Below are 71,783 nucleotides of genomic sequence, written 5' to 3'. Positions count from 1 at the left end.
GCCTCTCACTGGTCGAACCAGCTGCAAGACCATTTCCAAGAAGCCCTATGCCCAGTTCCCAGAGGCTACGGACTGGAGGCTGCCATCACTGACCTTCTTGATAAGCTTTATGAGGAAGCCATGCAGGAATTTCACCGATGGGGGATGCTTCACACACAGGGGATGTTTCACAGTCTACAAAAGAGAACAAAAACGCTCACTGCCAGGAAGCCCATCTCACCCCAAAGTGCCCTGATGCCTCCCACCCTGGGAGGGCAGGGTCAGGTTATGGATTGCTCTGGCTCCAGGTGTCCCTAGCCCTCCTGTCTTGGTCTCCTAGTGCTGCTGTAACACAAATATCAGAAGTGCTGGCTTTAAAGAACAGAAAGGCACTTTCTTGCCAATCAAAGTCTGGACCATACTTAGTCCTTCCTTGTCAACATCAGAGTGTTCCTTGGTTCCTTGGCTGTAGACAATCCCTGCATGACATCTATTCCCCTTGCTTTCTCTATGAATCGGAATCTAATCCAATCTTTGTACAGCTCGGAATGATAGCGTGCTAGAATTAACCCAATTCATGAAGCCCTGCTTCAAAACATGGGACAGCATTCCCATGTAACAGGGTGAAAGCTGTGCCCTATTTCTAGAGGAACACAATTCAACACCTACCACACTTTATGAAAGAAGCCTTTTCTAAAACACCTGCCTTTTCCTTCACAGTTACACAAACTTGGAAGGTGTTCCTAAGGCCCTTAGCGGGGAGGGACATGGGATCCCTGGATCCCTATGGTGGGGAGTGGGTCCAGCATGAATTGAAGTTTGTGGGGAGGACTTCAGTCAGCTGTGCATGGCTTCCTGGGGATGTGAGGCCCCAGCCAGAGGGAGCCAGGCTGCATGAGGCAGATGTGGACCAAAGGACTGTGGTCAAGGCCCAAGCTTGGGAGACAAGGTTCCTACCCCAGGGCATCACCGAGGCTTTAATGGACCTTACAAACCAACTGGACACATTATTTCAATATTCATTCACTCTATTGCAAAGGTCTAGAACAAAGATCGTTAGATAGTTCTGAGGTATACTTGCTGTCATGGATTGAACTGTGTGTGTCCCCCACCCCCAAATATGTGTATGTAATGGAAGCAGGAGCAGCATCCACTTCCTAAACAACATGCCTCCGGAAACTCTATGAACTTTGATAAATGTTGATAGTTGTAGAGGGGCTCAGGCCTTTTGTTCTCAGGGTCACTTTGAGTCGTGCTTGACTTGAAGGTAATCAACAATAACAAGAATGTTGTAAAAGGGAGCTCTGGTTGCTTAGTGGTAAGGAACTGCACTGTCAACGCAGAGGTTTGTGGTTCGAATCCACCAGCTGCTCCAGGGGAGAAAGAAGGGCAATCTCCTGTGCAATTTACTGCCTCTGAAAACCTGCTGGAGGGTCAGCTGTGGGCTGGCTCTGACTCAACAGTACCCAGTAATGACATCTTGGGAGCTCAAGTGGCCTCCAAAGAGCTGTGCTGCTAACCTGAATGTAGTGCCTTTCTAGAGCTTTGAACGCACTTGCTGCTCCATGGGAGAAAGACGGGCCATCTCCTGGAACTTAGGAAAAGATCCTCCAGGATCTGAGAAACCAAACTGTTCTGAGAGGCTCAGGAGTGACATGCAACACATCTAAGCCCATCTCAACTTGGATCTACGTAGGTGAAGTTTCCCTAGAGTGTGGCTGGTGATACTTTTTATCTCACAAGAGATAAAAGGAAAGCGAAACTCCAGCAGAGATGGGAGAAGCTCAGCATGAACACAACAGAGGAGCTGGGCGTGGAGCATGTACTGTGGGCCCAGCTCCCATGCTGGGAAGCTCCCTGACATAAGGGAAAGCTAAGAAGCATGGGGATTTGCAAGGAATGCTGGGCCTGCACCTGCTGGAAGGAATGATCCAAGAAATGGAAGCCTGCACCCTGGATTCGGCCTTCTAACCTCTTAAACAAGAAAAGAATAATTTCTGCTTATTAAAGCCATGCGCTTTGCTAGCTCTGTCATAGCAGCACTATGACACTGAGACACCAGCACCCTGGTGTCTCCAGCTGAGAAATAAAAGGGTCAGTGACGTCTGAGGTGGTGACAACAAAATGCAGCACTGACCGTTTTCTTCAACAAACATGCCTGCCGCACTTGGCATGTCTTCACGAGTGGTCAGGAGGCCAAGTACAGGTACCTGTGAGTCCGTGACTCTTGGAATAGTTCTGTCAAGTTGAAACTGACTCGTGGCGACATGAGTGTCAGAGCAGAACTATGCTCCTTTTTAAAATACAGTTTTTGCTGTGAGACTACACACATACGTGAATTTCACAGTCTACTCCTATCGTTCAGTGACAAGGATTCCATCTCCAAGTTGCCCAACCAATCTTACCTTTCTCTTTCCATTAACATAAACTCTCAAAGTCCCCTAAGTTTTTATCTAAACTTTTCAGTTGCTGTTATGAAATTAGTACATTATAGATAGAACTTAAAGACCATACTTTTCAAAGCAGTTAAATGAAACTGTTACTAACTTGAAGGAACTCTGGTGGCCTAGTGGCAAGAAGCTGTGCTGCAATTCCGAAAGCACGTGGTTCAAGGCCATCAGCTGCTCCACAGGATAAGGATGGGCAATCTCCCGCTGGAGGGTCGGCTATGGGTCTGACTGTACAGCACACAACAAGAACAGCAACATTAGTAACCTGTTAGTTTCCAGTTGAGTCGGAGCCAATCCATAGCTGGCTCTCTAGGTTTTCAGATGGATTAAATCACACAGGAGAACGCCCATCTTTGGATTTGAACCACATACCTTTGTGTTGGCAGCACAATTCCTTACCACTAAGCCACCAGAGCGCCCTACTGTTAACAAGCTAAGCTAAATTACTGTCTGGTTTGAAGAAGATAGAAAATTTTGACTCAAGCTCTAAAGACAATCACAGAGCACTAGTTTTGAGGCTTCACAAAGTCTAGATTCTATTTCCCCCCTTTTGATCAGGTTTCTTTTCTAAAGTCTTTGATGAAAATGTTCAGTCATGATAGCTGGGCATAGTCTCGTCTTCCTGCTCTCCTGGCAAATGCTTCATAGGGTTTTCAACGTTAATTCTGGGAAGCAGATTTCTAGGCTTTTAGTCTGAAGTGCCTCTCAGTGGATTCAAAAGCAGCCAACTGTTGACGATCTTAACTGTGTCTATCACCCTGAGACCCGCTGGGACTCTTACCTTCTGCAAAATATCCAGTAGCAGCTGTGAATCTGAGGAGTCCCTTAACTTCTCTTCTAGGCTCTATTCAAGGGAGAGTTTAAGAGAGAGAGAGAGAGCGCACACACATGATGTCAAGGGCATTTCACAGGAACATTAAGCATGCAATAGCAAGTGCTGGCAAGGTGCTTAAATAATCCCTCCCCAGGGACCTGGGGCCAATCAGAAGTAGAGGCTCCGGGGGCTGAGAGCGTGACCTTGTGATATCACGGGAACATGTGGACGTGTCAAAAAGAGGCCAGCCTGAAGCCAGACGCCTGGCTCACATTAGCCCCTGCCGCTTGGCTGCCATGTGGGTCACACACCAGAAACATAGCTGAGCCGATAACACCAGGACACATGCCTCAAACCTCAGAGTTCACACAGAAACACAGGACATGCAAATGCCAGACCTGGTTATATAATCAGAGGGCTTGAGCCCAGCAGCTCACTCCAGCTCCCAAGTCAGTCTGACTGTCACAGCAGACACATGACATCAGCTAAGTCCCATTTCCTCAGGGATCCTTGTTATTAGGTGCCATCAAGTAGATTCTGACTCATAGGGCCCCCATGTGACAGAGCAGAACTGCCCAGTAAGTTTTTCTTGGATATCATCTTTACACAGGGTGGGTCTGAACCTCCAGCCTTTAACTCTCATAACAGTAGGGCTTCATGCCCTCAGAGCCCTCCTCTCTTTGACCTCTCCTGCTACCCTACCCCATCTCTGCTCACTCCCGTCCAGCCACAATAGCCTCCTTGGTGTTCCAAGGACAACAGAGGGGAGGACTTGGTGTTCCAAGGACAACAGAGGGGAGGACTAAGAACACGAAGTCCGAAGTCCGAAGTCCGTGGAGATAATGCAGACCTGATTCCAGCATTCCAGCCCACTGAAATAAAGCTAATGATTGCAACAAATGCAATCACACAAATCTTTTGGTTTCCTAGGGACCAGTCCCGGGAAAAAGATATGCTAGGAAAGGCAGAGAATCATCATCAAAAGAGAAGATCTTCACGATGGATGGACACTGACTACAACAAGGGGCTTAAGCCTGGAGGATAGGGCAGGGCAAGTTTCCGATCTGTTGTTCACAAGGTTGCGTTGAGTTGCAGTCCACTTAACAGGACTTAACAAGAAGTTCCTAAAAGGGAGCTCTGATGGCAGAGTTCCTAGGAATTTGTGCTGTTAACCTAGAGGGCTGCATCTCTCTGGCAATTCAAATCCACTAGCGGCTCCACCAGAGAAAAATGGACAATCTCCTCTCATAGTTATTCTAAGAGGGATAGATTTACAGCCTTGAAAACCCTATGAGGCATTCCTATCTGGTCAGACAGGCTCACTAAAAGTCAGGATTGACAGCTCTGAGTTTGGTTTGGTGCTGACCAATCATGGAAAACTCAGTAGAGGGTCAACTACGAGTAGATTCTGAACTGAAGGCAGTTAGTGGGTGAGTGCGAAGAACTCTGGTGGCCTAGTCCGCAGGGCGTTGTGTTAACCCACGGGCCATCTATTCACCAGGGGTCTGTGGGAGAAAGATGGACAATCCCCTCCTGTGCCAACTCAACGCCTCAGAAATCCAAGGGAGGGTCAGCAGTGAGTCTGTTCCAACTTGATGGCAATGAGTTTGTAGCTTATATAAAAGTTGTGTTGCATGATGAGAAAGTTTGCAATACTGTGAGTTACTGAAATGTAGCAAAGAGACAGCACGTGAGCTGTTGGGGGAAAACGGCACAGAATTGTCCCAAGTGGTGTTGTCACAAATCTTCAATATGTTAAAAATGCTAGATGTGCAAAGTGCAGTAGGAGGAAGCAGGGCCATGCTCCAATGCAGTCATTCCAGTGACCACATTTCTGGACCACCGCCCATAAGAAGCCCTATGTCTGCAGTCACCTGTCGTGGCTACAACACAGGATCCCAGGCTGGGGAGACCCTCTCTGATTTCTTTTCCAATCTCTTTTGTACCCTCTTGGCACAGTGGCTTATCGAATTCCAAAATCAATCTCCATAATAGTCTATGTGTTTCCTACTGCCAAAGGGGCCCTTTAGAGTAGTGAGAGAAGATCTTCACCCTGAAACCCACAGCGTCCCTTTTCAGCAGGAAGTAGCTAAGAGAATACGCCGTCCCCTTTTCCTTATGACTCAGGGTGAAGTCTCTCTCAGGGAGGAGTGATAGGGAATGGCAAAGGATACACTGACAAAGAAGATTAATCAGAACTGGCTTTGACAAGCACTGTGGCATTTGGACAAGAACAAACTGGGAGGAGGGTAGAGAGAATAGTGCAACAATGAATGAGTGGAAGCCCAAAATCTCTGTAAATGTTTATGAAAATTAATAAAATATAATTATAGAAAAAAAATAAAGATAACAGCTTTGGCAATCCCAGAGAACAGTTCTACTCTGTCCTCCAAAGTGGCTAGGAGTTGGAATCGGTTCATCAGCAACCACAGGCACTACATCCCTTCCCCAGAGGCAAGGCTAGAAGTGTCCAGCAGTCTCGCCAGCGATTTAATCCAATGCCTGATGATTCTGATGGGAACACTGAGGCTAAGGGCTGGGGCTTGGCCAAGGGCCACGCAGCTGTTGTTTCGCAACGACTGAGAAGGCAAATGGCTTAAAACACAATTCATGAAAATGACCGTGAACAGTCAGTCACTCTGAAAACCAGATAAGGAGTCGTCGTTGGAAAAAATGTTCCTGGGGAAAAAAAATCCTACACTCAAATCTGTAGGGCTCTGAGGTTAAGCCAGAGTGGGGCTCACCAAGAGGCTAGTTCCCTGGGGACACGCACCAATAACCAAAAGGGACTCAGCGCGAAGGCCCGAGCCTGAGTGCTGTTTTGATGCAAAAGCTCCCAGCTCACGATGCACAATCTTGCACGGAGGGGTGTGTCCTCTCTGCTAAATCAGGGCATATAACCTGAGTACCAGAGCGTGCACCCAAGCTCACGTGGCAGGAGCCCCCTCCACCCTGGGTACTTTAGCTAGGCCAAGGAGCTGCCCCATCGCCCCCAAGTCCACGCTCCGCTTCCCGCGCACAGCCACCCACCTGCCAAGGGAAGGAGCGCAGCGCGCGCGCCGCCAGGAAGCGGCGCTGAAAGCTCTGCAGCAGATCTACATCCTCACTTTCCTTCGGCGCCATGGCGGTACGTGGCGGTGGGCGTTGCCGAGGAGACCGAGCGGAAGCGAGGCTGGTTCCGGGAGGAGGCGGGTCCGAAGGCGGGGCTAAGGCCCTGCTCAAGACTCTTGAGGTGGGGCTAACGTACGCAAGGTCCTTGGGAGGCGGGGCTTAGGCCCTGGAGGCGGGGCTTATTCCTGCAGAGAGAAAATGCTGGCCCTGGTTAGTGGGGCTCGTGGGTGGAAGCCAGAGCCTAGAGGCGGAGCTTAAGACCGGAAGGCGAGGCTTAGAGCGGAAGCCAATCGCATGCACAGGGGCTTGGGGGCGGGTCTTATAGTTCGGGGGGTGGAGTTTACTGTTTGGGGCGGGGCTTATGACAGGAAAGCGGGATTTTGAGGCTAGAAGGCCCGAAGTCCAAGATTCCTGCACTTTCTCGAAGTCTTGGCCGTGGTGACAGTTCCTGCAAGTGTGACAGCAGGCTTAATGCAACCCTGCTCTCTCCTGTCACCTTTCTGAGACCCAGCGAGATGGAACCTGCCTTCATGGCGAATAGTTGAAGGACGCGGCGCAGGCTCAGGCCATCGCCTGCCTCCCTCTTGTCCTTGGAGAATGGTTCAAGGTAGGAGGCTCCCGGCCCCAACCTGTGTGTCGGCCCCTAAGTCCACCAAGCACTCCCAGGCACTGGGCATGCAACAGTGATAATAACCAGGCAGATTTCTCCACCGCTCCGGATTCCTGCGCAGAAAGCAGATATTGAACTAATTGTTGTTAGCTTTTTTTGTTGTTGTTTTATTTTTTTAAATTAATTTTAATGGAAGTTTACAGAGACTTAGGGTTTCCAGTCATTCATTGTTGCACTTTTCTCCCCCCCACCCCCAAATTATTGTTAGCTTTGAGTGCATTCTGGACTCAACTCATGGTGACCCCATATGTGGAGAGTAGAATGGTCCCATAGGGTTTTCGAGGCTCGGCCTTTTGGAAGCAGATCTCAAGGTCTTTCTTCCGAGATTGTTCTAGGTGAATATGAACTATCAGCCTTTAGGGTAATTGTCACGCACTTAACCATTTTTTCCCACTCAGGGATTCTGTTCAACAAGTTTTCTCTAAAATAAATGAGAAATACAAAGGTAGTTGTTGTGTACCATAGAGTCGGAACTGACCCATAGCTTCCCCTCCAGGGGGATTTTCAGAGGCAATTCATCACAGTGGAGGGGACTGCCCATCCATCTCCTGCAGAGCAGCTGCTGGCCTTGAACCACATGCCTTTGGGATTGCAGCACAGCTTCTTGCCACTAGGCCACAAGCCAAAGGTGATTGAGCCTTGAGAGCTTACAGGAAGAGTTGTGACTGCTGAAATCTGTAAAGTAGAAGTTGGTTTGTGTTTGTGTGCATAGACATGGCGATGGGGAGAATGGAAAAGCACAAAATAATTCTATTTAGTTGCGCGGAATTGTGTCTTGAGCTGGAAGGGAGCGCAGCTCGCAGCCCACGGGTTCTGCTTTTGGAATATGAGCTGTTTTCAAGGTCTGGCACCTTTACCTTAGCTAATCTTTCATAAAAATTCCATTTGGATGAGCCCGGAGACTTAATTCGTTAAATAGACTTGCAGAAGGTAGATGAGAGGACAGATTAAATCTTATTACCTCTTTCAGATGAGAATCACTTAAACCCTACACAGCTATGAGGGCAAAAAAGGAATTAATTCTAATGGAAGTCAATTAGTTTCTCATATCTTGTTTTTGCTCCATAAAGTGAGAACAGGATTTAACAATGGGGGAAGAAAGGTCTTTTGTTTCCCAATTGAAATTAGGAAATTTCCTAATTTGAAATAAATAAATAAATCAAAATCATGAGGTAATTATTAAACATTTTCATTAAAATAAATCATTTTAAAACAAATTCAAATTGCTATTAGATAAGAGAAACAGTTTAATTATATTTAAATATTATTGAAGCCATGAGTATCTTAGTATCTAGTGCTGCTGTAACAGAGATAGCACAAGTGGATGACTTTTTTTTTCCTTTTCTAAATTTTTTTTAAATTAATTTTAATGAACGTTTACAGAGACTTAGGGTTTCCAGTCATTCATTGCGGTGCTTTTCTCTTACGCACCCCCTCCCCCCCCAATTCATTCTTCTCCTTGAAAAGAAAAAAAATCTTTCATTGTTATGCAATCCCTTCCCCCAAGTCCTCTCCACTAGGCAGCCTTCACTCTGGACTTCTGTAATGACAAGAATACCCATTCATATGTTGCTTTTAAACAGTTCTCTCTCTCATCTGTTTGAATGCAATATACTTCATTCCTACCCTTTTAACAAGCAGAATTTTTTTTTTCTCTTAATATTTAAGAAGCTAGAAATCCAAATTCAGTGTGCTGGCTCCAGGGAAAGCCCCTCTCCCCTCTCTGTGAGCTCTGGATCGAGGTCCTTATTTCCTTCAGCCTGGGTAGGTCAATGTTCTTGGAGATCGTCATGTGTTCTGGCTTCCCCTGATTTCAAGGAGCTTCTGGGCACAGGGTCCGAAGTCCAAACATGTACTCCAGGGCATTATTTCTTCGTTGTACTGAAGTCCCCCCTCTCAGCTTGACTTTCTCCCCATTTATCTCTTGTAAGATAAAAGATGTTACAAGACTTACTCTAAATGAGGCCTTCAATAGGATTTAGGGATATTGTATTCCACCCTTCATGCTTCTATAGATACTTGGTTTATCAGATCCTGGAGGATCATTAGACAGCTCAGCATTACATATTTATATGCATTTGGGAGGGTGGATGCAGAACTCAATCCATGACAACCAGTACAAATTTTAAATCGCGGTGGCCATGGCTGCACTGTTACACAGCATCAATAGTTTCTGATGCTAAAATGTTGCCCTAATCCCCTTCATCACGGTATCCAGAGGCAGAGTTACTGAGGGAAGACCAGGAGTCCTAACCCAGACTGATTCGTAGTGGTTTAAGAATGCCGCCTTCAGAACTGAGTCAGGGATGCCGGTGAGCTTTTTCTGTTTTCAGCCATTTTCTGCCTGCAATAGAAAATGGGAATAAATTAGTTAAATTCGTGAAAATAAGCTTTATCTATTATACACGTGATGATACTAATAACTGATGTAGAGTTGACCTGGACTCATGGAGACCTTATGAACAATAGAATGAGGGAGTTCTGATGGCCTAGTGGCAAGAAACTGCACTGCAATCCCAGACATATGTGGTTCAAATCCACCAGATGCTCTGCTGGAGAAGGAGGGGCAATCTCTTCCTGTACCAGTCAGATCCAATTTGACGGTACACATACGAAAAATAATAACATTAAAAAAAACATAAACAGAATAAAACATTGCTTGTAATTTCTAACATGTTCAAGTTCACTGTTGTACGTCCTATGCCAATTTATCTCATTGAAGGTCTCCCCTGTCCTTACTGACATTGCTTCACTAAACATGGTACCCTCCTCCAGGGATTGATCCCTCCAAAAGAATTGGTCAGTGTTCAGTTGCAATGCATAAGGTTTCCAGTGGCTAATTGGCAGCGGTGGATTATGAGGTCTTAGTCTAGAAGCTCCGCTGAAAAATGTCCAGCATGGGTGATCCTACTGGTATTTGAAATACCAGTGGCATTAGCTTCTGGGATTACAGCAACATGTAAGCCACCACACTATGACAAACGGACAGTGTGACATAATACACGTAACCCCAAATAAACATTGCCGCTGGGTCAGTCTCAACTTCTGGCAGCCCTGAATGACAGAGTAGAAATGTCCATAGGATTTCAAGGCTTTATGCAAGCAGAGTGCCCACATGTGCCTTCCCAGGAGCATCTGATGGGTTAAAATTGTTGACCTGGTTACTAACCAATTGCTTAGACAACCACTACCTCTCAGTAATACACATAGATACTAACTACATTTTTGAGGAGCAAAACACTTCAGAGTATGTCATATGTGCAGTGTTAAACTAACCTATTACTAGGCTAGCCCCGCTTTCCTTGTATAAGATGGGATATGGATTGAGAGTGAATCATGAGCGGGTCACAGAACACCTTGAACACAGGGAAGAAAACGTTTATCCTGGGGTATGAGTCCTCGGAATAAACAATCTGAAGAGAAGAAAACCTTTATCCTGGTGTATAAGTCCTCGGAATAAACAATCTGAAGAATATTCAAATGTAATACTGGTTACTCACAAGATTGCAAACTCTTTCCTCGTTAATCAGTTAATGATGCAAAACTGGAACAGAATTTTTAAGACATGAGTTAACCAGAATTGGAGAAATCAGGTCCTTCTAGAGACCTCTCTCCTTAGAAAATAAGCACAGCTTGCAAGCTGCTTAGCGACCGAATCTCTTGAATGGCAAAGTTGAAAACAACAGTATTCTGCTCAAAGATAGTGGCCAGGTAGCCTAGTGGCAAGAAGCTATGCTGCAATCCCGAAGGCCAACGGTTCGAATCCACCAGATGCTCCACTGAAGAAGGAGGGAAAATCTCCTCCTGTGCCAGTCGGATCTGATTCCACAGTACACAAAAAGGGGGTGTGTGTGTAATAATTTAAAAAAAAGTAATTTAAAAAAGATGACAACCAATTGTATCACTTTGAATGTGTGTTGCTGCTCTCTGCAGTCCTGAAAATAATCTAATTTCTGCATCAGACTCCTGAAAGGACTCTCTAAGAGTCACTCATTCTAAGGTTCTCAGCTTCTCCTCGTCTGCTTTACTCACATTTGCACAGGTTAGGCCTGCCTGAAAGTGTGGCTTCATCAGTCATCACGAAATCATTTTGAACCAGTTCAAAGCCCTGCTTATAACAAAAAGAACAATTCTCCAGGAAGTTCTGGCAGCCGCTCTATGGGGAGTTTTACTGCTCGCACAAAGGCAGCACCACTCTAAGTTTGGATTCACCAGCAGCTCTGAGGCAGAAAGATGAGCATTCTCCTCCTGGGTGATTTGTAGCCTCGGAAAACCCAGTGTGGGGTCTGCTATGAGTTTGAATTGTTCAGGTTTGTTTTGTTAAAACAACTCTCCAGGTGCCACTGCTCAGCACTCAGACATCCAAGTGGGCCTGCAGGGCCAGAGTTTGTGTGCCTCTGTATGTTTCTCTCTCTCTCTCTCTCTCTGTATCTTTCTTTCATGATACTGATGATTTCTTTAAAAAAAAATCTACTGCAGTTTAGCTGTGTAGAATTGTTGCCTTTTAAAAATTATGCTGTAGGTACTGTAGCCAAATCATTAAATTGAAATTGTTCCTTTATCTTCCCTAGGGCTAATGGCTCCTGTGAAAAAGGATCAATTGATATTTTTCCTAAAATGTAGCTTCAGGGTGTAGAGAATGTTATAGGTCATGTTTCAACTTACAGAAAATTTTTATAGTTCAGATATAAATTACATGAACTGTGGATTTGCAATAGAGTTTAAGGTTAAGTAAAGTCCCACCTTCCTTTAGCCTGTGCGTGGTGTTCAGGAGGCCCTGGATGGTTGCGACAGTCAAGCAGAAGCAAGATAAGGGTTGAGTGTGATAACATGCAGCTCAGTCTAATAATATAATTGCAGGCACACTTTGTTTTCTTGTGCTTCACTTTACTGTGCTTTGCAATATTGCTTTTTTTAAAAAAACAAATTGAAGGGTTGTGGCACCCTGTGTTGAAGACATCTCCCAGCACCATTTTTCCAATAGCATGTGCTCACTTCATCCCTCTGTGTCTCATTCTAGTAATTCCCACAATATTTCAAATTTCTTCATGATGTTGCTGCACACGAATAAATGACAGTCTGTTGTAAACATAACGTTCATGTGCACTAGGAAACCCAAAATATGTGTCTGACTCACTTTATTTGGTTTGTTGAAATGGTCTGGAAAGAGGTGTCCAAGTGACACAGAGTGCTGGAAAGATGGACTGTAATTGAAAGAGAGGAAGACATCCTAATGAGTTGGATTGACATGCTGACTTCAACAGTGGGCTCCAGTGTGTCAGACGTTATGAAGATGACACAGGATAGGGCAGGGTTCAGATCAGCTGTTCACAGGTTCTCCATGAGTGGTTTTCAATTCAACAGAACCCAACAACAGCAACAGGGCAAAATGAAAAATGGGAGGCACCTGGTTTGAAAATGGCTAAACATTTTGAAAGAATGACTTTCAACTCATTGCCATGGAATCGGAACTGACTCATAGCTGACCCTCCAAGGGTTTCCTGAAGGCTGTAAATCACAACAGAGGATATCGTCCGTCTTTCTCCCTCATGGCCTTAGTGGATTTGAACCACCAGAGAGGCACCTCTTCTGGGTTAGCTGCACACTTCCTTATGGACTAAGCCATCAGGGCCTCCTGAGAGAGTGACAGGAGATTATTAAACGAAGCAAGGGAAGGGCCCATCTGAGTGGGAACCTTGATCTGGTTGTGTCTGGGATCCGTGCAGGTAATGGTGAAAAGGATTATTACAAATTGGCTGTTTGAAACCACCAAGGAGAAAGATGTGGCGATCTACTTCTGGAAAGTCTTGGAAGCCCGTTGAAGTAGCGCTACTGTCTGCTATCAGGTCGCTAAGAATCAGAATTGCTGTGTGGATTCGTGCTAACTGGCGGCCTCATGTGTGACAGAGCAGAACTGCTCCAGAGGGTTTTCTCCACTGTTGTCTTTATGAGAGTCCCATTCTTCTCAATGTCATTGTTGTTATGTGCTGTCGCGTCGCCTGCGACTCATAGCGACCCTTTGTACAACACTCCTAAACCCTGCTCTATCCTGTGCCAATTTCACTGTCTCTGACACATCTACCCCAATTAACCTATTCATTGAATCGATCCACCTCATAGAGGGTCTTCCTCTCCTGAGCTGCCTCTCCACCTTCCCAAGCATGACGTCCTTCTCCAGGGACTGGTCCCTCCATGCAGCATGTCCAAAGTATGTCAGACGTAGCTTCAGAATCCTTCACTCCAAGGGGCAGTCTGGTTTAACCCTCTGCAGGATAAAACTGTTCATTCTCTTAGCAGTCCATGGTATATTAAATACTCTTCTCTAGCACAACAGCTCAAAGACATCAATTCTCCTTCAATCCTCCCTAGTCATTGTCCAACTCTCTGGCACAAAGCAAATGATTGCAAAAGATCTACACAGTCAAATGCCTTTGCATGGTCAAAAAAGCATAAATGGAAAAATCTTCTGGTATTCTCTACTTTCAGCCAGAATCATCATAACAAATTATGGCTAACATCGAGAAGAATGGAAATCGCAGCACACTTATTTGTGCTCATAAGAAACCTATACCAAGACAAAGAGGCTGATGTGTCAATAGAACAAGTGTTGTATGGTTTTCAATAAAGAAAGCTGTGTACCAGGTTTTCTCTTCTCTCCATACCTGTTCAAGCTGTATGCTGAGCAAATTCTATGAGAAGCCAAACCCTACAAAGAATGAACATCTGGATTGGAGGAAAGCTCATCAACAACCTGAGCTATGCAGATGACACAACCTCCCTTGCTGAAAATGAAGACTTGAAGAGCTTCCTGTAGAAGACCAAAGATTTCAATATTATTTGCATCTCAGTATCAAGAAAGAAAAAATTCTCACCGCTGGTCAGCTAGGCAACATCTGAATAGATAAATATTGAAACTGTCGACAACTTCATCTTACCTGGATTCAAAATCACTACACTTGGTACCAAAAATCAAGACATCAGGCAACAGGCAAGTCTGCAGTCAGGGATCTCGCCAAATTATTGAGGAGCAATGATATCAGTTTGAGGACTAAGGTGTGTCTGATTCAGGCCATGGCCTTTTCAATAACTTACTATGCTTCTAAGAGTTGAATTATGAATATGGATGATAGAAGAATTGATGCCTTTGAGCTGCGTTGTTGGAGAAGAGTACAGAATATCCTATGACTTTCAAAAGAACAAACAGATATGTCTTTGAAAAGGTGCAGCCAATATGCTCCTTGGAGACAAAAGTCATGAAAGTCTTACATACTTGGGGCATATTGCTAGGAGAGGCTGTTCCTTGTAGAGGGACATCGTGCTTGGGTAAGTGGAGGGAAGATGAAAGAGAGGAAGACCCTCAACCAGGTGGACTGACGCAGTGATTGCAGCAATGAACGGGCTGGAGTGTATCAGAGACGATGAGGATGGCACAGGACAGGACAGGTTTCAGATCTGTTCATAGGGTCACCTTGAACTCAACTCGATGTGATCTAATAGCAACCATCTTTATGGAAGCAGTTTGCCAGGACTGCTTTTCTTAGAGCTGCTGGGTAGGTTTGAGCTACTGACCTTAAGATTAGTAACTGAGAACCAACTGTTTGCACCACCTAGCATCAACCACGAGAAACTCAAAGACCACTCACTGCTTTTTCCGCCGGACGGCAGTGTATGCCACACTGGAGACGAACAGAAGCAAGACAATGCCTGTGACGACCCCGAGCCCGATCCCTGTATTGCGGAGAGTGGATGCCCTCTGTGTCTCCTCTCCTATTAGGGGGGAAAAAGTTTTTAATTGCCAGATTATTAAAAGGCTGCCCTGGAGGCTCTCGGGCCCCTGGAAAGTTCTTTGTCCCAGCACCAGTGAATATTAATTATGGGAATGAAATGTACATTTAACCCAAGGAAGAGCTCACTGTAGAGAAATCTTGTAGGGCAAGTCGTTGAAAGCCGATTTACTAAATGACCTATTCACCAAATGACCCATTTGCCTAATGGCCAATTTGCCAAATGACCCATTTGCAGAGAGCCAATTCACTGGCAATCAGTTCGTGGAATGTTCTGCTTCTCAATCACCGGCAGCCAGAAAGCTTATCCCAGGCTCCCTGCGGACGCAGGGCTGGGGGCCAGAGCCAGTACAATGATAGCAAAACTCTGAAACTTCAGTAATTTGGTGAATCAGTCATTCAGTTCATTAATTTTCTGTGAGGGAACCTGCTTCTGGTTAAGTCCCCAAGAAGATTATGGGCCACGGCTTATTCACTGCTGTCAAGCTGAACCCCCAACTCATGTAGGCCCCGTGCTCGATGGGAACCACCTGTTCTGATCTAGAAAGTCTCTATCAACTGCTACCTAGATCTCTATTGCTGAGCCTTTCATCCTAGTCTTTCTTAGCCTAGCTGCTCTGCTTAAGTTTATTTAGCAACAGAGCACTAGGCAAGCCTCCACTTACAGACAGGGGGTAACTGTGCTTAATATGCGCCAACTTGGAATCGAACCTTGGTCTCCCACATGGAAGGCGAGAACTCTACTGCTGAGCCACCCCTGCCCTTTGGCAGAGGCTTAGAAGAAGGGAATGGGCTCAGGAAACTGTCTTTCTGCTGCTCGTGGAGTGCCTTTAAGCATGACCTTGATCATTGTGCAGTATTTTATTTATTGTTTCTCCTGGAGAGGAAAAGATGGCTTGTGTTTTGAAGAGAGATATATAGAGATAAAATATAACCCAAACCCACTGCTGTTGATTCCAAGTTGTAGTTTCAGTATCGGATAAAGCAGAGCTTTCCCGTAGGGTTTCTGAGGCAGTGAATCTTTAGAGAAGTCGATTGTCCCCTCTTTCTTATGTGGAGCTGGTGGTGAGTTTGAACCACTGACTGTTGGGTTGGCATCCCAGTGCTAAAGCCTGTGCCAACAGGGATCCTTGGATAGCTTGTTGACTCTAGTTCATGGGGATCGTTTTATGTACAAGAGAACAAACCTTGTCCAGACCCGCATCCACCCTTGTGATCAGAGCATGTTTGAAGCCATTGTCGCGGCTCTTGTGATGATCCGTCACATTGAGGCTCTCCCTCACACTCGCTGGTCCCGCTGCCTCAGCAAATATGATGTCCTCCTCCAGAGACCTAGCCCACCTGATGTGTCCAAAGCAAGCAGATCGCAAAATGTTCTGTTGTAATCGGTGGGATTTTCATTGGCTAGTTTTCAGCATTGATTAGGTGGCCAAGCCTTTCTTCCTGTTGTTATTGTTACATGCCGTCAAGTCACTTGCAACTCATAGCGACCCTATGTACAAGAGCCCTAACCCCTGCTGTATCCTGTGCCAACCTCACTGTCTTTGGCACACCTACTCCCATTACCCCAATCACTGAATCGATCCATCTCATTGAGGGTCTTCCTCTCCTGCGCTGTCCCTCCATTCTCCCAAGCATGATGTCCCTCTCCAAGGACTGGTCCTGCCTTGCAGCATGTCCAAAGTATGTCAGACGAAGCTTCAGAATCCTTGACTCCAAGGAGCATTCTGGCTTCACCTTCTCCAGGACGAACCTGTTTGTTCTCCTAGCAGTCCATGGTATATTCAACACTCTCCTCCAGCACCACAGCTCAAAGGCATCAATTCTCTTTCTATCATCTCTAGTCACTTCCAGCTCTCCGGCACATAGAGTGTGTGTTAATCTAGAACCTCTACTGTAACATGTCTCTTCTGAGCAATCCTGGTGGTATTTGAAGTACTGGTCGTATTACAGCATCCCAGTTAAGATGCAAGCCACCATATGCAACAAACTGATAAACTACCTACTAAGGAAGACTGCCACTGAATTCCTAGAGAGTGCCAGACTTTCCTTCCTAGTCTGTCTTATTCTAGAACCTCTGTTGAAGCCTATCCACCATAGGCAGGCAGCCTGGCTGGTATTTGGTATACTTGTGGTCTAACTTTTCACCATCACAGTAAAATTCAACCAACCACCTACAGTATACTGACAATCAACTACAGAAGGTTGACACTGAACTCCTGGAGATAAACTGGGTTCTCAGGAACTTGTCTAGATTTAGGATTTGGGCATCTGAAGAATTAGCAGAGTCACTGACAGGTCCCACTTCTTTTTCAGTAACCAGTGGAATCAACTGCCTGTGGCCTCTGAGCAGGTTTTTGCCAGGAATCAGGAAGCACAGAGATGCCAATATCAGACTGATTTTCTGTAATTGGAGGGAATAAGAAAGTCCAAAGAATTGATGCCTTTGATCAAGAATATTGAATATTTGTAGACTGCCAGTTGTTGTTTATTGTTGTGTGTCATCAAGTCACAACCGACCCATAGCTGACCCACCAGCAGGCTTTCAGAGGCAGTAATAGCATGGAAAGAGATTGCCCCTCCTTCTCCGGTAGTGCAGATATTGGATTTGAACCAGGTGCCTTTGGGATTGTAGCGCAGCTTCTTACAAGTAGGCCACCAGAGAATTGCCAATAGACAAATCTTTTTTGGAAGAAGTGCAGCCAGAATGCTCCTTTAAAATGAGGGTGGTGAGGCTGTCTTCTATGCTTCAGACATCTCAGAAGGGATTGGCTTCTGGAGACATCTTGCTTGATAACGAAGAAGGTCATTGGAATAGAGGAAGACCCTCCTTGAACTGGACTGACACCGCGTCTGCAACGCTGAGCTCAAAGATAGCAATGAATATTGAAGGTGCAGGGCCAAGCAGTTGCTTTCTGTTGTGCGTGGGACCACTATCAGCCCGATGTGAGTTGAGGGCACCTAACAACAATAGAAGGGACATGTTGGGGGCAGACTCCATTCCAGATTTCCTGAGGATAAAAAAAAGATTAGTTCCCAGCCCTCCCGATGCAGCCCTTCCTTTTGCCCAAAGTTGCCATGTGAAGTATCACCAGCTTGTGCACAAATCCCCTCTCAAGCTCACTCTGTGTTCAGAGCCTTTGTTTTCTTGCTCTGTGGGCCCCTAAGCGGCTGGAACACAGCATTGTTCGGCCTGGATTTGAAAACCCCCTCTGGAGATGGCTTTTTTTTTTGAGTCTTTTCTATCTCAGGCAAAGAATGGCCCCGAGCTGACAATTTTCTGACGGTTGCTTTTTGTGCCTCACCTGACTGCAGGTCACGAGGGTCCAGGAGCATGTCCTGGGTGACCGCCAGAGAGCCGTTGTGAGGTTCGGGGGCCACTCCCAGGAGCTTGCACATCAGGGGGTAGATGTGGATGCTGTCAAAAGGCTCTGCCAGGTGATTCTTCTTGAAGTCAGGCCCAAAGGCTCTGAAGATGGTCTTCATGTCCATGAGGGCATTGTCGAAGCCGTGATCTCCTTTGTTGAAATAGATTATAAGTTGCTGGGAAAAGAATACAGGGGAAGAAAGAAGCCATTTAAGACACCAGTTCCCTAAAGAAAACAGCCTCTTCGTTAATGTCATGCTGTTGGAGCCATCAGCTTCTTGAAAACGTAAATGGAAGGGACACTGTCCTTCGCAGTGGCAGAAAGATGAAGGAATTAAAGAGTTTTAAGAGAGCGAATAAAGGAAGCTTACCATCAGAAATAGCAAGAAAATGTTCCTCCTGCTGAAAAGAAGCTAAAATGTATGGTGCTTCCAACATCCCAAGTAAAGTGCATGAAATGTTGTGTGGCTCAAGGAAGGTCGTCAGTTTGAATCAGTCCAGCAGCTGCTCTTCAGCAAACTGTTGAGTCATTTTTTTTTCTCCTCTTAAGATTCCTGGTGGCATGGTGTATAGTGTGCGGTTCTTCTAACTGGAAGGTTGATAGTTCGAAGCTACCAGCTGCTTTAAGGGATGAAAGATGTTCAATCTCCTCTCTCAGAGAGTCACAACCTCAGAGAAGGTCTCTGTAAGTTCGACTAGACCCAATGCCACTGGCTTTACTAAGGGGCAAGAAAGGAGCCCTGGAAACACAGCGGTTAAACACTTAACCTCTAACCAAAAGATTGGCGATTCAAACCCGCAAGCAGCTCCTCAGGGGGATGATGTGGCCGCCTGCTTCCTTGAAGATGGCAGCTTTGGAAACATTATAAAGCTGTCCAGCTCTGTCCTACAGAAAAGCTAGGAGTCAGAATTGAGTGCTCAGCAGTGGGTTTCTGGGTATGCACCAGGAATTTTTCTGGATGCTTTAGAAATGGGCATTAACTCCTCTGATCCTCACCACAGGCCTTTGAAGGTGCTGTTGTCATTATTCCCATTTCACGAATGAGGAAAAGTGAGGCACAGAGCTGAAAGTGTATACCCCGAGACATCCAGTGGAGTGATGGAACAAGTATGAGAATCTAGGCAGTCTTATTCCAAAGCCAAGTATGTTTCTCTTGGCACAGAAATGTCTATATCTGTGTCTCTATCTGTGCTTATAGCTGTATCTCTGTATATATGAATATCTATGTCTCTACCTTTGACTGTGTTTATATCTCTGTGTCTGTGTCTGTATCTATGCTATGTTTATATCTGTGTCTATGTCTACATCTATATCTGTATTTGTGCTATGTCTATATACGTGCCTATATCTATAGCTGTATCTATGCTGTGTCTATATCTATATATGTATCTACGTCTGTGTCTATATCTGTGACTGTGTCTGTATCTGTCTCTCTGTCTGTATATCCATGTTGTTGTTAACTTCCATTGAGCCAATTCTGTGACTATATTAAAAAAATCATTGTACACTTTGAGTGGGTAACTTGTGTGGCCCATTAATTATATTTCAGTAGCTCTAGTGGCCTAGTGGCAAAAAGCTGCACTGCAATCCTGAAGGCATGTGGTTCATATCCCACCAGCTGCTTTGTGGGAGAAAGATGGGCAGTCTCCTCCCATGCAATTAACTGCCTCTGAAAACCCACTGGAGGGTCAGCTATGGGTCAGTTTCTACTCTGTGGTACACAACAACAATAACAAAAGCTATGATTAGAAATACACTGCAGATGCTGTCGAGCTGGCCCTGCCTAATGGCGACATCCCTGGCATAATGGAATGAAATGCTACCTGGTCCTGCACTGTCCCCGAGACTGAGTGTGGATCAGACTATTGTGATCTGTGAGATTTTCACTGGCTGATTTCTGAAAGCAGATCACCAGGCCTTCCTTTCTGCCCTTGTCTGCAGGCACTGCTGAAACCTGTCCACCATGGGCGAGTCTTCTGGCATTTGAACTACTGCTGGCATAACTTTGAGCATCACAGCAGCATGCAAGCCACCACGTGACACACTGACGGGTGAGTGATGATGAAGGCAGGGAGGCAGATGTGAGTCTGAGATGTGTATTCAAGGAGAGACCTAAATGACTTTCTGTCTCATGGTCACTTAACCAGGAGGTCAAAGTGACCACGACATCCTATTCCCTCAAACCATTCTGCTGGTCATGCTGAGAATACCCTTGTCCCTTCAACCTCCTCAGGTCTTTGCATTGTCAATACCACTTTTCACCTGTTCAGTTCCAAGCACGAGCCAGGTTTACAAACAGGCCAAATGAATGAGGATGGGATAACTGCTTCATGAAGCCTTTGTTTTAAGCATGTGGTTTCAATTTCTTGGACCACTTGAATGATTGAAAATGACCTTAGTACTGTTGTAAAATGGGACTGACATCGGGGTTGGAGGGAGACTAAAAAAGATGGGATAAATTATGCATACTGCATTGAAACACATGAGAGAGAGAACTATTTAAAAAGGGATACATAATTAGGTATTATTGTCATGACAGGAGTCCAGAACGAAGGCTGCATAGTGGAGTGGACTTGGGGGGGAGGGATTGTAAAACAATGAAAGAATTTTTCTTTTACTTTTCAAAGAGAAGAACGAACTGGGGAGGAGGGGTGGGCAGGGAGAAAAGTGCAACAGTGAATGACTGGAAATCCAAAAATCTCTGTAAATTTTCCTTAAAATTACTACTACTAATAAAAAATTTTTAAAAATGACCTTAGATGATAAATTGTGTTTTGCTGTGAATATTTTTCACCAACAGGATCTAACAATCCCATCGTTTTCTCCTTCCTGTGAGGCTTAGGAGTGGTAACAAGCCAAAAGTTGTAAACATAATGACACTATCTGGATCCAGTCCACAGCCCGAGGCAGGGATTCTTCAAGCTGCTCCCAGGACAGCCTTCATAACAGGGTGGTTATAGCATCACCCAGACTTGGATTCTGTCACGAATTACTGGGTGGTGGTTAACCCAAACCAGACCGCCTCATTTAAGCCTCATAACAGGCATTGATGTTAGAATTTTCTGATGTGAGGGAGCCTATTTATTCACTTATAGTAACAGCTCTAACCCATCCCACAGCCACTAAGTTGGTTCTGACTCCGAGCAATCCTATGGTACGGAGTACAGTGCTCCATGGTGTTTCCAGTGCCATCAATCTTTATGGAAGTGGACTTCATCATGCTCCAGCAAAGTGGCTGGTGGGTTTGAACCACCAACCTTTTGGTCAAGCATCTCACATATTGGGGTCACATTTTGCTAATCTTATAGTATTTCAAACTTTTTGTATGATGCTTCCACATGCTTAATAGAATACAGTACCAGGTCAGCATTACTTTTATAAGTACTTTTTTTTTAAAATAAGCAAGTATGTCAGAGATGATGAGGATGGCACAGGATGGGACAGGGTCCAGATCTCTTGCTCATAGGATGACTATGGTTGTACTTGGCTCGATCACCCCTCAAACAATAATATACCCTCTTTACTGGCTGTCTCCCGAATTCAAGGTGACTTTTCTCACTTTAGCATCAACTTACCGCGTTAATATTGTAACCAGAGTCGGCGTACATCAGGATGGGCAGCACCCGTTCATGTTTGGCATAATGAAAGTGTTCTGGAAAGTCCTCCTTCTTGTAGACCTTGAGGTGGGGATGCGCGTCCTTCAGTGCCTGGTAAAGGGCCTCCTCTTGCCCTGGTTTGGGGAGGAGCATCCCAAAGCCACCATAGTCCACAATATGAAACTTGACCAAGTCGTTGAAACTGATGTAGTTCCTCAAGAGGATCTCGGTGACGTCAGGCTTCTTCTTTACCGTGGTCATGCCGTGGTCCGACGTGATGATGACATTGAGGTGCTCGGTCAAACCGTGCCTCTCGATGGCCTCCACTAGGTACCCGAGGGTTCTGTCAATCTGCTGAATCATCACCCTCCTGTCCTGTGTCTCCGGCCCCACCCGATGCCCCACATTGTCTGGCTCTCCATAGTAGAGGGTCACAAAGTCAAAGTCCTCCTTGGTGAACCAGTTCATGACGATGTCGATGTTCTCCCTCCACTCCGTCTCGTTGCTGTCAGGGTGGGTGTACGATTCCACGAGGGATCTCTGGACTGCTTCGCCCTGGTACTTGGCCCCTCCTCCGGGGTAATGGAATGACGCCGTTTTTCTCCCCTGCCAAGGGAAGCAGAAAAGGTTATCACAGCCATTTCCCATGTCATTGTCAGAATGGGGAAACATCTCCATCCCATCTCAGAGGAACAGCAAACACACACACACACACACACACACACACACAGAGAGAGAGAGAGAGACAGAGACAAAGGTTTGTGTTTCAGAAAGCTGGCTTTGACTCTCAGCTTCACCAGGATCTCATCAGAACGAAAACTCCACTAATTGTCAGACATTTCATTATTTTCTGTGTTACTCAGAACAGTCCACATCTGACCGATTGTCATATTGTGATGGCTTGTGTGTTGTTCTGAGGATGGAAGCGATGCCACCAGTGTTTCAAGCAACAGAAGGGTCACCCATGGTGGACAGTTTTCAGCGGAGTTTCCAGATTAAGAAAGAATTGTGTGTTTGGGAAAACAGATGGCTGGAGGAGAGGAAGACCCTTGCTGAGGTCGATTGGCACAGTGAGTGCACCAACGGGCTGTAGCACAGACGGTGAGGATGGCATAGGAGGGGCAAAGTCACCTTCTTTTTCCCATAGAGTCATGGTCAGTTGGAGTTGACTTGATGTTAGGATTGGAACCAAGAAGATAAGAGGCAGATGTTTATGCTTGGGAAACTGAGCCATCAGAACCAAGAAGCCACTATTGAAATGCATATAATTAGTGATGTCAGAAGCAAGGGACACTTTGGGCGCAAGAATGACATCATAGAACAGGGACCAGAATGAGAACCACCCACTAAACTTTGGCCCAGACACCAGCCCCGAGGCCCACCTGGAGAAGAAGCCCATACATGGAGCCTCACATCACCTGCATACTGCTTCCTCTCCATAGTTCCTTTCAAGGATTGTGGTCCGTCCCTTTGGGGATGTAACTTTCTAATAAATCTGTCTTAACTTTTTTACCTTCCCCTCTGCCTTCTTGTCTTTTTTCTTTTTGTCCTGTGCTCTAAGAAAAAGCTTCAGCCTACACTTCAATGCTCCAGACACTAAAGTCTGCTCTCCCAAGAAACCCTAAGATTGCTGTCCACTGGGCCACCTTGGTACCCAAGCACCATCCCCTCCTCCAGTCTCTTCCGTCCGGCACAGTTCTTTTGCCTGTGTGAAAAGGGCACTGGACACACAGTAACATTGGTGGTACCTATGATAGGAAGAAATAACTGGTGATCTTCTTAAAATAAGCCAGTGCAGACTCCAGGAATCTTAACAGAACATTGTCTAGTACAGTGCTGAGACATGAGCCACCACACCACAGGCAACAGTGGACTCAGCTGTACCAGCCATCATGAAGATGCAATGGGGCCAGGCTGTGCTGCCTTCTGTTACGGAGCAACACAGAGCCAGTTGCCGTGAGTTAAAGCTGACTTGATAGCAGCTAATGACAACAGACCTGCATTCCTGATTGCGCTGTGGCACTCCAGCGGCTGTTATGCTGTGGCTGGTTCTGCACACAGCAGAGCATCTACCAGTGCAGCCATTCCCCCTGTATACAGTGCGGTAACGTCCATTACCTTCTGTGAGCGGGGCAACCATTCTCAGCCTCTTCATAATTTAACTTACAATAAGCATGTCCTCACTGCACCCTAAGCTTTCTGTCTGATGTTACTCATTGCAGTTCTCAGTCCAGCCAAGAATGCCCCAAGCACAATGCTAAGGCAGCCATTTTTTAAAAAATTTTTTACTATTTTTGTGTGTGTATATAATCAAATTAGATCTGACTGTTACAGGAGATTGTCTCTCCTCCAGCAGAGCATCTGGTGGATACGAACCGCTCACCTGTGGGAATGCAGTGCAGATTCTTGCTGCTAACCCACCAGAGCTCATCAAAGGCAGCCATTTTTAACCAGTTAAGCAAGGAGCTATTGTTGGGCTTAAAGAAGAGCTCAGGGGATGTTTTCAGTTTAAGGTTTCAAAGTTTCAAGATCGACTGTTGATGCATTTTCATTTCAGCAATGACAGTGCAGAAGCAGGAGCAGTGTCTCGGAGCGTCAGAGTGCAGGGGAAATGGGGCTTTCTAAGTTGGTGGTGATGTGAGAGTTCTTTCATCATGTAGCACCTCAGTTTTTTCCTACCTGTAAAACCTCAAAAAGCGGACCTCAGACGGGTCTGGCAGAGAGCGGGCCACTGGAGGCTGAAGGCATGATGAATGAATTGCATGAGTCCCATCTCCTTTTGTGGGCGAAAAATTCATCTCGCTCTCACTTCTGATTAACTCGTGGAACACATTACAGACTTGCCTTTATCTTTGAGGCCCAGCATCTTATTTGTAGCCTCTACAGGTAGCACATTTTCCTTCCTGATAATGGAGTTTCCATGGTTGCTTTAACTCGAAAATTCTCTAATATTTGTTTATTGCCTCCCTGATTGGCATTAAACATAATTCGCAATTTCTCAGCCATGGCACTTTGCTTAACTTATATGTAAATTGACTTTGCCCTGAAGTATGGAATGGATTAGAAGGATGAAGCCACGAACGTTTTGCAGAACATGGTCTGATTGGCTATTTTATTATCTAGAATAAGCTGACACCAGTGTTACAAGGGACTCAGGCTTCCGTGAATATTCATTTGTGCCCCTGATGTTTGCACATTCCATGTCAGATGCTCTCACAAACTGAAATTATTCTTTTTCTTTTTAATAACTATGTTCTGAACATGCAACCTCCTTTAACGCTGTCCCAAGCTGGAGTCTTAGGAAATTTTGCCTTTTCTCACTTGGTCCCATAGGAATTTTAGGAGCAACATAGCTCTGTGAAGTGAGCTGCAGATAAGAACATATGTGTATATGTGTACACACACACACACACACACACACACTCTCATACCCACTTAACTCTGTTTATTTGGGACCCAGGATAATCAAAAGTGCTATTTTCAACAAATACTTCTGAGACATAATCTGAGCACTTAATTGGATGCAAAAGAGGGGGGTATTTACAGTTTTACCCTTTAATTAGCATAATCAGTGTTTTCAGCCGCAACAGCAATTGGAAAATCACTGCTTTATTAGGTTCATTATTCTCCCTTAGTGTAGTCTTGCATTGCTGTAGCCATTACTCTCAAGTTGCTTCCTTACAACAAGGCTTCAGACTTCTTTACAGGCAAATCCTGACCTTTGGGTTTTGCACAGAGTCCATTCCACTCTCTTAGGTTTTTTGGTTGTTGGTTTTTTTGGGAGCTAGGGTGGGGGTGTTTTTATTTTTAATTTGTAGTCCAGGTGAAAGACCAGTTAGTACACATTTTGTTTTGTGATATTGGTTTCAAACCCCTCAGTGTCACAGCACGCTTCCTGCTTCTTCCCTGGGCTTTTAATTCCAGGTCCTTCTCTCGTGTCCCTGCTGAGTGTTTTGGGGCAGATGCTGCCTTTTGTTCTATATGCTTCAATAGTTCTGAGGAGCTCATTTCTCCTTATTGTTCACTATATTAGCCAGAATGTGTTTTTCCACCCAGTTCTTGAGAACCAAGAATCAGAGGGCAATCCCTCTGGGTTTAACCACAGGACAAAATCCCATTGGGTTTACCTTGACAGAGTTCACGTTGTGAAGCTCAACCATTTTTAGGGAGGGCCATGGAGAAGCCCTTCATGGTTCTATTTTGCTGGCGAACACTTGGGATTTAGGGTATAAGTTTATGAACTATAAATTACTCGGTCTATGAATGACTGAGTGAAAACAGATGGACTCTTAGTATTTGAAATGCAGAAGCCACATTTGGTTTCAACTCTGTATGTCTGTGCTCCAGAGGAGCCACTGAAGTGGAGGCAGCTAAGATTCTGTGCTTCAGCAGAGAATAATAATAGACTCAGCTTGTTATTCTCAGAGCCTTTGTGATGCAAAAGAACCCACCCAAATCCACTGCCATCAAGCCCTTTTGGATGGTAAGGGCAGAGCAGAACTGCACCACAGGGCTTCCAAGGATGTAATCTTCACGAAGCAGACAGCTTTCTCTCCAGAATGTCTGGCCAGTTCAAACCGTTAATCTTTTGGTTAGCATGTGAGTGTGTAACCCCTGCACCTCCAGCGTTCCTTGGATGCATGATAAAAAGATGCTATGCTGGTCCCATATAGGGGGAGCACCGTCTTACTGTTAAGGCCCTGGAGTCTCTACAAGCAGTTAGTTAGCCTTGGACTCTCCAGGCGGTACAAGCAATTCATGTATGTGCTCAGCTGCTAACCGAAATGCTGGCAGTTCAAGAGCACTCAGCAGTGCCTCAAAACAAAGATCTGGTGATCTCCTAAAAAAAATGTGTGTCCTGCACTGAAACAGATGAGGGAGAGAACAATTTAAAAGCGATGTATGATAGGGTATTATGGTTATCACAAGAGTCCACAATTAAATGGAATGTACTTGGGGCGGTGGGAGGGGTGCAGGGGTGTGTGTGTGTATGTGTGTGTGTGTGTGTGTGGTGTGGCTGGCCGGGGAGAGAAGTGCAACAATGAATGAATGGAAATCCCAAATCTCTGTTAATGTTCATTAAAATTATGAAAAAAATTATTAAAATTTTAAAAAATTAAAAAAAAAAACATAGCCGTTCATAACCACATGGAGCACAGTTCTCCTCCTGCCCATCGGGTGACACGGGTTGAATCAACTCATCTCCAGGGCGGGCTGGCATAGCTGGCGCCATCTTGCTCATAACTCTCCTACCTAAGGAAGTGGTTTTCTAGGAGACCTCGCTTGCTTGAAGAACCATCCTCCACCTTCCCCGTCTCTCTCCACATCCCGTCCTAGCCATACACAGTCCTCTTACAGACTCTTGTAAGCTCTGAAGATCTTACTCCATACCCTTTCATTCTTTCATTCTCTGTCCAGTGTGGCAGATTGCTAGCCAAAACACTAGCCGTTCGATTCTACCCACAGCTCCACGGGAGTTTTATATTCCTATAAAGATTTGTTGTTGTTGATTGCCTTTGAGTCGAGCACGACTCAGCAACCCTATGAACAAAAGGCCTGAGGCCTCTCTACAACTATCGACATTTATCAAAGTTCATAGAGTTTCCGGAGGCAAGTTGTTTAAGAAGTGGATTTACAGCCTTCGAATCATGTTAGAAGGTCTCTAAGAATCAGAGCCAACTCAAGGACAGTAGGTACAGCATTTCTGCAAACTCTCAAACTCATTTCCATCAAGTCAGAGCAGCACTACACAAAACTGACCCTCCAGCGGGCTTTTCAAAGGCTGTAAATTGCAGGAGAAGAGAGATCCCATCTTTCTCCCACACAACACTTCCCCAGAGACCGAAAACAAGCTCTTAGTTGTTTATGGGTTTTTCCTGGTTCTCTGAGCCTTGGCTGCCTGCATTCCTCTGAGAAGCAGGACTTCAGAACTGGGTGAAATAGCTCAGTCGTTGCCACAGGGTTCATGCACGATTATGAAAAAAGACCAGACTTACTGGTCAGATGGAAACTGGTGAAATGCTTGAGATGGTGGCCCTTAGCCTTCAAGCTTCGAACTGGACCTACTCCTGGATATCACTTTCCTCCAAATTGTAGGCCTAGAAAAATGACTCAAAACACCTGAGAGGAACATACAGATCTGTCAACTGTGGAAGACCAGAAGGACAGCTTTGGCCTAAAAACAAAGGGTCAGAAGCAGAGAGAGCATGGAAACAGGAGGCCCAGAAAGGAAGTGGGAAGAGTTTATGCTGAAGCAACTGCAACCCATGTCCCAAAACAAAATGCATATAAATTGTTGCCTGGAAAACGAATTTGCTCTGCAAATTTCCACCTAAACCACAATTTGTTGTTGTGTACACAGAGTTGGAACCGACCCATAGCTGACCCTCCAGCAGATTTTCAGAGGCAGCTAATCACATGAGAGGAGATTGCCCATCCTCCTGCTGAGCAGCTGGTAGCCTCGAACCCTGTGCCTTTCGGCCTGCAGCACAGCTTCACAATTGGGGGAGGGGGGAAATTATCACATCACATATAAAATCTGAGCATTCTTCTTCTTCCTCATGTGTGATACCTTGCACATGTGAAGTCTTGCCAGGGTGTGGACACAGAGGTGGCCAGGCCCCTTCTTTATAGCATTGCCCATTGTCATGTGTCCTGATGGGTTCCAGCAGCAGTGGTGTCACTGAAGGAAAAAGGTTTTGCACCCTTAAAGATGACTTTCCTGATGCCCACAAACTTGATCTGGCAGAGACCTGCAACACGGTGAATTTTCCCAGATGATGGAGTTGAGACCTACAGCCTCGCCTGCCTATGCAGACCAGCTCCTGAGAGCCAGTGGGAGCCAGCTGGTGCTTTGCTCATGGGGTGCTGACCTGAGCCCACAGATTTGCCTTAATTACTGGTCTGGTAGCCCCTGGGGACTGGCCTCTGGCCCTGCTCAATGGCTGCCGATGGCGTTCACCTCCCAAGTGAGTCACTTCTCCACCCCCCGACCCTCACATCTGCACCTCTTCCTGAATACCCAGCTATCAATTCAGCGGAGAGGACAAACATTGTGTTTATGAGTTGAGCAGAGGGAAATAAAGTCCTGCAAACGAGTGATGATGAGTTGAGAGCCATGAGAAAGGAAAGCGACAGGGAAGGACACTTCACCCAGGAAGCCTCCTGCCTGTAAACAAAGAGCATCACCTGAGACCGTGAAACCATGAGATAGTGGATTAGGGAGGACCATGTCGGACGGTGTAGAGAGTCAGTGAAAAAGAGGTAGGCCCTCAGTCTTCCGCATGGACAGAGTGCCTGCACCGGTGGGCTCACGCGTAGCAACAGTTGTGAGGCTGATGCAGGACTGGGGAGTGTTTTGTTCTCACTTGATGGCACCTAACAATGGAGACTGGTGGTGATGTAGAGGTCAAGCACTCAGATGCAACCAGAAAAGCAGGAGGTTTGGACCTACCAGCCACTGCCTGGGAGAAAGCCATGACATCTACTTCAGTAACGATGTACAGCCTCAGAAATCCTATCGAGCAGTGCTGTTGGCTCTGTCCTGTAGGGATTCCATGAGTTGAACTTGTCTGATGGCAATGACTTTTGTTTGGTTGTATTGTTTGGTGGGATTGGTATTCGACATTGAAGGAGCACTAGTGGCCCATCCATTGAGTGCTTAACTGATAACTAAAACGTTGGCAGTTCAACTGAATACTTAACCATTATTCCACTCCTTCTATGAACTGTGATAATGTTCATGTTTATAGATGGAAAAAGCCAGGCACAGAGAGTGAGACTCTGCCCAGGTCACACCTGGGGAAAGAAGGACCTGGTGGGGCCTGTGTTGGGAGTGGGGTCTGACAGCCTCACTCATTCTGAATCGTTACAGCCCACAGCTTTATGGTCTGCTACTTGTAATATTTGCTGGGAGGGCAGGCATGGTGGGTGAGGGATCAAGGACATGTTTGAGCAAATGTGTTTTCTTGGCTGGTGTCTTAAGGCAGAAGCACAAAGTCATTTCTCCAAATGATGGCTTTGGAAGCTCACTGAGAACATTCAAGGCTGGTGCCGGGTTTTGGGCTGGGAGTGAGCTCTTGGCTGGGGATTCAGCATAGCTGTGACTTCAGCCTTTGCCCAGCAATAATGAATGGCTGCAGGAACCCTCTCAGGCTAAGGTTCTTTTAAAATAATAGTTTGCTGTGTTTGTCGAAAGTTTGTGTTCCGAGTTTTACATTTCCTCCCCTTTGCATCTGAGACCAACTCATGTGGTCATTGGTCAGAACAGCTGGATAGCTGGACACCATCTAAATCTTCTGGTCTCAGGGTATATGAAGTCTTGGCCCATATAGGCGATCAACCTTGTAGACTTGCTTCTTCTTTAAGATTTTGGTTACTTTCTTATTGTTTGCTTCTGGCAAGTAGAGACCAACGGTTGTATCTTAGATGGCGCCATGAAAGCATTTAAGACTCTCGACACTACTTGTTTGACTAGCATTTTGTGGAGCATGGATGTTGTAAACTCTGTCACACAAGGTGACTGAGTTATCCCAGGTGTCAAACTAATGTTCTTCCTCCTCCCTTCCCGGGTCACTCAAGCTAATGATCTTTTCTTAGCTTTCCGTGGACTAAAAGGGAGGTGGCCAACTGTATCCATTCCTACGGGCGTCTATGCTTTTAAATAGGAAGCAAGAGTATAGAAAATACATATGAAAAACCCACTGTGTGCCCGATTCTGTGGCAAGCCCTGCAGGTACAGCTCTGATGAAGCCAGTCTCCACCCTCACAGAGCTCCATCTATCCATCCCAACAGCTAACAGTTATGGCTTTATTCCATGCCAATTGCTTTTAGTGCACACTCATTTTTAATCCTCAGTCAATGGAACACGTAACCACTAGTTTATTTCATGTTTAGAGAAATGGAAACACTAAGTAACTTCAGTATTGATTACATCTCAAGATGAAGATTTTTTTTTAAAAAAAAATCTTCACCTCTGGACCAATAATCGACATCATAAGAGATGGGTAACATATTAAAATTTTCAAGGACTTACTTTTGCTTGGACCCACAGCCCATACTGGAAGCAGCAATTAAAAAAAATCAAATAACCTATTGCACTGAGCAAATCTAACGTGTTAGAAAGCAGAGATGTCACTTTGAAGGCTAAGATATACCTGGCCCAAGTCATGATATTCTCAGTTGCCTCTGATGCCTGTCAAAGTGAATAAAGAAGACTGACAGAGACTTGATGTCTCTGAATTATAGTGCTGGTAAAGAATATTGAATAGACTATGGCCTACCAAAGGACTGAATGCATCTGTGTTGGATGAAGTACAGCTCATGAAAAGAGAGGTGGCCACACGTAACTTCACATACGTTGGATATGTTATCAGGACAGGTCAGTCACTGGCGAAAGATGCCATCATTGGTAAAGGAGTGAGTTGGTGGGGCAAAGAGATCATCGACAAGATGGGCTGACTTTGACTTAGGTGCTGCAGTAGTGGGTTCAAACATAAGAAATATTGCAAGGCTATCACTCCAGGTCTCTTTTTGTTTCCTGTAGAAATGTTTTGTAATTTTTTGCCACTGTTGTAAAGCAGGACTGACATCGGGGTTGGGGGAAACTAAGAAAAGAGGGGATAAATAATGTATACTGCGTTGAAACAGAAGAGGGAGAGAACTGTTTGAAAGGAATATGTGATTAGGTATTGTTTTCATTGCAAGAGTCCAGAATGAGAGCTGCATGTTGGAGTAGACTAGAGTCTGGGGGTTGTATAATAATGAATTTTAAAAATTTATTTATTTATTTACTTTTCAAAGGGAAAAATCAACTGGGAGTGGGGAGGGATAGGCAGGGAAGAAAATGTGCAATAATGAATGAATGGAAATTTGGAAATTAAAAAAAAAATCACCGTTAAAAAAAAAAAAAAGAAAGTACTATGACATGGGTCAGGTATACCTTGGTTCTGAAAGTGACACCTTTACACCTTTGCTTTTTTTAACATTTTAAAGAAATCTTTTTCATTTATTTTAACAGAAAAAAAATAAAGAGAGAGAAATATTGTAAGGCTGTCATGCGAGGGAGCAGTGTTTTGTTCTGTTACACACATAAAGTGGCCGTAAATTTGAAGCTGACTTGGGGCATCTAGCAAACAAAATGAGTAACCTGCCCAAGGCTGCAGTGTCTTCTAACCCTGATCCCCTTGCCTAGGGCTGAGAGGTGACACTCAGGACGTGTCAGCTGGGGGGTCTGACAGTACCTGCCTCTGGGCTGTGATCCAGAGGGGAAGCACACCATTGTCCCACCACTCTGTCTTGTTCTGGGTGGTCTTGAAGGAGTATTTCCACTGTGTCTCCGTGTTAAACATCATGTTGTGGATGACTCCATGGTCTTCAATCCAGCGACCTTAGGGGTGAAAGAGAGAAGATACTGGTATGTTCCATGGAGGAATAATTCCAGGTTTCTGTGTATATCGTGGGCAGAGGTTATGTGATATCCAAGAGCCCAGTGTCTTCTCATTGCACATGAGCCTGGAAAGGCTGGAAGATGAAGATGTTCAGTTGTAAACCATTTTCAGGATGTCTACCACTGCCACCACTTTGTGTTGTAAATGAGAGAGATTTACTGTGTGTTCTGCTGTCAACAATAAAATGAATTCTAAAAGACCACAGGATCCTTCTGGAGGCTTGATAAACCAAGGGGTCTTGAGTGCCTGGAGATGGGGGCAGAGGACCTAGAGGAAATGTAAGATGTCACAGAGAAGCATCTGAACCCTGCACCACAAGGATGCTCCCTTTCAGCCCTGGGACTCAGTGTTCAATGATGGCATTATTAAATAGATTAGCTGTGGAACCAAAGGAGCTCCAGTGGCCTTGTGGACTGGAGTTTTGTGCAGGATTGAGGGGCGGGGCTTCATGTTAGACCAGATCCAGGCTCAGTTTGGAAATATGGGCAAAGCAGGGCAGGAGGGGAAGAGCTAAGAAAGGAGCAGGAATTACTTAAAGTGCCCAAGAACAAGTCAGAATCTTGAGGGCATTTAGCATCCTTAGCCTTTCTGTTCCCCTCCAGATGCTCTTGAACTGAAGCAGCTTTCTTAATGAAATGGTGGAGATCCTTGGGAACATCCAGAGCACGTCCTGTGGACTTAAGGATTCTCAAGGTTATACTGCCTGTCACAAAGCACACTTGTGCAATGCCACGAGCCTCTCTGAGTCTGTGAAGGAGGAGTCAGGCCCTTCTGGCCAGGTTGAAGATCTGCCCCTTTACATTGTTAGAGGTCAAGTTCAACCAGATCAGGACACTGTGAGGATAGAGCACAGCCTACAGGGACACACCCTTCCCAGGAGGGTTCCTGGAGCCCATGCTGGTGACATTCAGGCAGTGAGGAAACAGCATCTATAACCTGGAGAGGGTAAATTTCTCTTGTTTTCAAAGCCACACAGACATAGGACTTGGTTAAAGGAGCCCATGAAAACAGAGAATATTTCTGTTTAAAAAATTGTTACCACTGGACCTATAGGCAACATCATATTAGATGGAGAAAAGGTTGAAGTTGTCAGCACTTTCATTTTACTTGGATCCACAATCAACATCCTTGGTACCAGCAGTCAGGAAAATCAAGAGACGTATTGCACTGGAAAAGTCTGCAGTCAGGGACCTCTCAAATTATTGAGAAATAGTGATATCAGGACTAATGTAGATCTGATTCAGGCCATGGTCTTTCTGATCACATACTATGTATGCATCTGAGAGCTGGACAGTGGGTAACGATGACAGAAGAATTGACGCCTTTGAGCTATGGTGTTGGAGAAGAGTACTGAACAGCTCATGGGTTACCAAAATAGCAAGCAGATATGTCTTGGAGAAAGTGCAGTTAGAGTGCTCCTTAGAGACAATGATGATAACGTTTCATCTCACATACTTCGGGAATGTTGCTTGGAGAGGGGCATCATGCTTGAAAAGGTGGAGGGAAGGTGAAAGAGAGGAAGACCCACAACTAGATGGATTAGCACAGTGAGTTCTGAAGTGGGGCTGAGTGTGTCAGGAAGTATGAAGATGGCACAGGACAGGGCAGGGTTTAGATCTGTTCTTAGGGTCGCTGTGGGTCATACCCAACTCAATAGCACCTAACAACCGCGATTAAGCCAGGGTGGAAGGATGGCCATCAGATGGAGCCAACCACCCCCTTCAAATCAGTGCAGCACTCCATCCTGAGCAGATAAGATCATTCAGAACCAAAGGCAAGATATTAATGGGAAAGCATCCCCCAGGAAACGTGGGAACTGTCACAAAACAACAACAACAGAAAGAGAGCTTGACCAGAGCCCCAGCAACTCAGAAAACCTATCAGAATTGACATTTTTCTTGTTTTTGGTACCACTGAGTTGATTCTGACTCATAGTGAGACTCCATGTGACAGAGTAGAACTACCCATAGAAATTGCTAGTAATTTCTATGCACAGTATCTCTGAACCCTGCCCTATCCTGAACCAATTTCACTGTCTCAACACACCTGCCTCCCTTACTCCAGTTACTGTGTCACCAGCCTCCATCCCCCCATTCACTGTATCACTCCATCTCATCCAGGATCCTCCTTTCCCGTGCTGTCCCTCCACCCTTGCAAGCACGGTGTCCTTCTCCAAGGACTGGTTCCTCCTGGCCACGTGCCCAGAGTATGTGAAATAGAACTGCACAATTCTTGCATCTAGGAAACAACCTGGTTTCACCCTCTCCAGGATAGATCTGTTTGCTCTCTGGACAGGCCATGGTATGTTCAATACTCTTTTACAACACCACAAAACTCAAAGGCATCAATTCTTCTTTTGTTGTCCTTAGTCATTGTTCTAGCTCTCTGATGCATAGCAAGTAATTATGAAGACCATGACCCTAGTCTCTAGATTGTCATTATTGCTTTTCAGTATTCTGTAGCGGTCCCTGACAGCAGACTTTCCCAATGCAATTAATCTTTTTATTTTTTGACTCCTGGTGCCAGTAATGTTGGTTGTGGAACTGAGCAAGATGAAATTGTTAACCACCTCAGTCTTTTCTCCCTTTCTCATGGTGCTACCACTTGGGCCAGTGGTGAGTAGCTTTGTTTTTTTTTTTATGTTGAGCTTCAATCTATTTTGAAGACTATAGTCCTTGACCTTCTACAGCAGATACTTTAGGTCCTCCTCAGTTTCAGCAAGCAAGGCTCTATGATCTGCATAACACAGGTTGTTGATGAGTTTTCCTCCAGATGCTACATTCCTCCTCATAAAGGCTAGCCTCCTGAATGATCTGTTCCACAGATAGATTGGAAAGGTGCATCCCTGACGCACTCCTTCCCTGATTTTGAAGCATGATCAAACAGTTTAATAGTTTATTAATGGATTAGACTACAGTTAAGGGGTCAGGATTGGAAGCACATGGACAGCTTCTCCCTTCATTGGTGCAAAGTAGGTCTCTTGGCTCCTCGAGATCACACCGGCCTCCTCATGGCTCCCTGTGGACCGTCTTCCTACAGCATGTACATCCCTGTTGTCGTTAGGAGCTGTTGAGTGGGTTCCGGCTCAGCGATCCTAAAGCATGTTATCTTTATGGAAACAGACCGCCAGGTCTTTCTCCCTCCAAGCCACCAACCTTTAACCGGAGCCCCACCAGGGCTCCTTGAACTTTCGTCCTCTCCTGCCATAGGAACTAAGGGTGTTTCCATGTTCACAACACTTCTCTGGATGGAGAAAAGAAAAAGCTCCCATGCCACTACGCCACTTCTACTCATGTGTTAATGCAAATGAAAAACGCTGATGCTGTGTCTTTTTGACATTGCTTTTTAATTATGGCCATCAATAAATCATTGCTTCCGTGAACGAGGCTAGAGAATGGCCGCAAGGCAGAGACACAATTCCTTAGGAACTAGGTCAAGAGAAAAATGGTCTTTCTCTCTCCTCCCACCGCTCCCCTTGATCTGCCTTCTGAAACAAGAAATTTCTCGCTCCAAGTTGCTGGAAGTTGATGGTCACACTTGCGCTTCATCTGGGAACACTCTTAAGCCACAGTTTGGCCCTGGCCCATCTGAATAGCCTCAGAAACTGGGTCTGTCTTTTGCATCCTGTTTCTCATCATTCTCAACTCTCGTTGTTGTTAGGTGCCATCAAGTCGACTGCGACCCTGTGAATAATGGCAACCCCATGAACCGAACAGTGGATCTGAATCTTGCTCAACACCACACCATCCTTCTCATCTGTCTGATATGTTTAAGCCCATTGTTAAAGCCACTGTGTCAATCCATCTTGTTGAGGGTCTTCCTCACTTTTGCTCACCCTCCATCTCCCCAAGTACGATGCCTCCTCCAAAGGCTGGCCTCTCCTAACAGTATGCCCAGCATATGTGAGACGAACTTTCCTTGCCTTTAAGGAGCATCCTGGTGCACTTTCTCCAAAATGCATTTGTTTATTCTCTTGGCAGTCCATGGAATATTCAGTACTCTTCTCTATCGGTGGGCCCCCAAAAGACTTGTTCACCTCTCTATTTCCAGTACTATAAATAGGACCTTCTTTGAGAAAAGGACTTTTGGAGATGAAAGGGAGATCATTTGGGATTATGTGATGGAGAACTCAAATCCAAGGACAAGTGTCCTTAGAAGAGGCAGAAAGGGAGGGGGCTGTGTGGAGATGGAGATTAGTGATGTAACCAAAAGGCAAAGCAAGATCCTCCCCTAAAACCTCTGGAGGCATCATGCCCTGCTGACATCTTGGTTTCAGAGGCCTGGCTTCTAGGACTATGAGAGGATAGACTCCTGTTGTTTGAGGCAAGGCTTCCTTCCAAACGGTGCATTCCATTTCCACCTGCAGCTGAGAGTTGGGCATTTGAAGAAGAGCTGTCAGGGATCTTCCTACAGCACAGATTCTGACTCAGTATATCTGAACCAGAATCTCTCTCCCCCCTTCCTCTCCTCTCCTTTTGTCTCTTGTCAGATTACAGGTATTACAGGCCACAACCCAGGAAAACTCTCCTGACATGAGATCTGGCTTACAGTGGGGTTAAGGAGGCCTATATCCCACCCTTAAGCCTTTGATGTCTACATTTTATCATTATCTTTCAAACAGGCAGAATGGTGGCCCAGGCAAGAAAGTACATATTATTGGTACACAAGATTCAATCCATGACGGGAATGAACCGGTTTGAAGCTCTGGTTTTCAACTACTGGGCTTGTGGTCCTTTGTTCCTGTACCCACACGACACTCCTGCAGCCATGCTATTGGGTAGCTGTTTGACCTGGTGTCTGTCACTCCCTTTCAAGGCTGTGAAGCCAGAGACTGTGGCCAAAAGGCTTCTCCTGTCACTGGAGGCCTTGGCGTCATGGCTTTCTGCTAGTGTCATTGTCCCATCTATTTAACCCAGGTTGACTTCACCTCCTGGGGCTGCTGTGGCGTTTCAAACAGGCTCTTTTACTGGTCAAGTCCGAGAACCCACAGTATCAGCTTTAACTTGTTGGGAATACAGAATGTCGGGCCACACCCAGAGCTGCTAAATCAGAGTCTGCATTTTTAAAGCAGGATTCCCTGGTGCTTCCAGTGCACGGTCAAGTTTGAGAAGCACTAGGCAAGTGTGGAAACACTCTCACTGTTCCCAGCAGCAGGGACTGCGTTCCTTTTCTCTCCCCTTTCTCTCTTCCCTTCTCCGAATCCATCTTTGTACTTGGACAGCATGTCATGTCTGTGACCTTTTTGTGGTTGTTGGATGTCAGAGAGTTGGAGCTGACTCTCCGTGACTCTAGTAGAAGCACTAGTCAAAGAAGTAGGAGCCTTTAGGTGTCAAACAAAAGGCTGGTGGTCCAACCCCACCTAGATGTTCCCTGGGAGAAAGGCCTGACGATCAGCTTCTAATAAAACAGCCACTGGAAACCTTATGAAGGATTATAGGAAGATGGTGGCATAAGCAAGCCATTGTCCCTGTCCAGCTCCCCTGCTCAAATATAACAGAGAAATTATGTTTGACTCTGAGGGACTCTGAGTTGGGAAGAAGAGGAAAGCAATGGAAAATGACAGACAAGCAAGGAACAGTGAATCAAAACAAATTGCATATGGTAGGAACATCTCTTCCACCCTCCCTGCTCCTCCTCCCAGCCATGTGGGTCACCAGCTGCCGTGAACTGGGGAAGTGGTCCCAGGAGATGACCTGTTTCCCTAGTCAATTAGCATACACCCCATAGCAGACCTTTTCAGGGTGGTTTGGAGTGGACCAGCACTCTTCCCACCTAGGCACTGTCAGCCATAAGCCTCTTGCAAAATCACGACCAAGAGCTGGTGCTGTGAAGTCTCTTCCCTGAGTAAGCTTGTGCTAGCCTCCCTGTGTACCCCTTTGCTCAAGCCTGATCTCCAAGGAGTCAGCTCTGGTCAATGTATTCCCTCTTCTAGTTGATTCTGAGGACCGTGGCTGAGGCTGTCGTGTGGTGAGAAGCAAGCTGCTTTGGCAGAGCTTGCAACCAGTCAGCACACTGTTGTTTGTTGTGTACCGTTGCGTTGGAACGGACCCATAGCTGACCCTCCGGTGGCTTTTCAGAGGCAGTTGATTGCGCTGGAGGAGATTATCTATCCTTATCCCATGGAGCAGATGGTGGCCTTGAACTGCGTGCCTTCGGGATGGCAGTACGGGTTCTTGCCTGTAGGCCATCAGAGCTCCCTCAGTCAACACAAAACAGACTCTGAAAGCAAAGGGGCCAACCTCCTTGGAAATCTTCTCCACATGGACACTGTCAGCCGCAAGCCTGCTCTGAATTGCTACTGAAGGCTCATTTATTGGAGTCGGCTTCCATAGTCAGTCAGCATTCTACCTGCTTCCTTGTATCCCCCACAGCTCTGGCCTCTGAAACCAACAGGACAAACCTCCCTGGGGGGCAGTTATGATTAGTCTGCCCCCACTTCTGCTTGGTGCTGAGGACTGCTGTCTGAGATGGCTGGGGGATAGCGGGCAGGAGCCTTGAGTAGAGGTTGTACTCACAGCCAATAGTCTACTGGGGAGACTCTTGTCAACAAGGTGGATCTTCCTGGAGATCTGACCATAGCGTGATAACCTCCTCCCCAGTGTGATTGCTGGTTGCCAGGCTGTTGCAAACCCCTACTGTGGAGTCTGCTCTTACAGCACTCTCCCTGCCTCCCTGTCTACTCCATTGTTCAAAGCTCTGTGACAAACAGGAGAGCCCTCTCTCCAGGGATCAGTTTGGATCTGTCCACTCTCTCTTATCATCAGCGCTGAGGACTGTTGATTTGGCCTGCTGTGTGCTAAGAATCAGGCGTGTCGAATGGAGGCTACACACAGAACTCTGGAGCAAGCTTTGGTAGCAGTAAGGCAGACCTTACTGGGGGTCAGTTCTGAGTGTGAGTACCCCTCTCCTAACTGATAACTGTAGGCTGGTGTACTGACGTGAACCCTTGCGGTAAGTTCCCCACAGCAGAGTCAGGGAGTGAGTCACCTAAGTGAAGATTGCTCCCTTAATCACCACAGGAACACTGGGACTCTGAAACCAACAGGATATCTCCTGAAGGTCGTTCTGGGGAGTTCCAGTCTCTCTTCCTTCTGAAAAAGAAGGTCTGCTTGTTCTTCTTTAATTGCAAGCTCAGCTAAAAGCAGCTCCCAGAGAGTAGGGAAGAAACTAATAAAGAAGGGCTTCCTTGAGCCTTATACTCTTTTAACAAGTATCCCTTTCTCTCTCACTGCCATCTAGTCATTTTCGACTCACAGCTGACCCTCCCCTGGGTTAATGGCATGAGAGTGCCCACCTCTCTCCTTTGGAGCCTCTGGTGGATTCAAGCCCCTGGAGACACTCAGCCTTTTGTTTACACTGTGAGCTAAGCCACCAGAACTCTGTGATGAAGTATATGGGATCAAACTGTCAACAGCAACTTGAAAGATTAGCTCCAAAGCTTGGAGGGGAGTGAACTTATGCTAATGAGGGAGGAAACATGCATGTAAGAAGGAAGATGGGGTTGGTTGTACAAATTGAATAATGTAATCATTGTCACTGTACATGCACGGACTTGAATCAACGTCTGTTTTGCTGTGTTTATTCTCAGCAACATCAAGATAAATAAGATTTCAAAGGGAAAAAATAATAATAAAAAGACACAAAAGTGGATTTTTGGATGGCTCTGCTTGTATAAAATTCAAAACAGACAAAATGGAACTATGATGTGTAGAGATGCGTACACGGGCAAAGGAGTGTAGAGAGTACCAAGGAGTCTACAGAATCCTTGATCAGTTCTTTAGATCACCCCGTCAGTTTGTTGTACCAGGGTGACTGTAGCATGTTACTATGATGCTAGAAATTATGCTATAGGTATTTCAAATACTTGCAGGGTCACCTATGGTGGACAGATTTTAGCAGAACTTCCAGGCTAAGACAGTCCAGGAAGAAAGGTCTGGCGATCTTCTGAAAATTAGCCAATGAAAACCTTAAAGATCATAACAGAATATTGTCCAATGCAATGATGCAGGATGAGTGACCCTGAAGATTGTGCAGAACCAGGCAATGATTTGTTCGGTTGTGCATAAGGTTGCCATATGTAGGTGCTGACTCAGAGACTGTCAACCACAACATCGCTTCAAAAGGGTCAAGATCACAGAAAACGAGAAGAGGCTGAGAAACTGTCAAAGGTTGGAGGGGGCAATGAGATTGGTTGACCCAGTGACTGCAGCAATGGGCTCATGCTTGCCAGAGATGATGAGGATAACACAGGCTAGGACAAGATCCAGATCTGTTGCTCATAGATAGGGTCACTGTTGTTCATAGAGTATTCAATGGCATCTAATGACATCAACAAGGGAAACAGGGTGACTAAATGAATTAAGACCGTGGGTGGAAAAGCTGACAAAATCCAAGTAGAGTCTGTAGGTTCACCCAATCATATTATACCAGCACAGATGCCCGAGTTTTGATAAATGTGTCCTGGTTGTGTAAGATGTTTACATCTGGGGAGTTGGGTGAAGGTATTACAGGAACTCTCTATATTATTCTGCCAGCTTTCTGTCAATCTAAAATGATTTCAGTCTAAAAGAAGGTCCTTAGTCACTCCTAGAAACGGAAATAAAACTTAGCCCTTTTTGTTCAATGTTTAGTCAAACAATAGGGCTGTAAGGTGACCAATAACCCCACACTCTTTAAAATACCTCTATAGGAGGTCAAAAGAGCAGCATCTACTCAGGAAAAAATAGGAAAGAAGAATGAATGAAAGTAAGAATGACAGGAAATGGTAGAACTATGATAACATTGTGGACATTGTAATTAATGTTATAAAACAAAAATATTTATGAATGATTGGATGGAAAAACCTATTTGCTTTGTAAACTTTCTCTCAAATCACAATTTAAAAAAATTGGAAAATGAAAAACCCCGACTGTCTGGAGTACAGTTGTATTGGAGCACAACTGTATGCACTTTGATACGTGTGAGGCCAAAGAAAAACAAACCAAAACCGTATGGAGCAAACCTATGTACTCTGATACACAAGAGGGCATCAGGAGTCAGAATGAACTTGATGGCAATGAAGGTTTTGTTTAACTGTTTTATTTTTTAAAATGCACTGCAAGGGAGCTCTACTGGCATAGACTGAAGAGAATTTTGCTGCCAATCCAAAGATCACACCTCTCTGAAGGTTCGAATCCACTAACTCTTCCTTGGGAGACAGGTGGACAATCTACTCCTAGATTTACAGCCATTAAAACCCAGCTGTCAGCCAGCTCTGAGTTGTTTCCAACTAGACAGCAGTGAATTAGCCATTGAGTCCGTTTTGACTTTGAGAGATCATAAGGAGCAGATGGAACTGCCCCGTAGGCTGTCCAGGGTTGTAACCTTTACGGAAGCCGACTGCCATACATTTCTGCAGCAGAATGCATCATGAGCTTTAACCACGGACCTTTTGGTTGGTAACCACATGCTTTAACCACTGTGTCATGAGGATGATGACATTAGTTTCACTATGAAAATATTGTAATAATGTCATTTGGATCCTTTTAAAAAAATCATTGTTTCACATTTGCTTCCCCACCCCAGCCAACTCCAGAATGCACCCCTTGTTCCAATTGTTCTCAAACATATAACCTCGTATATTCTTTTGGACAGTTCTTCCCCTCATCTGATCTAATGCAGTGTTCATTATCTATCCGCTCTTTCCCCATTCTCTCCCCAACCCTTCCCCCTTGTCTGTGCTGTTTTATAACAGGGGTGTTATGCAGTATTTGTCTTTTTGTGACTGAGGTATTTCACTTAGTGTAATGCCCTCCAGTCTCCCCCATGTTGTGTAGTGTTTTACGTTTTCATTATTTTTCAATCCTCCATAATAATCCATTGCATGGATATACCATAATTTTTTTCTATCCATTCATTTTTTGGGCACTTGGGTTGCTTCCATCTCTTTGCTGTTGTGAATAATGCAGCAATAAACTTGAGTGTGCATACATCTGTTTGAATTGTGGCTCTAGTTCCTTTAGGGTATAGTGCCAGTAGTGGAATTGCTGGGTCAAATGGTATTTCTATTTCCAACACTTTGAGAAAGTACCAAACCACCTTCCCTAATGGCTGTACCATTTTGCATTCCCGCCAGCATTAAGAGTTCCAATCACTCCATAGCCTCACCAGCATTTGTTGTTTGCTGCCATGTTGAATTTTACTACTGTTGTTGGGGACCATTTGGATCTTAAACGGATTTAGTTTAATTTGACAAATGTGGCAAAATTAAATTCTGAAATTAGAAATCTATAGTAAAGGCCTTATGCATGAAATGGTACAATCCCTGATATATGCTTTGAAAGACTTCTGACTACACTTCCTATAAAAAAAAACAGAAGCAAGCAAGCAAAAGCAACCCAAAATGTCCATTCTGTGGGAATAACGAGACAGGACTGGCAAAATGTGCCCAATTTTTTCAGCTGTGTGGTGGGCAAGTGGTGGGTATTTTATGCAGAGCCCTTGCTGATTTTGTGCATTTTGGATAACATTTTGAAAAGTTAAGAAAAACCCTGACTTCCAAGCCTTATTTCCGTGACTGTATTTTCTGAAACTCCCCATTAAAATAATTGGTGGTGGAGCGATGTCTTCTCTGTTTCCAAGTGTAGTTTCGTCCCTCGTTTGCTCTTCCTGGGTACCTGGGGGCTTGTTGATTTTCAGTGCTTTTGCAGGGAAGAGTTGTTTCCAGAGAAGTGGATTAAATTTACTGCATCTTCTAATGAGGTCTCCAGCAACATCTGCTGGGCTCCTGTTGCTGCCAGCAGCAGGAACTGAATTTCCTTCCCTGTCTCTCTTCTCCTACTTCTCTTAGAATCTGTCTTTGTCACTGGACAGCATGTCATGTGTGGCCCTCTGTCCTACAGAATGAGAGGTTACCTGAGCCAGTGCCATCTTCAGCTGGTATGCGTGAGTCCATTGCTACAGCTTCTGTGTATTTTGGGTGACTTCCAATCTAAGGGGCTCATAGTTCAGCACTGTTTATCCCATTATGGCCTGTAGAGTTTTCATTGTCTCATTTTCTGAACTAGACCTCCAAGCTTGTCTTCCTCGTCTTAGTCTGGAAGCATGACTGAAACCTGCCCTCTGTGGGTGATCCTGTTGGTCTTTGAAATCCTGGTGGAGCATCCAGCATCATAGCAACATGCAGGCCACCACAGTACATCCAGCACGCTGGCCGATGGGTGGTGGGTGCGGCCTTTAGGCTGTCTGATTTACATGTGATTTGCATAGAGTTCTGATGGCATGGTGCTGCTCTGAAGGAGAGGGATGTGCAACTACTTCCTGTTAAGTTTTACAGCCCCAGAAATCTGATGCAAAGTCTCCAGGAGTTGGAACTGACTGAATGGCAATGGGGTTTGGTGTCTGTCTAGTTTGGTGGTTCTCGTTACAGGGGTGATTTTGCTCTCCAGAGGAAATGGATTCCAACCCATAACCATTGTGTGTATAGGATTGAGTAGAATAGCCCCACAGGGCCTCCAACGCTGTCAGTCGTTATGGTCGCAGATTAGCTCATCTTTCCCCCCCGCAGAGTGACTGGTGGATTAGAACCTCTACCTTTTAGCTAGTAGCTAGTAATCCATTGCACTATCAGGCTTCCTTCTTGCTGTTACATGCCATCGAATCACTTGCGACTCATAGCAACCCTATGTACAAGAGCTCTAAACGCCTATCCTGTGCCAACCTCACCGTCTCAAACACTCTCCTTCCCACCACTCCACTCACAGAATCGATCCATCTCATCGAGGGTCTTCCTCTCCTGCGCTGTCCCTCCACTCTTCCAAACATGATGTCCCTCGCCGAGGACCAATCCCTCCTTGCAACATGCCCAAAGTATGTCAGATGAAGCTTCAGAATCCTTGACTCCAAGGAGCATTCTGTCTTCACCCTCTCCAGGACAAACCTGTTTGTTCTAGCAGTCCATGGTATATTCAACACTCTACTCCAGCACCACAGCTCAAAAGCATCAATTCTCTTATCATCCTTATTCACTGTCCAACTCTCCGATGCATAGCACGTAATTGCAAAGACTATAGCCTGGATCAGGCGCACCTTAGTCTCCATCCTGACGTCGTTGCTCTTCAGTACTCTTGAGAGGTCCCTCACAGCTGACTTTCCCAATGCAATTTGTCTCTTGATTTCCTGGCTGCTGCTACCAAGAGTGTTGACTGTGGAACCAAGCAAACTAAAACTGTTAATTATCTCAATCTCTTCACCATCCGTACTGATGCTGCCAATTGGCCCAGTGGTGAGACTCTTTGTCCTTAAATGGCATTGAAGACTGAGAATCTGTGTGTGTTTTACACTGATCGCCTCCAGGGGGCACCATACACATGAAATTTATGAAATCACCCTTCTCTGACCCAGAATTGTGCAAAGAATGCATGGCATGTATGGTTGCAAATGGCTACTCTGTTTTGGGGAGTTGTTTTGTGGGGCTCTGGACCCCAGAGAGTCCTTATTTCTGGCCACCATAATCCCCTGAGCTTGCCCTCATTCCATTCATCCAAAAAAGGAAAAAATGTTGACCATAGAGACTCTTCTTATTCTTTGTAAATAGCTTTTTATGGTGTTTTGAGTACAAATGTACAGAGTGAATTTGTTTTCCATTTAACAGCTCATACACATTTTGGAGACATTGCAGGTCCCCAGTGTAACAGCATTCTTCCCACGTCCTCTGTGTGTGTACCATTTCCTTTCACCCTATTTTCTATCCTTCCTGTCTTCTGAGTTGTACCCGGTGGCAAATGCTGTTCTTCTGTTCTCATGCAAAAGATTGTTGCTTGTTTAAGGTATGTCTTACTAATTATAAGTCTGAGTGTTGAAATGAAAGTTTATTAAAGAGAAGCTCTTGAATTCTTCTGGTTTTGAAGTTCCCCTTCCCACCCCTGGGCCATACCCATTGACTGGCTCTAAAGTGGTAGAATTACAATATCACGGCTTACCCTTTTCACAGCTTTTTCCTGAGACATGGCTGTGATGGCTTCTTATTTTCAAATTGATTCATCTAGGGAGAACATACACGTTGCCGCCTTAAGACTCTATCCACACACCATTTGCTCCACGGGATTTTCTTAGCTTCGGTAGCATAACTTATTCTTACTGGCCCTCAATCACTTTGCAATAAAAACTGAGATGGCAAAAATGTTCATTGTCATTACCAGTGATGGAGCAGTAACTACAGACTTCTGGGGAGAGAGACCGGGTGATTTACACAAGGAAAATGAGCTGCTAACCTTCGGAGAATTGCTTTTCATTCCGGCGAGATCTGAGGGGAATTTTGACAAGAGTTCAGGGAGAATAAAGGGATGATATGGAGCCCTCACAGCACAGCAATTAAGTGCCCAGCTACTAACTGAAAGGTTGGTGGTTCAAACCCACCTAGGTTCTCAGCAGGAGAAAAGACCTCTTCTTGTAAAGACTATAGCCAATCTTGTAAAGATTGCAAACCCTAATGAGAATTGACTTGATGGCAACTAACAGTAACAAGGATATCTATATGTAAATTGTATATTAATATATGTAGTAAAGGGAGCTCTGGTGGCCTAGTGGTAAAGTGCATATTATTATATATAATAGAAGGAGCTCCAGTGGCCTGGGGGGTCAGGAGTGGCACTGCCAACCCGAAGTCTGGCCGTTTTAATCCACCAGCTGCATCTTGGGAGAAAGATGGACAATTGCCTCCTGTGCAATTTACAGCCATAAATCAGTTCTAACATGACAACAGTGATTTGAGTGTGTATGGTAAGGAGCCCTGGTGGTGCAATGGTTAAGTGCTAAACTGCTGACTCAAATGTTGAGGTGTGAGTCCATCTGTCTGCTCTGTAGAAGAAAGACTAGGTGATCTGTTGCCAGAAAGCTTATAGCCAAGAAAATGCTCTGGGCAGTTACAATGAGTTATTATAACTTGGGATTGACTCGGCAGCACCCAATGACAAAGGAGACAGTGCTGTGGGTAATTGCCTCCGCCTGTGGTCTTGGAATCCAGTGGAAGCCCACACACCTGGTGAACACCTGGATGAAGGCTTGGCCTCTCAGCACTGAGAACTGGGTTACAGAACCGCCACCTCCACTCCCACTCCATCTTTCTTCCATCCTCTTCTGCCTGGCCACAGCCCCCTGATTTTCATCTGGGTATCACTAACCCCCCCATCCCCCAGTTCTCATGGTACATGGGGCTGTCCACCTTCTGCGTGGTCCAGGGTGGTCTCATGATTCCAGCTTAGCTAGTCAGCCTCATTCCTGTCTCGTGCTATGGGAGGAAGAACACTGGCCCAGTGAGGGTTGATCTTGGTGATTTTGTGGTAACCCTTATGAAAGAAGAAGTCCGTAGGTAGCACAAATGGCTGAGTGATCGGCAACCAGCTGAAATGTTGATGGTTAAAATCCACTCAGAGGTGCCTTGAAATAAAGACCTGGCAATCTACTTCTGAAAGATTACAGCCACTGATAACCCTATGGAGCCCAGTCCTGCTCTGACATACATGGAGTCACAATGAGTGGGAGCTGACTTGACGGCAACTATTTTTCAATTTTTTTTCCTTTAGGAAAGAGATGGAGAGAGTATGAGAGATATTCAATGTCATGTCCCCATAAGTTAAAATCTACATGATGACAATAGGTTTTCCTGTTGTAAATCCCTTCCTCTTGTGGGCAGGATCTGAAGTTTGTGTCTAAGATCCGTAGACTGTGTCAAAGGTTTGGAAGCATGAGTGGCATCCACTTCCGAAATAGTTTGCCTTTGGAAACCCTATGACTTTGGAGAAACAATGAAAGTTATACAAGTGTTCAGGTCTTTCATTCACAGGGTCGCTATGAATTGTCTACGACTCGACAGCACTTAACAACAACATGGTATATTCAGTCTCTTTACCAACACCACAATTTAAAGGCATCAATTCTGCTGTCTCCCGTATTCATTGTTCAACTTTCAGATTCATAAAAATCAACACTCTTTGTAACAGCAGCCAGTAAATAAAAGGATGAATTGCCCTGGGGAAGTCTGCTGTGAGGCACTTACTTCTCCAGAGTACTGAAGAGCCATGATGTCAGTCTGGAGACTAAGGTGTACCAGATCCAGACCATAGTCTTCACAATTATTTGCTATGTGTTAGAATGCTGGACAATGACTAGGAATGATAGGAGAATTGATGCCTTTGAGCTGTGGTACTGGAGAAGAGAATGGAATATACCGTGGACTGGTAGGAGAACAAACAGGTTTGTCCTGGAGAGGGTGAAGCCAGGCTGCTCTTTGGAGGCAAGTATTTTGAAGCTTCGTCTTACATACTTTGGGCATCTTGCAAGAAGGGACCAGTCCTTGGAGAGGGATGTCATGTTTGGGAGGGTGGAGGGACAGTGCAAAAAAGGAAGACCCTCAATGACATGAATTGACTCAGTGACTGGGGTTATGGGGATAGGTGCGTTAGAGTCAATAAGGTTGGCGCAGGATAGAGCAGGGTTCAGAGCTATCGTACATAGTGTCGCTAAGAGTCAAATGCGACCCAACGTTACATAACAACAGCAAGCAATTGAAAATACCATGGCTTGGATCACGCAGACTTGATTAGTTAAGTACAATAAAAAGCTAATGCATCCTTGCATCTATGGACGCTCCGGAGAGACTCCTGTATGTGTTGCGGTGATTTAATGCAGCCTCTCTTCCTGCCCTTAACCGCTTGGTTCCCAGAGCCACCTCAATTCCAGCCCTCCGGACTCTTAGAAGTTTAGAGAGGTGGTCCCAGGATGAGATTAGAAACTGTAACTTAAAGAGTGTCAGCCCCTCCACTTTATTTAAATAAATTGCCAAGAGGTATTCATAAGGAATGGAGCTCTGGTGGCCTAGTGGCAAGAAGCTGCACTGTAATCCCAGGCAGAAGGTTCAAGGCCACCAGCTGCTCCGGGGGAGAAGGATTGGGAAGTTACCTTCTGTGCAATTAACCGCCTGTGAAAAACCTGCTGGAGGGTCAGCTATGGGTCGGTTCTGACTTGATGGTAAACAACAACAACATTCCTAAAGAAGGGGAGCCCTGGTGGCATGGTGGTTAGATGCTTAACTGCTAACTGAAAGGTTATCAGTTCAAACCTACCAGTTGTTCTGGAGGAGGAAAACATGACATTCTGTTGTTATTAAGATCACTGCCTTGGGACCCCTGTGAGGCAGTTCTATGCGGGGCACTGTGAGTAGAAATCTACATAAAGGCAGTGGGATTTTTAATGCACCAGAAAACCAGTGACAGGGGGAGTCAAGAGAGCCCCCCCTTAACTGTCTGTTTGGACCTAATGAGGTCTCTCTCTGGGAGCTGGCACGACCACTTTTTAGCCATTACTTTTTATATTAGGGATGATTCTCTTCTACATTGGAGTCAGACAGGGGTCAGCCGGAGTTCAGCTCATGAAGACAAATGCAAACAGTTCCCTGGCCCGGGTAGCCCGTTTCCTTAATGGAATGCATTTGGGAGATAGACTTCTTGCCTGGAAGCTCTGGGACCAGGCAACTTCAGAGGAGTATGTAGTTAATGACTTCATTAGAAATGAGACCAAGGTCTCTTGACCCGCTGTAAGGCAGGGACTCAGCAGCTGGTTTCTGGAGCCATCCAGGGCTGTGTCTGAATCCTACTTCTACCCCTTAGCAGCTGTGTGACCTCATGAAATGTACATTCTCTCCAAGAACCTAGAACTTTTCAGAAAACCCATTATTATGAAGTCAGATTCTTACTGACCCTCCAGCAGGTTTTCTGAGGCTAGAAAGAGTCTTCCTTCCTTCCTTTCTTTCTTTCTTTTAAACATTTTAAAGCCATGATTTGAGTGAAAGGTTATAACTCCATTCTTTGTTGTATAGACGAAGCTGACTCATAGCTGACCCTGTAAATTGCACGGGAGGAGATTGCCTATCCTCTTGTGGAGCTGCTGGTGGATTCAAACTGACCACCTTTACGTCAGTGGCACAACTCCCTATAGGCTACGCCACCAGATTTCCATAATGCTAATTATTTTTCTTTCAACTATTCATACACATTTTATTCTGTAACCTTAATGTCAAGGTTCACATTGTAATCATACTTTTCCCACTTCTTCCCTGGAATTCTCCTTCCCATGAATCCTTCTATATCTCTGTCTTCCTAGTCTTTAGGGATATTGTGCTGATCAACCTCTTACTTATTTGATACTGCCTTTTGTTGAAGGAAGCACAAGCAGGTGACTCCTTAGCACAAGAACAGGAAAACGCCTTCTTAGGCACTTTGGGCGTATTGTCAGGAGTGACCAGTCCTTGGAAAAAGACATCATGGTAGGAAAGGTAGGAGGTCAGAGGAAGAGAGGAAGCCCCTCGACAAGATGGATTGACACAGTGACTGTGATAATGGGCTTGAGCGTGCCGGAGACTGTGGGACGGGGCAGGGTCAGTCTTGTTGCCAGTGTACTTCTGTGAGTCATAGTGAAGTCAAGGTCACACAACCACCACCATCACCTGTTTACTGTTTTTTACTCTCTTCTCTCTTCCCTCGTAATCCTGGCAACCTTCTGACCCAAGGCTGTAAATCTTAGTGGGAACAGGCTGCCTGTCTTTGTCCCTAGTGGTGGATTCAAACTGACAAACATTTGGTTAATGGGCCATCATTCAACCTATAATGCCACTAAGACTTCTCACCTATATAGAGAGGAGCCTTTTCTGGATCGTTTTACCATTTCGAGACTTGAAATACAATATTTTTGTAGAGTACAGCCAAGTCAATTTTTTTCCCTTTTTTTCAGTCAAGCCAATTTTAACTTGTAGCTAGTGTAGTGGCTTATTGTGGGATTATTTTCTTTTATATTATATTGATTTGCACACACAATTTGTATACATTATGTTTCACAGTGTTCTTTGTTCACACTGTATTTCATACAGTTGTTCCCACTTAATGTTTTAAAAAATGAACCACCATTAAACTTTACCCACCATTATCTCGTCTTTTCATAGAGGCTTGTTGTTGAGGGCTGTCGAGTCAGAACCAACCCATAGCTGAGCTCCCAGTAGTGGCTTGGTAGTAAGGAACTGCATTGCCAACACATAGGTATGAGGTTTGAATCCACAGGGTGCTACGCCGGAGAAAGATGAGAAATCTCCTCTCTTGTCATTGACTGCTCCTGAAAGTCTGCCGGAGGGTCAGCAAGGGGTCGGTTCCGACCCAATGGCACACAGCAGCATCAGCAGTGACCCCATGTGGCACAATAAAACTGCCCATAGAGTTTCTGAGGCTATAATCTTTCCAAGAGCAGCTTGTAAATTCTACACACACACACACACACACACACACACACATACACACACCCCGAAGCTTTTGGATGGATTCAGACCTCCAACTTTTTGTTCATAGTAGCTAAGTGTTTGTACATTTAGACACCAGGGTTCTTTGATAATCATGGTCGTGACTTTTTATTGAGCCAAGTGCAGGTTTCCCAGATACTGTGTACGCTTTTACAAATTGAAGATTGGTGGCAACCCTGGGCCGAGCAAATGTGTCACCATCACTTTTCCAAGAGCGTGTGCTCACTTGTCTCTGTGTCACATTTTGGCAATTCTCAAAACATTTAAAACTCTGCCCCTAATGCTGTTACATGCTTATTAGACTCCAGGACTGCATAAATATAACTTACGTTTACTGGAAATTAACAAACTCATGTGACTCACTTTATTGCACACTTTGTTTTGTTATAGGGGTCTGGAATCTCATAATGGCTCCAAGGTATTGGGGTTGGCCCTGTACACAAGTGATCTCAAAGCAGTGGCTGTTTGACCCCACAGGGGAGACCTGGTCATGTCTGAAGATGTCTTTGATGTCACAATACTTTGAGGATATTCATTCACTTCTATATGCTTTTACGTGCTTTTATCAACACTGGTGCCATGAAGAATTTACCACCCTCCTCATTTTCCACTGAGAAAACCCATCTGTAGGATGAAATCCTACAGGTGGAATTGTTGTTGGGTATGGCCGAGTTGGTGTGACTCACATCAACCAGACGTACACCAGAATGATGTACACTAGAATGGAATGTGGCTAATTCTTGTGTCATCTTCACAGTCACTCCTGTGCTTGGGGCCATTGCCATAGCTACTGTATCAATCCATCATCTTAAGAGTCTTCCTCTATTTTGCTAATCCTCTCCTTTGCTCTTGTGGCCTTGAGGTAAGAGGCTGTGCTGCAATCCAGAAGGCATGTGGTTCAAATCCACCAACTGCTCTGTGGGGCAGGATGGACAGTCTCCTCCCATGCAGTTAGCTGCCTCTGAAAACCCGCTGGAGGGTCAGCTATGTGTCAGTTCTGACTCGACAGCACACAACAACCCTTTATGAGGAATGATGTCCTTCTGCAGAGATCAATCTCTCCACACGACACCACCCAAGTAAGACAGGGTGATAACATCCTGTCTCTTAAGAATTCTGCTTGTACTTCTTCTAAGACAGACACGTTCATCCCCCCAGCCAGCTGTGGTATAGTCAGTATTCTTCAAGCATAATTGCCAAGTGAAAAAAAATGAAAGAAAATCTGTGTGTTTGTAATGTTATCAGCTGTTTCCCGGTTGCCCTCGGCTGCAGTTGTCCCTGCAGGCAATGAGTATTAGCACAGGAGTTGGGTGATCATCTTGTAGTCTGGAAAAATTTGCCCTCATAGTTTATATCTTTGAGGAGCCCTGGTGGTGCAGCAGTTCAGCACTCAGCTGCTAACTGCAGAGTATGTGGTTCAAAGCCAGCAGCTGCTTGAGGGAGCAAGTTGGTGCAGTGTGATTCCATGAAGCTTCCCCACCTTGGGAACCCGGAGGGGCCAGTGGCACTCTCTCCATTAGTGTCTGTGCGAGTTTGAATCGATTTGATGGGGATGGACTTTTTCGGACTTATTTCTTTTGATCAGAAACCTTCTGGGAATAAAAACAAAGTGGACGCATTGTGTGATATTTTGTACCCATCGTTTTCTCTGTGCTCAGGGACCCAGAATCTGCCCCTGGGGGATCAATTAAGGCTCTGAAGTTAAAGCTGCTGGGAAGTGGCATTTGCTATCTTCGGAAAAAGGCCTTTTAGCTCCTGCTTTCTGGAGCTAATCGTTCCCAAATGGCTTGTACGTAGGAAAATCTACCTCAGCACATCTTTCTCTTAAGTGGTTCTGTTTGGTAAGTTTTTTATTAGAGGACTCCTTAGAGAGTCTTATGGGAGCCACAAAACCTCTACTGCTAGGGAAAAAAACACAACAACCCCAAAACAACAACAACAACAATGACAAACTCTGAGTTCCCACTGATTCCATTCAGAAACACAGCAACAAAATATGTGTCAGGAAATAACTGCACGTCACAGGATTAATGCTGTGATTGGTCATTGGTAGTAGACAACCAGGCTTTTCTTCCAAGGTGCCTCTAGAGAGAATTGAACTACCAGGCTTTTGGCCAATAGTCCAGCTCTTGACTCTTTGCACCAATCAGGGACATTGCCTTTTCCCCAGCAAAAGTCCCCTAAATTTGCATACAATGCCAGAGGGGCCACATCCTGCTGAACTGCCTTTGGACCCCTAAAAGAATGGTTTTGGCAGGAGTGAGGGTCACAGGGTAGGTACTCTTCTCTGTTTGACCTTCCGTGAAAGGGAAGGAGACCTGCAGACTCCAGACTCAGAACTTGGGCAGAACCAGTTCTGTGTGCCAAATCCCTGGCTGAGTGACTGGTCAGTCTTCCAGCCTCCCTGAGCCTCAGTTTTCTCATCTGTAGAATGGGAACAACACCTGCTTTACAGTCACAGGCAACCCTTGGATTGCAAACGAGATCATTCCTGAGTTGTGTATATTTTAAAAATTTGTATGTAAATCCAAACAAGTGCATAGGGTTCTTATTTAGCCCTACGTTGGTACACCAAAGGGTGTGCTGGCGGCAGTGTGGTTAAAACATCCAGCTCCTTACAAAAAGGTCAAGTGTTCAAATTCATCAGCCTCTTTAAGGGAGAAGGATGAGGTAGTCCGCTTTCATAAACGTGTACAGCCTTGGAAACCTTCCAGGGCAGTTCTGCTCTGTTCTACAGGGTTCCCATAACTCGGAATTGACTTAACGGCAGAGGGTGAGTTAGTGCAAGGAAAGGCTTGAAGTCTTTTCAATGATTCTAAAGCTGCATGTACAGCCCGCGTGAGGGATTGTGATGAAGAGTTTGTTATTAATTGCTTGAGAATCCAGTGCTGGAGAATCACTTCTGTCCCCTAGTATCCCGCCACCAAGTGTCCCAGGCAGTAAATCTCAGGGGAGGGGATGCCCCGCATTTCTTCCTTGGAGCAGCTGGTACATTTAGACCATTGAGCTGTTGGTCAGCATCACAACAGTGTACACACGGTGACACCACTGCTGCTTAGCTGTTAAGATGAAGGTTGGAGACTGGAGGCCTCCATGATTTGGAGAAGCCAGTGAGGGCAAGGGAAATGGGAGATGTGTATGGAGGGGCTCAGAAGGTCATGCAGAGCCTCTCGGACACCACACCCAAAGACCAAACCCAGTGCCATCATGTGGATCCCCCCTTGATCCCCACAGCAGCCCCAGCAGACCGAGTGGAACAGCCCCATGGGGCTTCCAAGACAGGAAATCCTGACAGGAGCCAACTGCCCCTCTTTCTCCCTTGGAGTGGCTGGTGGGTTCAAACCACTAACCTTTCAGTTAGCAGTCAGGTGCTTTAACAGTGTGCCAACGGGGCTCCTTTTCTTAGTCCCAGAAAGACATAATTTGAGTTCTTATCAGAAAGCACTAGGAAACTTCTATTGTAGGGTTTTAAACAAGAGAGGCAACCATATCGAAATGAGTTTCTGAAACTCTAATGCTTTATTCACTGTGGGAGAAAGATGAATAGTCTCCTCCAGTGTGGTTTACAGCCTCTGAAACCCAGTCGAGGGTCAGCTTTGAATAAATTCAGACAGCCAGCCAGGCAGTGAGAGTTGTGGTTAAGTTGATGACCCTTAACGACCTTATCAACAGCAGAACTGAATGAACTCTGTTCTAACATAACTGGAGAGAACACATTATTATTTTTGTAAAAGGAGCCCCTAGGTGGCGCCAACGGTCAAGCACCCAGTTACTAACTGAAGGGGTGACAGTTCAGCCCATCCCAAGGTGTCTCAGAAGAAAGGCGGGGAATCTGCTGCTGCCCTGACAATCCAGCAGAGTGACCTTCTCCACTGCAGCCATCACTCTCTGTTGCTGGTAGTCATTTACTGTCGGAAAATGCTTCCTGGCCGCTGTGTCAGTGAACTGGAAGCAGGCGGAGGGTGGTAGAGGCCTCAGCTCAGCTGTCCTTCTCTCACACATGATGTTTTCAAACTGATGGGTCTGTCTTAGTCTCCTAGGGCTGCTGGGACTGCAATGCTGGGAGGGTAGGACTGTAACCAGCAGACACTTATATTCTCACAACTCAGGAAGCTGAGGAGCCCTGTTGGCACAGTGGTTAAGGACTGGACTGCCACCCAGAAAGTCAGTGGTTTGAATCGACCAGTTGTTCTACAGGAAGAAGGTGTGGGAGTTGCTTCCACAAAGATTTACAGTCTTGGGAACCCTATGGGGCAGTTCTGCTTCATGTTGGACTTGGCTACCTCGGTGGTTTGTTTGTTTTTGGTTTGGAAAGTAATACATCCAAATTCAGGGTACAGGCTCTCGGAAAACGCTTTTACTTTCAGGTCTGGGGGAGACTCATTGGTGATCACGTGGCATGGCATCTATCATTCTTGCCAATTTACTGGTTTAATCTTTCTCTTTAAGCTTGAAGAAATACACTATCACACAGCATCTGTGTGTTGAGAATCTGGGAAGAGTTTAATGGCTTCTTTACTTGAAGGTGTTTGATGAGGTAGAAATCAAGGCATTGGTCAGGGCTGGAGTCTCTCCTGTGGTTCATGTGGCTCTTGGCAGGATTCAGTTCCTTGTCAACCCCCGAACTAAAGATCTCAGCTCTTTTGGTTATCAGCTGGAAGCTAAATTTTTCTTTATCATATGAACCACACTCCACATGGCCAGTTACTTCATCAAAGCCAGCAAGGGAGAGAATCAGTGGTGAGAACTGGGTAGCAAGATGGGGCTTAAAACTGTGTATAATGTGATGACAAGAGGGAAGTCTACTATTGCCATATTCTTTTGGTTCTAAGTAAGGTACAGATACCTACTTATCCTTAGAGAAAAGGCAGTTTCACAAGGCTGTGCAAATGAGGAGCCTGGAATTACTGGGCGGCTTCTAGATACCTAGATAGATACATCTTGGAACGTGTGTGCCACAGGTACTAAGTCTCTGAGCTCCATCATGTAATTTATACTTGCAGCACATCTCAAGACAGGCCAGCCACAGTCTGAGTGCTGACTAGTGGCTCCTGTATTGCACAGCTCTGCTCTACAGGTGACACTAAGTTCAGAGATTTCAGGAATATACAAAGCACTCAAGTACCTTTGAAAGTAATGATGCTTTTGTATAGTAATTCAATTTCAAAAGAACTGAAGGCATAGATATAAAGAGAGATGTAGATATATGTAAGATATTACAAAATTATGTTATGCACAGCTGAGTCAGAACCGGCTCATATCTGACCCGCCAGTGGATTTTCAGAGGCAGTAAATTACACAGGAGGGGACTGTTCATCCTTCTGCTGTAGGGCGACTGGTGGATTGGAACCATGAGCCTTTGGGTTGGAGTGCAACTCCTGAGCACTAAGACATAAGAGCTCCCTATTTAAAAAAAAAATCACAATGGGAGCTCTGGCAGCCTAGTGGCAAGAAGCTGTGCTGTAAGGCCGAAGGCACAAGGTTCGAGGCCACCAGTTGCTCCGTCGGAGGATGGGCAGTCTCCTCCCATATGATTAACTGCCTCTGAAAACCAGCTGGAGGATCAGCTATAGGTCAGTTCTAACTCTATGTTACACAATGACAACAACGACATATCACAATGACAGTGGCAGTGAAGACAGGGTGTGTCAGGGTTGATACAATTGGCTCAGGATAGGGCTGGATTCAAAGCTCTTGTTCACAGGGTCAGTATGAGTCATAGTCAACTCAGTAATACAGTACAACAACAAATCTTCCCATCTTTACATCTTTATGCTTTAAATTGGACTTAAAAGAGGCCATGGAATGAGGGATATCTTTGCTAATGGATCTTTGCTGAAAGCAGAGAAAAGAAAGAGGTTTACTTGATGTCATAATGATTATATAAAGGTATTTGACTGTGTGGATCGTAACAAGTTATGGATAATATTGAGAAGAATGGGAATCCCAGAACACTTAACTGTGTTCATGTGAAACCGATACACAGCTCAAGAAGCAATTGTCCAAACAGAACAAAGGAACACTGCATGGTTTAAAACCAGGAAAGATGTGTGTCAGAGTTGTATCCTTTCTCCAAATCTATTCCATCTGTATGCTGAGGAAATCATCCAAGATGCTGAACTATATGAAGAAGAATATAGCATTAGGATTGCAGGAAGACTCATCAACAACCTACATTATGCAGATGACTTAACCTTGCCTGCAGAAACTGAAGAGAAGCCTTTACTGAAGAAGATTAAAAAAAACAAACCCTACAGTCTTCAGTATGAGTTACTGATCAACATCAAGGAAAATAAAAATGCTCACCACTGGACCAATAGGCAACACTATGCTAAATGGAAAAAAGATTGAAGTTGTCAATTCTTTCATTTAACTCGGACCCACAGTCAGCACGTAAGGCAGAAGTAGCCAAGAAATTAAAAGGTGTGCTGCCTTGAGAATATCAGCTGTCAAGGATCTCCTCAAAGTGATAAAGAGCAAGAATGTCAGTTTAAAGACTAAGGTGCACCTGATCCAAGTCACAGCAATTTTCAGTTGCTTCTTATACATTTGAAAGTTGGACAATGAATAAGGATGACAAAAGAATTGATGTCTTTGACTCGTGGTGTCGATGAAGAGTATTGACTATCCTAGGAGCTGCTAAAAGAGCAAACAGCTCTGTCTTGGAGTTAGTGTAACCAGGATCAGGGTGCTCCTTAGAGGCGGAATGGTGAAACTTCATCTCACACAGCTTGGACCTGTTATCAAGAAGGACCGGTCCTTGGTAAACGACATCATGGTGGGAAAGGTGGCAGGTCAGAGAAAAAGAGGATGACTCTTAACAAGATTGATTGACATGCTGACTGTAACAATAGGCTCAAACAAGTTGGAGACGGTGAAGCTCATCGATGGTCTCCCTCTCTTTCTCCTTCTCTCTATCCTTCCAAACATGACATCCCTGTCCAAGGACAGGTCCCTCCTTGTAACATGCCCCAAGTATGTCAGATGAAGCCTCAATCCTTGCCTCCAAGGAGCAGCCTGGTTTCACCCTCTCCAGGATGAACCTGTATGTTCACCTAGCTGTCCATGGTATATTCAACACTCTCCTCCAGCACCATAGCTCAAAGGCATCATTTCTCTTTCTAGCATCCCTAGTCATTGTCGAGCTCTCTGATGCATAGCAAGTAATTGCGAATACTACAGGGGTGTGTGTGTGTGTGTTTCTGTACTTTGATAACCTACTGCTGTCAAGCTAATTCCAACTGTGTAATCTCTTTTATATCTCAAAAGAAACAGATTTGCAATACACTTGGTCTAGTCTATATAAAGTTGCATGGCTAACCCAAAGGCCATACCTCTTTGATGATTTGAATCCCTTAATGGCTTTGTGGGAGAGAGATAGGCAGTCTTCTTTGTGAAATTTATAGCCTTGGAAATATAATGAAAGATTAGGTATGAATTGGTTTCAACCCAACAGCAGTGGCTGAGACCCTAATACCATCTCGTTCACGAAGAACACCCCGTTCCAAAATGGAATTCTAACTGTAGGCAGAAGGTTTGAGGTTTACACTGTGCATTTTTGGGGAACACAGTTCAGTATGTAACAGGATCCTTGAACAGCCCAGAGCACCAGCTGCATCCAGAGAAGGCCCCTGGTTGCACACACTGCCTCAGTCTCCCCAACTCACCTGAGATGGTGGTGAAGTGCGATGGAGAGGTCATGGTCACGAAAGGAGGCGTCAGGTACTTGGCCTTCACGCCCTCCCTGGCCAGGCGGTCCATGTTGGGGGTGTCCACATCCTGGTCATAGTTCCAGCGGAAACCATCAAAGGAGATCAGCAACAGCTTGTGGAAACCTGTCTTCCCGGGCACTGGGTGACCCCCAGCATAGGCCAGCAGGACAGGCAGCAGCAATGCCAGGCAGCCGAGCCCCGCCATGCCGTCCTGCGCACACACCTCTGAAGCTCAGATGCCCCCTCCCGATCTCTCCCCTTTTTATCTGTGACAGGACAAAGTCCTCATTGATAATTCCACACCAGCCTTGCCATTGAGCAAAACACCTGGAGCAGGACATGTCACATGCTTCCAAAAATCGGACTTCATGAAATATTTTAGACTCGTGTTCGCTGCCAAGTTTTGAAGGTTTGGGGGCATGATTGACTGGTACATTCCTTTTGAGGCTATCACTTGTTTTAATGGTGAGAGCAAATCATTGTTCATTACAGAGCATTAAATAGCCTTTATGACACATGGCATGAGGCATTTGTCAAAACTTTTAGTGCTGATGAAGGTTATGCAATAGTCAAGATTTCAGATGATATATTGCAATAGGCAAATCTACTGCCGAAGACCTTTTTAAAGTACCAAAGAGCAAGGATGCCACTTTAAATTCTAAGATACCCCTGACCCCAAACACGAGCTTTTCAGCTGCTTCACATTTATGTGAAAATTGGACAGTAAATAAAGAAGATGGGGGGAAACCCCACAGATGTCCTTGAATTGTGATGTTAGTGAAGAATTTTTAATATACCATCGACTGCCAACAGAACAAACAAATCAGTCCTGGACTACCACAGTCAAAATGCTTCCTAGAGGCGAGGATGATGAGACTCCGCCTCATATATCCTGGGAATGTTAGAGGGTCCACACACTCAAGTCTGTTGGAAGCACCATCCTGGTTTTGGATGTGATGGAAGTCTTTAAGTACCTCTCAGACTCTTGCTCTTTGACGCCCGCATGACACCTAGACACTCTCCTCCCTCTCCCCGAATCTTCAATAGATCCCATAGCCCAGAATCAAATCTCAAAGCTTAGTGTGAAGTTCTCCTCCCCCTGATCCAAAGGCCGGCAGATGGCTATCACTTCTTTTCTCACTTTAGAAAGACCTGCGAATTAAGGAGTGAGCTCTGGTGGCACTTGGTTAAAGCACTCCACTGCTAACCGAAGGGCCAGTGCTTCCACTCAGTAAGACAGTGACAGGGCAGTCTGCTGGTGTAACGATTACAGAAACTCTATGGGGCACTTCAACCCCGAGGCAGGAGGAGAAAACCTCCCTGGGCTTTCAGGTGACGTTTCTGCAAAGTTTTCTTCTTGGTGTGGGTGGATCGGAGGCTGGCTATCAGAGTCAGAGGAAGTGACCTTGGTTCCCCTTGCTGAAGTTCTGGGAGAATTCTGCTCCAGGTATTTGCTTAGGTTGAATGTTTAGGGTGAGGAGGTGGAGTGTCTGGGGAGTGTCATAGTGCATTTGCATACAGCAGCTTCTCCTATTAATGAGTGTGCTGGTTTTCTATGTGAGGGAATTTCATTGCATTTCCTGATGAGCAAGCAGCGTTGTGGGGGAGACCGGCGGAGAGTGTCTTGAAGCCTGCCAGGCCTGTTCACATCTTAGGACATCGAGGGGCGAGTCTGAAAACATTTCCAAGTTTCTACTTCCTTCTCTTTAAAATGTTGTCATTGAGCCAATTCTGACTCCTGATGACCCCACATGTGCAGACTAGAACTATTCCATAACATTTTTAAGGCTGTAACCTCCCAGAAGCAGATTGTCTGGCCTATCTCCCAAGGTGCCTTTGGTTAGGTTTGAACTACCAACTCTTCTGCTCATAATTCAGCACTTAACCATACGGCCCACTCCAGGAATCTCTCCAACTCAGGGGAATCAGAATCAACTCAACGACCATGAGTTATCCTTATTGGTTTAGGGATTCCTTTACTGTAAAAGAAGGTGCCCTGGTGACACAGTATATAATGCATTGGGCTGCCAACAGAGTGGTTCTCAGGGGAAAGATGAGCACAGCCCTCCCATTAAAGGTTTAGATCTTGTAAAGCCTGATGGGGCGGGGGCTTCAATATGAGTTAGAATCAAGGTGACAGCACAGGGTTTGGTTTTCTGGTAAATTAGGAGCCCTGGAGACACAGTGATTAAAATGCTGGGCTGCCAATGGAAAGTCTGGCTGTTTGGACCGAACCCACCAGCTATTCCAGGGAAGGGAGATTGGGCAATCTCCTCTCATGGCGTTGTACAGCCTCAGAGACCTGACAGAGGGTTGCCAAGAGTTGAAATCAACTCTGTGACAATAGATTTGTCTTTGTTTTTCAATTGTAAATAAAAAAAAAAAAAGAAAGACAGACCTAATCCATCTCCATGAAGTCAATTCCACCTCATAGTGACCCAACAGGACAGAGGAGAACTTTCCTGTAGTGTTTCCAGGGCTGTTATTGTTAAAAGAAACAGATGGCTGCATCTTTCTCCTCCAAAATGGCTATAGGTTTGAACTCCTGACCTTTTTTTTTTTTATTGACTGAGCGCTTAATAACAGTGCCACTAGGACTCTTTCACCACAGAAGGAGGATCACTATATACTTCTGGAGATTGGGAAATGTGACTTGGGTGAGACCGTGCACGTGTCAGGGACATGGACTGCCCTCATTTCCCAGCCCTCTTGTAGTTAAATGGGCCATGGATGGTTACAGTCCGTGGACTGCAAACGGACGTCACACGCCTCACATGCTTTAGGCTGATGTTTTCAAGGGCTGCTGCACAGTCCTCCTCTTCTCTCATTCTGCTGCAGTCACTGCGAAGGCCATGTGTTGAGATGATGAACTTTCTGTCTTTGTGGGTCCCTGAGTAACCATAGGGTCCCTAGCCAACCTGTGCTGGGCATGGAAAGTGAGAAATCAACCCGTCACTACACCCCTGAGATCCTGAGGTTAATTTGTTATCTCAGCTTAACCTAGCCTATTCTAGCTAGACCAGTCCTTGGAGAAGGACATCATGCTTGGGAGGGTGGAGGGACAGCACAGGAGGAGAAGGCCCTCTATGAGGTGGATTGATTCAGTGACTGGGGTAATCGGGATGAGAGTGTCAGAGACAGTGCGATTGGCACAGGGCAGAGCAGAGTTTAGGGCTGTTGTACATAGGGTCGCTATGAGTCGCAAGCGACTCGACAGCACATAACAACAATAAAAATTCTAGCTAATGCAGCATGTAAAGCATCTATACTCAAGGAATGCTATGTATTACTCTCAAGGGTAGATTTTCACATCCAACTGATGAGCTACAATGGCCTGGTAGCCAAAACAAAGAACCAAACATCCCAATGATCATCTTGGTGGCACAGGATAGGGCAGTGTTTCCTTCTGTCATACTCAAGGCTATCATGAGTTGGACAACTGCCGACAATATGACAACTAACGACAAGAACACCAGTGGTTAGTACTCAGCAGATAGTACTTTTACTCTGTAGATGAATTATCACTGATAGTTTTGTTATCTGAAGTCAGGATGCTAACCTTGCCATTTTGTAACGGGACAAGTTGGACCTGGTACTGCTTTCAGCACATGGTAGGGACAGACAAGTGACTCAGGGACAATAAAACAGCATTATCTTTAGTGTGTGTCCCTGGATATGCTTGGTGGGAAAGCCATTTTTGCTGCTCTAGAGAAACCAGGCCTAGAGGAGAAAGGCTGTTAACAGCAGGGTTGAGGCTGGCCCAGGGTTGAAAAGAAACATGGGTGCCTGATTGGTAGATTCGTTGAAGTGACATGAACGTTAGCCCTAACTGGTTTGGCCCTTTGACAACTGTATACTGTTCAAGCAGGCTTTTCTTAGAAATGTATACACACACACACACACACACACACACACACACACACACACACCTACACCCACACCCCTTTGGGTACAACAGCTAGGGATCATGAGACCATCTACTACAGCTTCTCTAAAGTGCGGCACTGAGTGTACTACAGCTTGGATGGAGGGCATGATACAGGTTGGTTGTGCTGTGTTGGAAGGAGTGAATCCACTATTCATTTAGCACACAGTCATTGGGTACTTCCGATGGATGGGGGGTATGAGATAGGAAACAGGGTAAATCTCTTCTTGCCTTTTTTTTCCCTCCTAGTGGCTCATACAGGCCCAACAGTTAGTGGAAGCGTTTCCCAACTACACCAGCCTGCACTGGGTGTTATCTTATAAATTGAGTAAGGCCACGTCTTACCCTTTGTGTGCTTGGTGGGTGGATCAGCAGTGGGAGCATGTTACAGAAGTGTTGTGTGGTGAAACTTGAGGTTGTTCAAGGGATAACATTTTCCTTCATTATCAAAACAAACCTATGGCCATTGAATCTGTCGATACCTTTGACAATCTGAAGTGTTACAGTGTAGAATCAAATTCCATAGACTTATCTATAATATTTACAAGTGGTTGCAGGATTCACTTCCACAGCACCGCTGGGTGGTTTCAAACCACCAGTTTTTTGGTTAACAATAGAGAGTAAACCATTTGCTCCACTCAGAGACAAACATGGTCAAACAATCTATATATTTATGATGTGATTACTAGGAGTGAGGGTGGGGAAGGTCGAAGCACACATCAGGAGTCATTTCAGAAGGCAGTGGTCAAGACTCTTGGTTTCAAGTGACAGAATCTTGACTATTATTGATGTAGGTAAGAAAAGAGACCATGAGTTACTATCCTATTCTCTATGAGAAAACTATGAAACAGGGAGGGAAGTTCAGTGATATGTTTTGGAGATATCACTGCTGTTGAATCAATTAGGGATCCTGTAGGACAAAGTGGTACAGCCCCATAAGATTTCCAGGCTGTAAATTTTATGGAAGCACACTGCCAGTCTTTCTCCCAGGGAGCAGCTGATGGGTTTGAACTGCTGACCATTAATGGTTGTTGTTGTTGCCGAGTACCATCAAGTTGGAACTGGCCCATAGCTGACCCTCCAGCGGATTTTCAGAGGCAGTTAATCATGGGGGAGGAGATTGCCCATCCTCCCGCAGAGCAGGTGGTGGATTCAAACCATACGCCTGCAGGATTGCAGTACACTTTCTTACCACTAGGCCAGAAGCAGTTGAACACATTGACCACTGACCCAGCAGAGCTCCTTTCTAGGGACTATCAAGAGAAGTGTGGGGAAGGGATTCAGCCATAGAAATGGTCTCCAGCATCTCAGACATACCCAGAAGCATTGACTCCATCCGAACGGATTGAAATAGTCTTGGTGAATCTGCTGTTTTCTTACCACATCTCTTACCACATCATATCCCCTCTTCTAAAACCAAACTTACAGCCACAAGGTTGATTCCAACTCCTGGCGACCCCATGTGTTACAAAGCAGAACTGCTTCATAGGGTTTTGTAGGCTATAATCCTTGTAAAAGTGGGTTGTCAGGCCTTTCCCCCCCTATAGTCAGGGCTGCTGAATGGGTTCAAATCACCAACCTTAAGGTTGGTAGCTAAGAGCCCACCATCTTTGCTTTCTAACACTTTGAAGAAGTCTTTTGCAACAGATGTGTTGAATGCAACCCATTCTTAACTACTTACTTCCTGGCCATTGATTGCAAATCCAACTAAAATGAGATTGTTGACAACTTCATTGCTACAGCCAAGAAAACTCTGTGAGACAGTTTTGCCCTCTGACCTGGAGGTGTGGGGCACCAAGAATTATAATGGGGATTCGAAAAGATGGGGTGATGATAGGCATAGGGCAATGGTAATTGATTATATAGGATATAATGCATATGAATGTATAAAACACAGGTGCACGAATGAAATACAACATATAGGAATGATTGTATGAGACATAATACATGACGTATATGAATTATTATATGCAAATCAATAAAAACTTACAGAAAAAAAGCCCAATAGATGCATCATTCTGCAAATGCATCCCAGCTCACTCTCTCAATGTTCCCATTTAAGCAGGAAAAAGCAAGCAGGAGACATCAGTTTCTTGGGGACTCTGGCCTCTCTCTTAAGAATTTGGTACAGTGCTTATGCTCTCAGTTGATAACTCAAAGGTCATTGGTTCAAACCTATCAGCAGCTCCATGGGAGAAAGATGTGACAGTCTGTTTCTGTAAAGATTACAGTTTTGGAAACCGTATTCTAGTCTGTCCCACAGGGTTACTATGGGTCAGAATCAATTCAATGGAAACAGTTGTGTGTGTGTCTGTGAAGTTTAACCTGTTTATCCACAGACCAGAGGGAAAGACCTCAGAAAGCTCACCTGCAGGCTTGAGTTCAGCATTTGATCCCAGCGTTCTCTGACTTTTCTGATGGGATTAGGAGGGACGGCATGCTGACTGGAGCAACCTCTATCTCCAGGAGAGCCTCTTGCAGAACTTTCTGAGCACTAAAGTGGGGGTGTGAGGTGAGGTGAGACGGGTGAAAAGGTTGGTAATTAAGGCTCGGGCTGTTCCGGGAGAGGTAAAAGAAGCAAATTAAACTGCCAGCTATGAATAATGAGAAATCTTTGATGGTATTAGCAGTGCAGAACAGATACTACATGCTTCCTTAATCTTGCCTCGTCAAAAGTTGGACTTTTTTTCCCTTCGACTATTTATTGATGTTGTTGTTGTTGTTACATGGTTCTGCGTCTACTACAGCCCCTAACAACCCTGTGGACGGCAAATCGGAGCCCTGGCCTATCCTGCACCATATCTGCTCAGACTAGGTCTTGGGGCAAGTGGGGAGAGGCAAACATTTCAAGAATTAGGCAAACATTTCCTAAGTATGAGAGGGGAGTTTTAGAGAAAGTATCAGAAAAAGAGACATAACAAAGTCCTAGGAAAAAAGGAAAATAAACAAAAATGTGGACCAAAATTCAGGAGACTGGTGGAACCCTCAAAACTGTGACCCTTCAAGCCTGGAACTGAATCAATTTCTGAGGATCAGCTTGTAGCCAAACATGCACAATCTTGTAAAGTGAACTGTTAACAGCCATAAGAAATGTGTCCCTCAGAACAACCAATTATGTCTGAAAGGCCCAAAACATAGCTCAGAGGAGGAAGGGGCAGAGTTAGAGGAATGGATACAGTTGGGATGGGAAGGGGGAAAGGGAGCTGACCACTGAGAGGGTGGAGTTCGGTGGGGGAGTGGGGTTATTTGGTGGGGACTTGGGGGGACGGGGTGATAATAGACATGGATAGGTGATAGTTAATCATATGAAATACAGTGAGTAGGAGGCACTGTGCAGGGCACAGTTAGCATGGACGAAGCAGTGTGTGTGTGGGGGGGGAGGGGGTTGTATACAAATCAATTAAGAAAAAGAGGAGTGAATACAAGAAACAGAGGGGGAAGTGGAGATACTGTTGTTGAAAACACTGAAGGAATTGCAATCAAAGTCACAAAATGACGTGTGTCTAGGTTGTTAAGAAGAAAATTAGCCTGCAGTGTAAACTTTCACCTAAGCTACAATTTCAAAAAGAGTTACATGACATTTCACTTGAAGTCACCACAGGCTGAGGCCCCTCTCAGCAAAATCCAGGCTGTCTTAGTTTGCAGGGGCTGCTGGACAAGGCAGCAAAGATTGGGCCGATTATAAGAATGGGCGTGTGTTGGCTCAGTTCAGGACTGGGAATGTGGATTCAAGGTGCCCCCAGAACTATGCTCTCTCCTTGACTTCCGGTTGTCCCAGACCTTCCTGGTCCCGCACATGCATTTCTTCATGTGGTCATCTTTCCTCTGTCTGTCTTTTCCTCTTTCTTCTCCTATTTGGCAACGACGGTGCTCAGATAGGATTAGGGCCTACACTCATCTCATGCTAACATCCTCAAAGACTCCATTTATAAGCAAGATCACATTCCTAGGTTTAGGGGCAGGACTTGAACAACTCTTAAGGGGGATGCAGTTCAGTCCCTAATTTTGGTTTTGGGAGGTAGAAACAGGACATCACTAGACCCGGTCTTCACCTGTTCAGCACAATCATCTTATGCATGTTGACTTTGTCTGGCCCTGGACATTCTTTTCTTTCTCTAGACTTGCTAACTCAGTGACGTCATCAGTCCCCGCAGCTCTTAATGCCGGTTGCCAGAGGTGATGACACCCCGTTGTCTGGTTTCAGCTCAGACTTGTCTTTTGAATACCAGACTTATGCATCTGACTTCCTTCTTGGTTTTTCCACTTGACAGTTCCCGGGCATCTCAAATGTAACACATCCAAAGCCAGAGTCAAGCTTCTTAGCCCTCTCCCCAGCCCACACCCAATCCAATTTCTAAATGTCACTTTCAGCAACCCCGTTCAAGAGCAGCCTGGCCTTTGCCCCTTCCTCTTCTTGTCCACTCTCATCAGTTCTGTGATTCTCAACTTTTTCTTGAGTCTTCTGTTCCTCCGGCTATACTGTCATTATCTTAGTCCAGGCATCACTGAGTCTCCACTCCCATCTCATCTTCCTCCTCCTGCTGTTAACCTTCAACAACCCACCTCACACCTACTAGCTAGAGTGATCCTGAGGTGTAAATTGGCGTCATCTCTTCTTGGGCTCCCGGTGCATGTAGAATGTAATTTGCACTGAATCACCTGTCAAGTCCTCCCTGTCCCTGCTCCCCTCATCGCTCTCCCCTTTGCCTTCTCTGCTTCAGTCATCTTTGCTTTGTCTTACATCCTTGAAACCACTAGGTTCGTCCTGACTGAGGTCCTGAGTGCCTGCTGCTTCACCAACTGGAGATGGTTTTCCTCTAGATAGATAGAAAGCTGCCAGTGTGTGGCCCTTGACTCATGGAGACTCTTTGTACCACAGCAGAAAGCGTTGCCCCATTCTGTGCCACCGTCACCAGTACGCATGAGCCCATCATTGTGGCTCTTGTGTCATTCTATCTCCCTGGGGCGTTCTTCACCCTCACTGAGCCTCTGCTTCGCCACACGTGGCGTCCTCCAGTGATTGATCCCTCCTGAGGTCCAAAGCAAGCAAGTTGGCAACGTTCTCTTCTGATCCATAATGTTTTAGCTCACTAATATGCAGAAGTAGATCACCAGACCTTTCTTCCTAGTCTACCTTTGCCTAGAAACTTCAATGAAGCATGTCAACCATAGATGGCCCTGTTAGTATTCTATGTACTGGTGGTGTAGCTTCCAGCCTCATAGCAACACATAAGTCACCACGATACAACTCACTGGCTGAGGAGTGGTAGGATTTTTCTCAGTTGTTCCCCAGACCAGCTCTTCTCCTTTGTTAGGTCTCAGCTTTTAAATGTCACCCCATGGAAAGGTCTTTCTGGGACCCCTTTTTAAGTGCACCCTCCCTGTTACTCCTTGCTTCAGGCTACTTTGTTGTTGCCTTCCTGTGCTGGCTTTGTTGTTCACTTGTCTCCTTCTCCTCGCCCATAAACTCCTGGAGGACATAACTACGCCTGCATGGCTCCTCACCCTATCACAGCACAGAGCTTGTCACGCAACAGTCACTCAGCGAAGAACACCAGAATGAATGGGTAAGTAAACAACAAGTGACTTCTCTGAATGGCACACAATAAGCGCAGACGTTTTGTGTTTCCTGAGCCAGGCATTATGCATAATTGGGCGAACAACAAATGATGATGATGACAACATCTGTGACTCGCCTGATGTTCACCGCCAGTCACCACATCAGTCAGCGGGGCCTGTTTTGATGGTTTCTTCTCCATCTAATGATTTGTTTCTTTTAGCTCATGGCTGCAAGCTTTGTTTGAATTTGTGAGCCTGACAAAATGGCAGGATTCAGTTGGTATTAGCTCTTTTATTTACAATGGCATTAACTTTAAAAATGCCTTTTTGTTTTATGGGGGAGCTCGGGTGGCCTAGTGGCAAGGAGCTGCAACTACAATCCCAGAGGCACACGGTTCGAATCCACCAGATGCTTTGCCGGGAAAAGGAGGGACAATCTCCTCCTGTACCAGTCAGATCTGATTTGACGGTACACACACACACACAAAAAAAAAAAAAAAATAAAAAAAGCCTTTGTTTTTGGTCAGAAGTCCCTGTTAGAGTAGTTACTAGTCCAGAGAGTGTTTGTTTTGTGGCAGTAATGAGAATACCCAAATCTCAGTGGCTTCACACAACAAAGGTCATTCTTAGTCACGTTCTGTGTCCAGTGTGAGTCAGGGGGTGACAAGGAGTCTGTCTGGTCACGTGTGTAGTTTAGGGATTTGGACAAATAAAGATTCCTTTTCATTAGTTCTATCACATGGTAAGGAAGGGGATGTGGGAAATTACACCCTAACATTTAATATTTCTACTTCAGCTCTTGCACCATTGGACAAACAGATTGCATGGCCATGCCCAACTTTATGTTCCTGGAGAGAAAACACACATATTTGTGAGCCTTCATTGACTACATTCAACAGTTAAGCAGAGGACAGCAAATCAGCTGGAGTCCAATTAACAGCAACTCATGGCCACACGTATGTAGAGTAGAACTCTGCTCCATACGGTCTTCTAGGACTGATTTTTCTATATGGACAGCCACGCCTTTCTTTTGAGGTGCCTTTGGGTGGATTTGAGTTAAACAAAACCCAACCCATTGCCATCAAGTCCATTCAAATTCATAGTAACTCTATAATGTCTCAGAGCAAAGACATACTGACATACCATGAGTGTGGAAGACAGAAGCGCCACCTGCCTGTGTGTTGAGTTTGATGTAGTTGAATGCCACTTAGAAAATACCTCTGTGCTCGCCTCTTCCTTACCTTCCAATCCCTGACACCCTAGGAAAGTTATTTTATCATTCACATAAAGCTTCAGCAAAGGCCTTGCATTAGAACAAAGACGGTTGCTGTTATGTGTCATTGGGTCCATTACAGTAAACTTGTCCAGTCTCGTGCCATCTGTGATCTCCACCAGGCTTGGGCTCATTGTTACCATCACCGTATCAATCCATCTCACTGAGGATTTTTCGCTCATTCTCTGACCCTCTGCCTTGCCAAACATGATGTCTTTTTCCAAGGACTGTCCCCCCCCTAAAACTGGGACTCACTTCACTGACATTGCAATACCCTTCTAGTTCATACCTGGCTGAATTTTTAAAAAAAAAAAAGGAAATTTTCTCTGTCTCTTGCAAATTTAAGACTGGAAGCAGGAGTGGCATCCACTTCCAAAATGGCTTGCTTCCGGAAACTCTATGTACGAACAGCTCTCAGGCCTTTCGTTCATGGGTTGCTATGAGTCATCTACGACTCGACAGCACCTAACAACAACCACTTGCAAATTTACTGAATTCGCAAAATAAGTCTTCTTAAAGTTTTGCACCTTTTGCTTTACCGCTATTCTCGTATCTATAATATCCTGTTTTATCAGATAAAACTAGTTTGTGACCTTGTATCAAAGAAGCCTTTGTAAGTAATATACATGTATGTCAGGTTAAAACTAGGCACTCACACATAGTGTTCACAAGTCTAGTTTTAGAATGGAGCCCCAGTGGCTTAGTGGTAAAGAGTTTCCCTGCCAACCCCAAAGCACCAGTTTGAATCCATCAGCTGTTCTGCAGGAGAAGGATGGTTGGTGTCCTCCTGTATCTGTTTTACAGCTTCTGCAAACCTGTTGGAGGGTCGGTCCCAACCTGATGACACGTAACAACAAGGACTTTGTGGTGCCGTGTGAGTGACTCATACATGACCGTTTATAAGACTGCCGTCTTGAAAGGGTGTGCTCTGTGTTGACCAAGCACTTAACCAATCAAGCATCTTTTTATTATTATTATTATTATTATTATTATTATTATTTTGTGTATGTGTGTCTGTGTACCATCAGATCAGATCTGACTGGTACAGGAGGAGATTGTCCCTCCTTTCCCGGCAGAGCATCTGGTGGATTCGAACCATGCGTCTCTGGGATTGCAGTGCAGCTTCTTGCCACTAGGCCACCAGAGCTCCCCCAATCAAGCATCTTGATGGCATCAAGGCAGACATCATCTTGAAAGTAGAAAATCTACAGCACATGTCTTGTGATGACTTGATAGCTAATTGGAAAGCCACCGTCTTAGAGGACAGCTGCATCTGCCTACTGATTTGCATAATCTCGTCTTCTTTGCTTTGCTGTTGTTGGGTAAGGACCATGGAAAAAGTCATCAAGCAGGATAAGGTGGAGAGTCAGAAGAAACTGAGGCAGACTTTCCACAAGATAGATCAGCACAGTGACTGTGACAATGGACTTGAACATACCATTGATGGTGAGGCTGGCACAGGATAAGGCAAGCTTCAGAGCAGTTGTTCTGAACAGGTCTGTGAAGGTCACTATGAGTGAAAGTCAACTCAACAGCACCTAACAACACTGACAAGAACTTCTTTCCTAGCATGTTTTCATTATGGTCAGAGAGAACAAAAGGAAAATGATGACAGTGGGTTGAGGAGAAACCAGCAAATGGAGAGAGGCGATAAGGGGATCAAGCAGAACCTGCCAGTGTCAGACTTGAATCAGCTGGATATACCCATGAACTAATAGCCTTACTCTAACAGCCCCCACTACAGAAGGTGCAGATATCCAAGATGAGTCTTGCTGTAGTAACGCACTGTTTCAGAAGGCGCTGGGTATTAGAGCAAAACCAGGAGGTACCAAACTCTTGTTGGGTTGTGTGCCTTTGAGTCGCTTGCAACTCATAGTGACCCTGTGTACAACAGCTCTGAACCCTGCTCTATCCTGAGTCAACCTTACTGTCTCCGACACACCTACCCCCATTACTCCAGTCACTGAGTGAATCTATTTCATTGACGGTCTTCCTCTTCTGCACTGTCTCTTGAACCTCTCAAGCATAATGTCCAAGGACAAAACTATATATCTGGAAATCCAGGGAAAAGCCAGGGTCTTTTCTTACTTTTAGAGAAAGACCTACGCTCATCTTCTGAGGGTGTCTCTCACTTAATAATCTTGCCTCTGCAAACTTTTCTGTCCTAGTAAATTTTCCTTTGTCTTTGCCCATACTTCTGTCTGCACTATATGTTCTTATACCACTCTCATAACATTCATTTCAAGAAGCAATCTTTCTCGATTGCACCTGGCTAACAAACTAGGTCCAGGAACCTCCCAATACCCTCACAGCTTTAAAATCAAGAAAGCTGTACATCAGGTTGAACTCCGAAAAGGTATGAGTCAGGGTTGTATCCTCTCCCCATATCTAGTAAATCTGCATGCTGAGGTAAACAATTTGAGAAGCTGGACTTTAAAGAAGAATGTGACATTCAGGATTGGAAAAAGACTCATCAACAACCTGCATTATGCAAATGATACACAACCTCACTTGTTGAAAGTGAAGAGGACTTGAAACACTTGCTTCAGGAAATCAAAGACAGCGGCCTTCAATATAGGTCACATCTCAATTATCAAGAAAGCAGAACTCCTCACCACTGGACCAATAGACAACGTCATGATAGATGGAAAAAAGACTGATGTTGCATAGAGTTAATTCCTTGGCTAGTAACTGAAAGGTTGATGGTTCAGTTCTACCCACAGATACTTGAAAAGAATGGCCTGGCAATTTACTTCAGAAAAACCAGCCCAGTA

General features: G+C 45.2%; 2 protein-coding genes across 4 annotated transcripts in view; both read right to left on the bottom strand.

The window, feature by feature from the left end:
* The window catches only part of LOC102864512 (protein FAM86A-like), a 13,131-nt gene extending 6,765 nt beyond the window's left edge, over positions 1-6,366 (bottom strand). For 2 of the 3 annotated variants that reach the window (XM_006895228.1, XM_006895229.1), the window contains exons 1-3: positions 6,274-6,366; positions 3,211-3,273; positions 94-174 (exon numbers count right to left, since the gene is read on the bottom strand). In XM_006895228.1, the coding sequence (XP_006895290.1) occupies positions 94-174; positions 3,211-3,273; positions 6,274-6,366 (237 nt within the window). The remainder of the gene's footprint in view (positions 1-93; positions 175-3,210; positions 3,274-6,273) is intronic. The other variant, XM_006895230.1, reaches the window with a different exon arrangement.
* Positions 6,367-14,663: 8,297 nt separating this feature from the next.
* Positions 14,664-58,457, bottom strand: LOC102871128 (ectonucleotide pyrophosphatase/phosphodiesterase family member 7-like). The gene is made up of 5 exons (XM_006895239.1): positions 58,208-58,457; positions 32,015-32,160; positions 21,752-22,378; positions 18,114-18,351; positions 14,664-14,791 (listed from the first exon to the last, which is right to left on the bottom strand). Exons 1-5 carry the CDS (start codon positions 58,455-58,457, stop codon positions 14,664-14,666), a joined length of 1,389 nt encoding a protein of 462 aa, XP_006895301.1.
* Between the last annotated feature and the right edge of the window lie 13,326 nt (positions 58,458-71,783).

The sequence above is a fragment of the Elephantulus edwardii genome, unplaced genomic scaffold (assembly GCF_000299155.1).
Source record: "Elephantulus edwardii isolate Elephantulus edwardi_28Jun2011 unplaced genomic scaffold, EleEdw1.0 scaffold00162, whole genome shotgun sequence".
Lineage (NCBI taxonomy): Eukaryota > Metazoa > Chordata > Mammalia > Macroscelidea > Macroscelididae > Elephantulus > Elephantulus edwardii.
Note: the sequence above shows the minus strand (reverse complement) of the source record. Positions and strands in the feature narration are given on the sequence as shown.

Coding starts and splice junctions, on each gene's coding strand:
- LOC102871128 (XM_006895239.1), bottom strand. CDS start 58,457: ATGGCGGGGCTCGGCTGCCTGGCATTGCTGCTGCCTGTCCTGCTGGCC. Junction 32,161..58,207: donor GCACTTCACCACCATCTCAG/GTGAGTTGGGGA, acceptor TTCACCCCTAAG/GTCGCTGGATTGAAGACCAT. Junction 18,352..21,751: donor CTGGTTACAATATTAACGCG/GTAAGTTGATGC, acceptor TTCTTTTCCCAG/CAACTTATAATCTATTTCAA.